The sequence below is a fragment of the Populus alba genome, chromosome 13 (assembly GCF_005239225.2).
Source record: "Populus alba chromosome 13, ASM523922v2, whole genome shotgun sequence".
Taxonomy (NCBI): Eukaryota; Viridiplantae; Streptophyta; class Magnoliopsida; order Malpighiales; family Salicaceae; genus Populus; species Populus alba.
Genome location: NC_133296.1, coordinates 15,436,058 through 15,508,146, shown reverse-complemented (window position 1 = coordinate 15,508,146; position 72,089 = coordinate 15,436,058). Strand labels below are relative to the sequence as shown.

Here is a 72,089-nt window from a genome sequence, read left to right as displayed (position 1 = left end):
GTGGCTTTGTAGTTGGAAAAGGTGGTGGTGATGATAGGGAGAGTTAGTGGTGCCCGTGATGGACAGGTGAGAAGATTTAACTCTCTTTTATTGTTTGTCGTTGGGAAGGGAAGGATGTGTTTCATGGCAATTGGAACTTCTAGGGTTTAAGGTAAACGTCCTCTAAATTTGGACTTGGATTTTTCTCTAGATTTATTTTTCTTTTCTTTTCTTCTTGCTTTTTGTTTATATGCATAGTGATTGATGCGTGGAACTGGATATTTTTAGAACAATTTTATGATTTTTAAATCGTGTTGTTCTGTTCAATATTATGGATTCTCATTTACTCATCTAAAACACAATTATTATTATTATTATTATTGAGTTGTAAATTAGAGATTACATAAAGACTCATGTTATAAGAAAGATAGATAATTGAATAAAAATAAAAGTAAAAAACATATTTGAAAAAAAAATAATGATTTGAAATAATAATAAAAAATATTGTAGCTATTTAGTCAAAACTCACTTTTATTATTCATGTGTTTTTTATGTTTTTAACAAAACATGTTTTTTTTTATCATAATAATTGTCTTTTAATTAAAAACTTATTATAATCTCAAAAGAAGTTTTGATAGAAAAAAAAATCTTGGATTGTTAATATTAGCGTGAATGTATAAAAAACACCAAAAAAAAAATCAATTTCAAAAAAATTATATAATGAATTACAGAAAGCATAACAAAATAGATATTTTATTCATATTAAATATTCATGATAAATTATTTGAAAATATTTTGTATGTTAAGATTCATATATAATTATTTAGAAAGCAATTGTTAATATTACCACAAAAAATCTAATATTAATTAAAAACCATGGTATAATTGGATAATTATTTAAATATATCATTTTAATAAATTTAATTAAGAGAATCTTATTATAAAATACAAAAAATAAATAAGATGCTATTTAAAAGAAAGGTCAACTCTTGGAATGGAAAGATAGGCCCATACCTCACTCATTATCTGCTTCTATTATTATTATTATTTTAATTGGAGCAAATGATACATCATCTGCATGTAACATTTTCTAATCACCAAAGGTTGTTCTAATTATTTAAAAATTAACAGGTCAAGTTCTTAAACCTTATAAAACCAAATTTTAACTTTTTTAAAAACCAAAAAACATGAAAAATATCACACAGCCTCTGAAATCCCAAATCTACAAGCAAAACATATTTTAATATAACTCAAAATCAAATCAAGTAAAAAAAAATTAATTTATTTTTTAATGCATTATTAAAGATATAAACCATCTTTATTGAGTTCTTCTTTTAGTTATGAATTCATAAATACTAAAATTATCATTGACGGTGGAAATTTGGCCACCCAAAAGCTTCCTCTTTTTTTTTTTTTTTTTTTTTGATGAGTTCTTGTCTTTTTTCACAATAATAATGAATTAAAATATAAAAAAAATAAAATTTCGTAAGTAAAATTTCAAAAGTTCAATAGAACTGGACCAAATAATATAAAAGATGAAACTTGAGAGAGCAAATTATACTATTGTGTGTCTTTAAAACAAATGTAGGAAAAGACTTTTTTTTTTTTTTGTTATTTTAATTTGATTCTTGGTCTTTCAATTATTTTTTAACAATAACCTAAAATTCTATTTCATCAATAGTAAATTATATATTAAATTATTCTATGACATATTGGATACATGAGGGCATGCAAATCATAATATATCCCAACATATAAAATACATTAATATAACTTGTAAGGATAAAATTGAAATGAAATAAAATTCATTGTCTAATATGTAAAAACAATTCAGGGACCTAGAAAGAAAAAATAACTTTGAATGCTGAAGTGGACCATTTAATGTGAGGGAATAAACAATAGATGCATAATAAAAACATGGCACCTTTTAATTCTATTATTAATAAAAACATTAAAAGATTTGGGGTTTAAATTGTAACATTGTTTATGAGAACAGTAAACTAGTTTTTGTCCCTTTCAATTTTTATATAGTTTCTCTCGAGCTTATCTTCTTCTCCTACTTTATCTACCTTAACTCTTTTTTTTCATCCAATTTTTTTTATTGTTTCCTTTTTTTCCATTCAAATCTTTTATTTTTTTCCATTGGATCCTTTTACTTCTCATTTAAAAACCTCAAGTTTCCTTTTTCATTCCCCCTTTTTTTTATTGGGTTATTTTTTCTCTCTTTTTAACAATTATAATGCGGTTTTATAAAGTTAATATTCAATAAACCATGAAATAATATTTTGAATCATGAAAACACACGAGGTGAAAAAAATGAAAGAAAAAATTAAAAAGTAATGAAAATGGAGTTTGGATAATTACCCATGATTTTTTTTAATTGATTTTTTTTATTCTCAATTTAATAATTTCACAATTAAATTGGCTTGGAATCGAGTTTAGAGTTTTGTTTTGTTTGGATTTTATGTGGCACTCTTGCAATGTTAATAATAAGTGTTAATATTGAGTTAATGCTTGATTTAATAAAATAAATTTTAATTTTAAATATCCCATCTCTTTTTTTTTCTTCTAATAAATAGCATCTTTATCTCGTTACCAACCTGATCTTTTTTTGTAATCAATAAATTTATTATTATTTATTAGAATATATAATTTTTAATTTATTTTATCAAATATACATATAAAATTGTTAGTTTGCAGTTAAAATTTTTATTGATGGTGAAAAGAAAAGCATTAATAATGTCTGCATTTTTTTTGGTTGAGAAAAAAAGAAGTTTCATCCCATAACATAGCGTAAGGAATCAAACTAATTGTATAATATAATGTATATAATGTATCATGAAAGCAACATCTTGGATTCTTTTATTTCTCATAAACTAAGGCCTGTGAGCTTCTCATGGGCCAAAAAAATCTATAAGAAATCCATTGTGACTGATCCTCCACTTAGGATATGAGATTTTCTCCTGGGCTAAGTTATTATGTAGGTTCTCTAGGCCTTATAAATCCTTCCATTTCAAAGCACATGCTCTTGTAATTGTGAGTTTTAAAGCTTGTGTGGGAACACGGCTTGCTTCATTTCCTTAATTTTTTTATTTAAAATTATTTTATATATATATATATATATATATATATTTGGATTGTTTTAATATATATGCTAATATAAAAAATAATATTAAAAAAAATTATTCACATGTATTTCCAAATAAAAATACTTTTAAGATATCAACCTCTATTTTTGGTGGTGGTACCTATCATTTGAAATATTTCTGTATAAGCTGATGTTGTAAGTACATACCTTCAACAAAGTTTTATTTTTACTTTGTATTTTTGGATGAATAAAAAAAAAAAGAAATTCTCATACTTTAATTGTTAATTACTAGCATTATCGTCTTCAAATTTGTACCTGGAGTTGCTTGATTTGAGTGAAAGGGATTGTACTGATGCTTCTTCATTTATAATTTATAATTTATAACCAAAATTCCATCATCTGAACGTCAACCCATGTGGCCACCGTTCTAATTCAATTAAAGACAAACCAAAATGGGCTGATCATACAAACGTTCTTTCAAACCAAAATTATAAGTAAAATTGAATCTCTTGAATGTTTGTTGGGCATGGTGCAAGTTTGAGAGGAGGCTAGGCTGGCTGGCTGGCTGGCTAGCTTTGCAATGTGAATCGTTCAAGGAGGGGAGATTATTTACGTGTGAATTTAGATGGGTTTTTTTTTTTTTTTTTGTGATGTATATATAATGTTTTTTAAAATATTTCTTGAAAAATATCTTGAACTACAATATCAAACACACATTAAATATATATAAACAAGATTTTACTTTCATGTAACATGGTAATATATATTGAAAGCATAGTCTACTTAACCTCTTTACTTTTGGATGCATAATTGCTCAAAGATTTCTTGAAATTCAGAAACATCTAAACTTCGAAGCATTGATCAATTTGTCTGTATAAAGAGAGAGGCTAACTTATGTGCAGACAGCTCAGCTGCAGAAGCGAGCTCATACCTTGCCTTTGATTTTCAAGGTTGTTTTTTCCGGCCATCTTTCATGTTTTCTGCTTTTGATCAAGCAAGCTTTATATACCTAGCTAGCTCGTCTTCACAAGTTTATTGAAAAAGAGAAACACAGGCAAAGAAGGAAGAAAATCATAAGAAGAAGAGACATGAAAATAACTCCATGAAGGAAACCTCTATGCACAGCAAGAGATCATCTTGTTGCCTGCCATAAATCATGGGAGACATTGACAAAAGACCTAAAAATCATCAAACTTTTATTTGAAGGACGGTCCTACATTTTTGGACTAGTAATGGTAACCTGTACCAGAAATAGATAATGTTTCTTACACTTTGGACAAAGTTAAAAAAAAAAAAAAAAAAAAAAAAAAAAAAAAAAGGAAGAAGAAGAAGAAGAAGAAAAAAGTTACTGGGACATCATAATATCACCTCAGTTATTGTCAAAATAATATTAATTGTTTACTCAGTATATGCCATCAATCTATATTTTGATAACTTAAAGATGATACAATGGAATGAACCCTCAGATACATGTTATCAAAAATATTTTGATATAAAATAGGAAAAAAATATAAAAATATATAAATGAGACCTTTTACAAAATATTGGCTATACCAAGTTAAGCTACTTTTTCACGGCCCACTACATAAATTAATAAATGAGCACAACATCTCTCAGTGCTTTTAAATATTGTTTCATATTTTATTTTTGATTAATCAATTATTTATGTATTTTAGTGTGTGTAACTTTCATTTATTTTTTAACGATATTTGTTAATAAATTTTTTTTTAAAAAAAATATCAATTCAAACATTTTATTATTCATCCAAAGAAAAAAAAATAGAGAACGTAAATTACAAAGAATAATCCGAAGGATATTTTTTTACGGACTGGCCATTGAACACCCCCTCCTTCCAGCAAGAAAATGTGAAAGAATTCCCTCGAAAAACATGGGACCAAAAAAAACCACTCGAAGAGGCAAAATGAATGACGGCTAATATTTAATTAATATTTGACTTTTTATTGATATCAATACAGTAATCATTATTCCTTCGGAAATATCAAAGACCATTAAGTAATAAGCTAAAGGATACATCCAATACGCTGTGAATTATAACAATAATATAGAGTGTATAATAATAAAGCTAAAGGATACAATTTTATTTTTTAGAACTTTTTCATTTTTTTTTAATTTTTTTGTATTTTTTTTCCTTATTTTTTTCCCTGTTTTTTCTCCTTTTTTTTCTCAAAATTATCTTTGTTAATTTTACTTTTTTTAATATTAAGTTAGTTAAAAATTTTACTTTGTAATTTTTTCTTTAAAATACTGCAGGATTGCTACGGTGTTTTTTCACATAGTTTTTTCAATTTTTTTTATTTTTTAAAATTATATTTGTTGATTTTATTTTTTTAATATTAAGCTGATTGAGAATTCAGTTTTATAATTTTTTTTTCTTTAAAACATTGTTGATTGCTGCAATGTTTCTCCACATGTTATTTTTTGTTCTTTTATGATTTTCTTCAAAATTATCTTTTTGGATTTTATTTTTTAATATTAAGCTGGTTAAAAATTACAGTTACAATATACGAGGGAAGAATTGTGGCTTTCCTCGCAAATTACTGTGGATTGTTACAATATTTTTTTCCAGCGGAGTTTTTTTTTTCTAAAATTATCTTTGTCAATTTTATTTTTTAAATATTAAAACTGATTAAGAATTACTATTACAGGTAAATACAAGTAAGGCTAAATTATGTAGGGAAAACACTATAACTTTCCTTACAAAACACTATGGATTGATATAATTTTTCCTCACATTATTTTTTTCCAGTTTCTTTTGTGTTTTTTTTTTGTAATATTTTTTTCTAAAAATTATTTTTGTCAATGTAATTTTTTTAATATTGAGCTGGTTAGAATTTAACTTTGTAATAAAGCTCAATAATGTGGGGAAGCACTATAGCTTTTCTCACAAAACATAATGGATTGCAACAATGTCTCTCCACATAGTTTTTTTTTCATTATGATTTTTTTAAAATTATCTTTATCAATTTTATTTTTTTAATATTGAACTGATTGAGAATTATAATTATAAGTCATTATAAATAAGATTAAATCATGTGGGGAAGCACTGTAGCTTTCATCACAAAACACTGTGAATGACTACAGTGTTTCCAGCATGGTTTTTGTTGTCCCTGTTTTTTTTTTCAAAAATTGTCTCTGTTGATCTTTTTTTAAAATATTTAGTTTATTGAAAATTTAGCTTTGTAATTTTTTTTATTTGAAACACTATGAATTACTACAATGTTTTCCCGCGTGATTTTTTTATGATTTTTTTTAAAATTATCTTTGTCGATTTTTTTTTAATATTGAATTGGTTAAAAATTATAATTACAGTAAAAACTAAATCATGTGGGGAAATTATTTTTTTTTCCTCACAAAACACTGTAGATTGCTACAAATTTCTCTAAATAGTTTTTTTTATAATCTTTTTAAAATTATCTTTATCGGTTATATTAGGAAAAACATTTTAGTTTTCCTCACAAAACATTGTTAATTGCTACAATGTTTTTTTCATGGATTTTTTTTCCTTCCAAAATTATTGTTGTTGATTTTTTTTAATATTAAATTGTAGAGAATTTATCTTTGTAATTGTTTTTTGCCTTTTATTAACAGAAAAGCTAAATCATATAGTGAAAGTCTTGTATCTTTTCTTACAAAACACTGTAAATTGCTATAAATCATTTTATCCAGTCTTTAATTTTTTGATCACCAACACAATTTTTTTTTCTATCATAAAATATTAACTCCATCATATTTTTAATTTTTATTATTTATCCAGCGTTAATTTATAATTATAATACTGTTAAATATATTTATTATATAAAGTCACAGCAACACATGGGTATGACATCTCGTTATTTATTAAAACAGAAGGCACTTTTTGTGGATTATAGCAACATACAGATTTTCCTGAAATCGGTAAAAATTTTCAAAAGCACACTAAACTCAAGAAGACTAGTGCATTCCCTAAGATTCGCCTATTATTTAATGAACTAACAATAAAATATTGAAAAAAGAAATATCGTGAATGTGTGATTTGTAATTTTCGTTTAGAATTTTGATAGTTTTGATAGTTGTAATTTAAAAAATATATTTTAAAAGAAATTTGATTTAAAAAATATATTTAATTAAAATATTATATATGGGATAAAATTTTACATTTAAAATAAATTTTTATAAATAAAAAAACATGTTAGATTTAAAATACAAGTATATATGTATATGATCTAAAATAAAAACAAAAACTATTTAACTGAAAAAAAGTTAACACAATAATAATTACCTTCTAATCACAGCAGGAGATGGGACACGTTGAGCAAAAGCTTAGACAGAGATAAGTGGATTCGGTACATCAACGATAACGGTTAATAATAAGTTTTATAATAATTCTTTTTCAAAGTATATTTTATTTAAAATAATATTTTTTTTTAATTTATAAAAATAATATTTAATATCAGAATATTAAAATAATTAAGAAAATAAAAAAACATTAAGTTTTTTTTTTAATTTAAGAAATTGTTTGAAGCGTAGTTTCAAACGACCCCTCTTTATATTGTAATTTTGGACTATAGGCTTTATTTGAAAACGCGATTGAAATTATGTATTTTTAAAAAAAAATATTAAAAATTAATTTTTTTATATTTTTAGATTGTTTTGATATGTTACCATCAAAAATAATTTTTAAAAAAATAAAAAAATAATATTATTTTGATATATTTTCAAGTAATAAATGTTAAATAATCCAAATTAAACAAAGAGAAATACAAACATAAAAGAGGAGTAGGCCAAGGTTTCATTAATCACTTTATTTTGAAGTTATTATTTTAACTTAAATAGAAAGAGATTATATATATGCTAAACTAAAAATATTATTCTACCCTTAATAAATAAAACAAAATAAATATATTTTTTAACATCTCCCCCTTTAAACTCACAATGCGGCAGTACAAGTATCGAGAGTTTGTAAACTAAAAAACAAAGCTGGGAAATGGAATATGACTCTGTAAAGAAATCCACAATCTGCAAATAAGAAGAAATAAAAGGCAAAGTAATGGTGTTATGGTTGAGAAGATGATGAAAAAGTTAACAATCGATCTCAATATATTTAGTTTATTCATGAAAAACCGAGTTGTGAGCAATCTAAATAGAACTCAAAAGTAAGAACCAAGGAAATTAGAATCAGTAATAGAACCTAATAAAACTACTATTGTAGAATTGTGGTGTGGTGGTTTATAACCATGAACTGATCTATGAGCATTAGATTATGAACGGTTGTCAGGCTTCCAAGCTTCATTTTGCTTTTTTAATTTGGGACACTGAGCCTTCAAATGACCTTTTTGCTTACAAATACTGCACTTGTTGAAGACAACTCTTGTGTAAGGCTTATTCTGATGATTATAGAATAGCATAAAGGGTGCTGTTAGTACAAAATGATTTTCTTTTCAAAATAAAATTGAAGACGTATTTCTTTAGCCAATAACTAATTGACAACATAGTCAACAAAAAGTAGTGGAAAACGATGTAAAATTGAACCTCTAAGTCCTTCAAAATCATTATGAAGTGCTATTAAAAACTATATCAATCGTTGCTGCTCTCTACGATTACTATAGGCATCACATGCCTTTAATTCTGTAAAAGACAATTGATCCTAAAGATCTATTATAGTAGAATAAACTCCTGAATACTCATACTCTTCTAGTGAAGAGCTCGTATGTCATCTTCTAATTGATATTGCTTTGCAAAATTTGATTGCGTGAATAACCTTTGCAAATGATCACAAACCTCCTCTATTGTCTCATATTTTGCCAACTGCATACCTATGGAATGCTCAACAGAATTGTTAATTCAAATAATAATCTTTGTATTGCTTGCTTCTCATGCATTTATCAAAGCAGCATACCCCTCATCAGTATTTCTAGGTATCATATAAGTTACCTTAATATATCTCCATATTTTTCTATCATTAAAAAAAATTTCATTGCATAACTTCAATACAAATAGTTCTTTCTATCTAAGTTCACATTCAGAGACTTTATGAGTTTTAAACTTGTGATAAAAACTTTATATATATATATATATAATAATGAAGGATTATACCGCTTTTAATTTTTAAGTTCTTTGTAAGTAATGTTTTTCATTTTTTCAAGCCAAAAAATACTTCATTTTCTAAAACTTAGATTTTTCTCTTACATGAAAATGAATGTGATGACCAATTTTTAAAATGTAGCCAAACATTAAAAAGAAATTAAAAAAGTGTTTTTTTTTTTAGAAAAACACTTTTTGACAAACAAATATATGATCTAAAAGTGTTTTTTTCCTTCATATATCAATTATGGCGACAATGGAAGAGCTAGATTAAAAAGATTCGAGAGCCGGTGTGAGACTTGCAAGGATAACAATTAAATAAAGTAAGTGATGTTGAGCAACAAGTGTAATTGAAAACTATTTAGAATAACTTAATTGATAAAACCTTATGTGCCATGATGAATTTAAAAGGGCCTAATTGAAAGAATATAAAATAAAAGAATGAAATTTCACTTTTCAAAACATATGGCTCCCTTCAGAGCATAAGCTTGAATTCGGTAAAAAAAAAAAAATAATAATTCAAAACCACACTAAATTCAAGAAAACTAAGCATCTGTAATGTTTTCCGCCAAGAAACTTAGTATGCTTGATACCATTTAGTTTTTGCTGTTGTAATTTAAAAAATAAATTTTTAAAAAATTATAAAATATAATATTTTTTAAACTTGAATTTTTACTATAATTTTTTTTTAAAAAATAAAAACATTTCCTGCCGCATTACGTCATAATGCGAAATGAATCCTTGGAGTGTCTGATGGATCACGTTTAGAACATGGCAATTGTCTATTGGAGCACGTGGGACATCTATGCTCTTGATTTGAAAAGCAAAAAAGCATGTGATTACTAGGAGTGTGAGCCTCCATTAAACTATATGTTCGTTGTAAGAAGACAAGCTTAAATGGATGCCTGGAAAAATGAAAAGTAAAGTGATAATGAATATGGAGAAGTAATTAAAAAACATACATAAATACATACATACATATATATATATATATATATATGAAAGATATAAAAAGAATCAAGTTCAGGGTAGATTTCGAAATAGAAAATTTATAATCAGCAAGGGAATTATTGCTATAAAATTGCGAAGCACTAGAAGAAATTGTGAGTATAATAAATAAACAATAAAATCATGCTTTAGTGTTGATCATATGTGTTTGATAATATAATGTAATTTTTTTTTTAATTAAAAACATGTTAATATAATGTTTTTTATATTTTTTTAATTTAAGCTTATCAACATCATGAAAAAACCCTTAAAAAATATAAGTTAATGCATTGCTGAACAGAAAAGTGTGAGAGTACTCTCACGTTCAGAGTTGATCTTAATTGTATAGAAACCACATAACTAATGAAAGAAATTGGCATAACTTTATATATAAAAAATAAAATCTATGGATTTTAGGTATCAATAAAAATAAAGACAATCGAGTTTGGCAAACTTTGACCATACTAAAAATGTCAGATGCATGAGTGGTGGACAAGCTGAAGGACAACATGGACATGCATCGAGATATTATATATAAAATGCACCACAGACACCATAATTTGAATAATTTGAACGTGTGACGAGTATAAAGATACTATATAAAACGGAAAGGTTCATTAATCAAAAATAAAATAAAAATTAGTACAAAAACAGGTAATCAAGACGTTGATGATTCTTGTACTTCTTTTATTTCCTTAGTATTAGTCATTAAAGATTTATTTTAATTAAAAAATTTAAATTATTAAATGAGATTTTAAAAACAATATATATTAACATTTAATATATCGCTTCATGTATGGAAAGTATTTTAATTTTAAAACTGTACAAATTTATTAATATCTTATATTTAATATTTAATTTTAATTTAATAAAATAATGATGGTACTAAGATTAAAGCTTCTTAGTTAGCGCTAAAAACAAGGTTGGCTTGGATGCTTGATTATGATGATGGATTGATACGAGGGAAAAGATCGGCGATGAAAAGGACAATATATGAAAGGGAAAAACTAAGAACTAAATGCATCAAGCAATCACCGGGGAGAAAAAAAAGTGGGGGCATAATGATGAAAATTGGTTCAATTATGCTTATGATCTTAGTTTTCATGATAATTGAACTAAAAGGATAATACTTATTTTTAATTAATTATTGAAAAAATAATAATAATGCTATTAGTGATGAATAATTTAAGAAGAAAGCTTTTTTTTTTTTTTTAATGTTCATCATGATACTGAGCATTGTTTCATGTTAGAATAACTTATACATGCAAAATCTATAACCAATAATTAAATTTATTAAATTGATTTGTTCAATTTGATTCTTTAAAAATAATAAAAGAGTTACTAATTAATGGAATCGATAACCAATAATTCATTATTTTAATTTTTTTATTTAAGTTTTGATTGTGATTATAATCATGATTAAAACCTTAACCATAATTATTCACATTGACCTCCATATTTTTATATTTCCATTCACTTTACTCTCGAAAAAAAAGAGAGAAAAATATTGCCACTGGTTATAAATTGTCTTATTTGCAGGCAAGGACTCTTGTCACACATAGAAAATTTAGATACTTCTCAATCACACTTAGACTGCAAATGTTATTCATGTCATCAAAAACTATTGAGCACATGACATGACATTATTTACATGATGTGGTGGATCGAGTGATGATGCACCTTTCCGATGATGAAGCCTGGAAACATTTTAATAGGATGCTTCCTTAATTTTCAGTGGAATCAAGGAATGTGTATCGTATGTTATGTACAAAAAGGATTCAATCCTTTCATGTCATTTTCTGCTTCTTATTCTTGTTGGCCAGTGATACTCATGATTTACAACTTGCCACTAGAATGTGTACGAGACCAGAATTCATGTTCTTATCTACTGTCATACATGTTCCTAATAGTCCAGGTCGGAATATAAATGTTTGTTTTTTATCGTTGATTAATGAGTTGAAGCAGTTGTGATCATTCGAAGTTTTGACATATGATCTATCAAGGAAACAAAATTCAAAAGTTTACATTGCCAGGAATACTTTTATTGATATTGATGTTAAGGAGTTAACTAATGCTTTGAGAATCAACAAACATATATAAGTCGATAAAGAAAATGATAGTAATGAAATCAACGTAGAAGATTGTGATAGACATCACAATGATGAAATTTAAGAAAAAGATAATTCTGATTAATTTGCACAACATGAATGTATAATGCGATGAATTATTATAATGTAATATTTCTAGATGAAATTAACTTTAATATAATGACAATGACAATAATTTATTATTAAATGACAAGGAACCATTAATTTTATGTGATTTTACTATTACACACAGAACTGGTGTTATTATGTTATGTGTGCTGTTGTGATTTTAAGTATATGCAAAATGAATAGATTATGAATACATATACAATATGATAATAGAAACTGTTGTACACAAATGGAAATACTAACGAACTACAAAATACCCTTAGATACACTAATGTATTGAGTCTATCGGTATATTTCAAAAAGCATTGGAACTGTTTTTTTTTTTTTCTGACATTGTTCATTGTGTTCAATACAGAAAGTATCACCGACAAATTAAGTTTGTAGGTATATTTCACAGAGAATTGGAACTTTTCATTTCTCAATTGCACTATTCATTGTGCTCACTATAGAATGTATCACTGATGGATTAAGCCAATCATTATATTCCAGAGAGTATTGAAAATTTTCACCTCTCAATTGCATTATTCATTGTGTTGAATATAGGGGTTGTCATCGTTGCTAATATTTGATGGGTTTCTGAAAATGTTTTATTAAGTTTAAAATTTTAATTAGACTTTACAAACATAATCACCGATAGAAAAATTCAAATATTAATATTTCATTTTTCAAAAGGAAAGTCATCAGTAATATTCAAGAGACCATTGCAGTTGTTGACGTCTCCATGGCATTGTTCATTGTGTTCAATTCTTTCAGTATCACCAACGGTTATGTTTGTCAATATATTCTAGATAGTAATGGAATTGTTCAATTCTCAAAGTCACTTTTAATTATTGTTCATTACATACGGATTCATCGATGGAATGAAAAATTGTTGGTGATATTTGGGGGTTCCTAAAATTTTTTGATAAAATTGAAAATTTCAATAAGATGTTACAGACAAAAACATAAATGAAAATATTATAAATATTAGCACTTAATTGTCCATTGGTAAGCTATCGGAAAAACCTTTGGTAAAAAAACCCAAATTAAAATACTAGAATCTCTAAAATCATTTCAGACGAGTTTCTTTCTTCTTCTTTCTTCCTATATGTTTCTCTCTTTTTCTTTCTCTTCTCTCTCCTTCTCAACTTCTTAAGCCATTCTCTCTCTTCTTTTCTTTTTTTCTCTTCTCATTTGTCATTTTTTTTTTGGTAATTAACGTATCTCTTCTCAACCAAAATTCACAACGAAATTAAGGTAAGAATTGTTCTATTATTTTTTTGCATAATATCTTTTTTATTATTTTTTTAATAATTGTATGAATATTGTTGGTGGATTTTTTTTCATATGAGAACAATTTTGTTGAATTTGTTTTTTTTTTCAATTTCAATTAAATGTATATGATTCATTTTAATTATTATTTGGGGTTTTTTAAAAAAAATTAGGGTTCAATTGGTTAAATATATTGTTTAATTTAGTGATTAATTTTGTGTTTGTATAAGTTGTGGTTTAGAGTTTTAAGTTATTGAAAATTAAAAGTTAATTGTTATAATTTTAAGTTGCTAAAATTAAGAGTTAACTGATATAAATCAACTTGTTTGTAGCAATCAAATTTAAATTGTTGTGTATTTATAAGTTTAAAAATTATTGTGTATTTGCAGGTTTAAAAATTTTGGTTTACGATGTCTTAATTTTTTAATTTATGTAGATGCCTAGGGAAAAGTCAATAGCGCATTGTATGGACAATATCCTTGTTTGTTCTTTAAGCACTACTTCAAATGACCATGAGTCGTTAGGTGCCGACTAAGAACAAGCACTTGAGACACATACATCCACTCGTGATGCTGGATTGTTGAGTGCGATGCCGCCACATTGAGAGAGGTCCCTTCACAGAAGAATCCATTTATCCTAAAGTATCAGGCTTAGTGGAAGAACAACCTTTCATTGTAAGTTTTTTTTTTCTTTCACAATGACATGTTAATAATTTCTTAAAATTTGATTTCTATTAACGAATGCAATTTAAGGTTTACAAACATTGAGATTGTCATAACTATAACATCGGCAATGATATTGTCGATGGAAATTTTATTGTTTTAATAGAGTCAAATTTCCAAACATCCTAAATACAAATTTATGATTATGCATGGTTCGGAAGGTTTAAAATCAGTTTTAACTTAAATATTTTTTTATTATGTAAATTCGATTACTTTATTAATATTAATGAAAATTTTCTTTTACAAATTTTAACTGCAAAGAAAAATTTTAATGGGATAGAGCTAACACCTCTATTGTAAGGAAGGTTTGAGAGAATCATGCTACAACTAGGTAAGATTGATATCAAGATATTTTTTTTAATCCTTTCACTTAATTTTATTTTTTATTTACTAATAGATAATTCATTTATACCATATAGGTTGTGAGATTTTTGGTACACGATGAAAAGAAAGCCAAAAAAATATGAAAGAGAGAGAGCTTCCAGGTTGCAAGGACATGGTGGTTTGGAAGGATTTCAAATTGTCGAACGTCTCGGAGGCTACATGGGCAGAATATATTCATTACCTGATGTCCAAATATTTCATGCGACGATCACACTTTAGTATAGAGAACCGGAACATGCATGTTCAAGGTTTCATTACCATGCACACCAACGACTTTGTTGTGTTCGTTTCATATGCGAAGCGAATGGTGAGATTCTTTTTTAATTTCATCTGTTTTTTTATTGTTTTTTATAAATATATTTAACTAATAATAATTTTCTCTTGTAAGCTATGGTTCTTGGATGAGAGCCAAGCCTAATGAAGATTTTTGTGAAAACGCATATACGAAGTGATGATCGTCTAAAAAAGGTGCAACAACTCGTGGATAATCGAGCTTAGCACTTTATGATATGTTGGTTTTCAACTCTCTTTTTTTCTTAAGTTATTATTCTTTTTAAATTTGATGACCTTTTGTTTTCCAGGATATATAAAACATTTAGTAGAAAGAGAGATACGGGGATGATCCTTCGACCCATCCATATCTTGATTTGGATTTGTGGTTAGAGGCATGATTGTTCGGTGAACCAGATAAAAATTAGGTATACAATCTCTCTAACATTATGACCAAGGCCGAGGACTTGCAAACTTGTCTAAAATCATAATATTTCAACTGTTAGATGCTTGTAATTTATTCTGAGCACTTAAACTCTGGAGTTCAAGGTGATTATAGACTAATGAGCTCATGCTCGAACAACCAATCTTGTTGCTGATTATTTACAATTTAGTGCTGAGATGACTGAAATCCACCGATTGATAATAGAGATGAGATTACAGATGGGTGATACACATGTTTCATTTTATTGGCCCTATTATCCTAGTGAAGACCCGCCTCCTCCACCTCCTTCAATGCCTTTATTCTAGATTAATTGTGTTTGAACTTGTAAATATTTAAATTTCTAATAAATATTTGTTTATTGTATTAATTTAATTTATATTAATTATTTTCTACTTATGTTTAATATATTATTTTAAAAAATATATTTTTAGATTATTACTGACGGGTTACTGATGGACTAAGCCCATCGACATATTTTATAGAGTTTAAAAAGAATTACTACAAATGTCATTGTCACTGTTTACTTATCACTGAAGGGAATGCTAACAAACAAAAAAAATCCATTAATGAAATTATATATGGTTTTTCTGTCGGTGATATGCTATATTCATCAATGAAAATACCAAAGGAATGAAGTGAGTAAAAAATAATTTGGCGTGCTTTTGCTGCCAATAAATTCATTAATAAAATTATTACTGATAGACTATAAATCACCGATGAGATTTTTTTTTTTCAGGGTATTGTTGTTCATAAGCTTGTCGGTAAAATTTATACCGACAAAATAAGAGTATAATTACCAATAAAAAAATCTGATTGTAAATCTAAAAATTCTGAAATGTACGCAAATCTGGGGACAGGCTGGAAGGCATATAATTATAGCAATGCGATTTTTAGGGAGAGCAAAAAGAATGCATCGATCATGATTGGTTTGAAACCTTCTTCCTTTGTGATCTCATCAATAATTATTGACTGAATTAGTTATAAAAAAAAATAGAATTGCAATTAATTTAGAATAGTATAATAAAATCAAATAATTAACAAGAAATGGTATGAATGATTGATGTTTATTATAATTACTAAATAATTGAATGATTGATCAGGTACATCCTGGAAAATCCCAAAGGAGAACACCGAATTGCTTAAAAAAAATCTTGTATAATTTGTGTCCTATTGTAATTGGTCTCTCTAGCTTATGGAATTTGTGGACTTGTAAGGATTGTAGGAATAAAAAACAAATATGTTGTCTGCAAATTACCAACATGGTTCCTGTCCATTTTACTGCACAAGAATTGATATCCATGTGACTTTGTCTAATAATTAAAGATTCGTACCGTAATTAGGCCACTGCTAGTTCCAATAAACAATTAAATGTTAATTAATCCACTAAAAGACGTGGGAATGTATTATTACTTTCTCAACGTCATATATTTTTTTTCATTTTTTTATCTTTTTTTTTTCCTTGTATTTTTTTCCTCTTTTTTTTTTTTAACTTTACATGTTTTGTTTTTTTATTTTTTTTCCAAAATTGTCTTCTACTTTTTTTTATGTTTTTTTTTAAAATTATTTTTATTGATTTTTTTTATATTGAACTGATTAAAAATTTAGTTCTGTAATTTTTTAAAAAAAATATTATAGATTACTACAATATTTTTCTACATGGCTTTTTTTCTTTTTTTTTTATGAATTTTTTTATCTTTATTTTTAAATGGTTTTTTTTATTTTACTTTGTAGTTTTTTTCTTTAAAAACACTGTGAATTGTTAAAATGTTTCCCCATATTGTTTTTGTTTTGCTACAATATTTTCTCACATGTTTTTTTTTTTAATTATCTTTGTCGATTTTTTTTTTAAATATTGAAGCTGGTTGAAAATTCAACTTTTACTTTTTCCACATGTTTTTTTTTTCCATTGTTTTCCTTTTTTTTTCAAAATTGTCTTCTTCTTCTTCTTCTTCTTCTTCATTTTTTTGTGTTTTTTTTTTCAAAAATTTTTTTTGTTGGTTTTATTTTTTTAATATAGAGTTGGTTGATAATTTAGCTTCGTAGTTTTTTTTTCTTTAAAACATTGTAGATTTTTATAGTGTTCCCCTACATGGTTTTTTTTTTTAAATTATCTTTGTCGATTTTATTTGTTTTCATATTGAGCTGATTGAGAATTTAGTTTCATAGTTTTTTTTCTTTACAACACTGTGGATTGCTACAGTATTCTCTCACATGATTTTTTTTATTATGATTTTTTTCAAAATTATCTTTTATCGATTTTATTATTTTTAATATTTAACTGGTTGAGAATTACAACTGCAGATTTTCTCATGAAACATTATAGATTGCTTCAGTGTTTTTCTACATGGCTTTTTTTTTCCTTTTTGTTTTTTTTTGTTATGATTTTTTCCAAAATTTTCTTTGTTCATTTTATTTTTAAATATTAATCTAGTTAAGAATTTAGTTTTGTAGTATTTCCCTTGAAAACATTGTAAATTGCGAACAGTTTTTCTCTATATATTTTTTTTTCAATTTTTTTTTATTAAACCAACAACAACACACAAACATGCTACAAGCCCTTGACATCATACAGACATGGCATCTAGTATAATACTAAAACTGTTGGCATTGCATTGGTTCAGGATTTAGGGTTGGCTTTGTTCCATTAATTCTCCTCGGCCATCGAAACTAATTAATCTCTCCATCTTTGCCAACCTTGTCAATTGCTCAGAATATAGATTGAGAGCTTGTTGAAGAGAGAATTCTGTGATACTAGGGGTGTTTAAAAAAATTAATTTATCTATAATATTTATATTATTTAACTCGAGCTAACCCATCAAAGTTAATTAATGTGAATATTATAAATAATAGTGGATTAAAAAGCTAAATAAATAGATATTACAAGTCAAATATAAGTTGAGATTTTTAAAAATCACTCAACCTAACCCAATTGGCATAGCTTATTTAGTCGGTGAAAAACCCTAATGCTCAATATAAATATAATTTTTGTCCTTCTTTCTCTTTATTTTTTTATATATAATTTTTTTTATTTTATATTTCAATATATCATTTATTTTTATGTTTAGTTCTAACTATATGTTTGAGATATTGTAAAACACATTGCAATATCGTTGTGATTAAAGATAAAAAAATTATATATTTTTAAAAGTAATTTTTTTTTTTTTGAATAATTGATGAATAATGGAAGTTTACATGCTCAATCCATGAATATCTATAATATTTACAAAATATATTTAGCTCAACCTAGTATATTTAAGACGTTAAAATCCAAATTTTTGTTTAATGAATCCGGTTAATAATTTATAAAATATTAAAAATTAGGTTGAATATAATCATGGGTATCGACCCTACCCATGAACACCCACAGTTAATTTATTTTATTCTTTTACTTATGGGTTTTGCTTGTCATAAGTTTCAGTGTAATTTTCTTGACTTCCAACCCTTTGAATAAAAACATATCCATTTAATTCGATGGTAAAACAATAAACTCGCCAATTTATGTTTTTGAAATAACGATAAGACTTTTTTATTTATTTAATAACGAGGATATTCTTGGATTAGTTTGTATGTTAATTAAGATTAAGATTTTTTTATGAACGAATTTATTAATATATCCTCTACATTGATTTGTTTATATATAAAAAATGTAATAAATTCTTCTAAATGCTAATTTTAAAATTTAAGCCCATAAAGAATTAAAAATATATATATTGATTTTTTTTTTTTTGTATTATGTTATTTTATTAATTTTTTTTACCTATGCTAAAAGAAAACCTCTACTTTCTATGGCTTAATTTAAAGAAATAGAGAGATACAAGAGAAAATTCTTATAACTTTTAGCATGTGATAAATTTTTTATTATTATTATTTTGATGTTTGTCTGTTTTTTAAATCGTGTGGCCGACAGAATAGCTAATAAGATACCTACATTACTCTTCGAGAACAACAAAATCTTTGATATCTCAATAGTACATTTATAAGAATAAGAATGATAATAAAATCCTTTAGCACTTCCAAAAATAAAATGAATAAACATTAAGGTTTTAGCTGGTTTCTAGATTGATCTTGGGAGATTGCACTGTTACCTTTCTTACCCGTAATTTTCCTTCTTTGAGTAAAGTTCCTCTAAAAAACAAACAAAGAGTCGCAATGATTTGGATGCGGAAATAAAAAATTAATAAATGAATCACAAACTCACATGGTAGGGCAGGCCGACGCTATTATTGCAGGCATGACGGTTGGGAGAGCTTTTGACTTACAAGTACACCCTTTTCTTGTTCGAAAAACCGAAAATGAGACAGTTTAATGAAGATGGCCAATCAGCCATGATGTTCATGTGCAAAAAAAAAACAGCACGATAAATGAAAATGTAGGTAAAAACATGTGGACGAGTGTTGTCCTAGAATTTCAGTTGCCCGTGTGTATAGTCCCCATTTAGTCCTTGAGGCCCTTTCCAACAGACTTTCAAACGAGGGCTCTCCAGCCAGTACCAATCAAGTAAAAATGAATTCAAAGGATTCAAGAACTCCACACTAGTTCATCAACCAAAACAAAATAATCATGCACTTCCTACATTCTTTATTCTTCTTATCTTTTCTATATATTATTTATTCTCTTAGATTTAATAACTTAAAAATAAAATAATCTCATATTTCGATAAATAAAAAAAAAAACTAGTTTTGGGGGACAAATCAAGCCCGTTAAAAAAAAGTCTATATTCAAGCATGGTTCCCTTAATCCCAAATACAGTCATAAAAATCTCAATTTAATTTGAATTTTTTATAATTTTACCACTTGACTTTATCATGTGGGATCAACTATTGTTTGAGTATGAGCTTTATGTTCAGCCAAGCTCTTTAAAGAATAAGATAAAAACATATTATTATAAGGTATTGGTGTCTCTTAATGAAGTAGAATGTTTGAATTCTATCATTATTATTCAATATTATATCAGGGTTGTCCTAGTAATTAAAGATATTTACTTTATTTCTTGATTTTTTTTTAGTTTAAAAGCTTGAGACTAACACCTCGGATGTTTTTTTAAAAAAAATTCATCTTAATGCAATAGACCATTATAAAGTTGTGCATCTTTAAGATCATCTAGAAATGGATTTAGTTTTGATAAACACACAAAAACCTAGCATAAAGATATCTTTTACTATTAGATAAAAAAATTTGTTCACAGAATAATATAATTATATTAGTTTTAAGCTCAAAACTTTGATTTTAAAGATAGTGTTAAATAACAAGCTTAGAATTATAATTTTTTATAATAAAAAAAAACAATTAAATTGAAAGTTACTGCAACATATTGTGAAAGTTACTGCAGGATTAGGGAGTAGATTAGCAGTCTCCACATCTACACCAAAGGAAATTGCAATTCCAAAGACAAAATGATTTCTTTAACAACCTGTCGGCCCTCATCGTTTCTTTAACTGTGCTCACATGCTTTCTCATCGACTGGTGTGAGGGCCACTCGTGATTCATGAGCAAGCTTGAATCACGTTTGAAGGTACTTTTTTACCGAATGAATTATTGTTAATATTTTTTTAAAATATTTTTTAATTAATATAGATGTTTGGATTAGCTTATATATACCTCAACTAATCTCATAAATCTTGAAGTTAATAATTATATAAGCTTTAATAGCTATTATATAAACAACCATAAATTCAAATCTAAAATTATATATATAAAAAAAAAAACAAATTTCTTAATCTCATTCTCTTAGTTGACTACTTCCAGATTTATTATAAAGAAAACATGCAGTGGTTACTCATAACTTGAACGTCACTAATTTCTTACCTTTTCCACTGTTTATCATTCTTTTTAATAATATATCTTCTCTTGATCTTTTATTTTCATAATCTTTGAGAAAGCGATTTACCATAAGATTCGTTATTTCCGTACAACAGCATAAGATTCACTTGGGAATGTAAAGATAGATCTTCTGATCAGTTCCATTTGTATTTATACATGTTCATCATGATATTATTCAGATCTCAATTTAAAAAAAAAAGAAAGAAAAAAAAAACTCGAAATGAGTACTTGCATGGTTTTAAATATTACTGCTCTGCATGCACTCATGTTGATCAGAAGTGAAACTAGGGTTTACAGCCCGGAAAAGGAAAGTTCATTCCATTTTATCAAAGAACGAGAAATCTTAAATATTTGGGGAGTAATTACTTTATACAAAAAAAAAAAATACCAGAAAAGATAATGCATATAATAGCTAGAGAGTTCAAACTATTTTTTTTTTATCGATTTGGGCGTGATTTTCTCTTTCTTCTTTATATTTATCTCTTTATTATCCATATTATAACTATTGTTAATTATACATGGAGTATTTCAAATTCTTAAAATGTTAGGAATTAAAAAATGTAAAAACTTTATTAATTTTTGAAAATGTAAAAGAACCAATAATTAGCTAACAATTTATTTATTTTTGTAAAAAATCAAGTTAAATGATCTTCAAAAACTGTAATAGTGATTGTTCATGTCAATACAATAATTCAGAATAATCAAGGTTTTTTTTATACAACTTTGAATGCATATTTTTTCTTTTTTTAATAAAAGCTTTGAACATATTCAGAAATAAAAAAAAATACTCTATTTTTTTTAGGAAAATTAGAGTTAAAAAGAAAAACTGAAACTTCTTATTCAAATATAATATTGTTTTACTTTTTTAAAATTTATACTAATTTTGAAAATTATAATTATAGAGATTCTTCATATTGTTTTTCTTTTACATACAAGCACTTCTTAGCAATATAAAAGATTATTATTATTATTATTTAATGTTGTAAATTTAATTCTCATTATAATAATAATATCAATATTTTTTTGAGTTAACAATATAAATTTTTCATGATATTTTTTATTTTAAAAAATAAAATAAATATTTTATAATTAAATTATCACAAAAAATAAAATAATAAGATGATTATTTTTTTAATAAAAATATTTATAATCTTGATTTTTTTGGGTGAAGAATTTAGTCTTTATTATGAATAAATAAATACTTTTTTCAATTTTTATCACAAAAGAAAGACTGAATTTTTTTTTTTAAATTATTATTATAATTATAATACACCATTTTTATGAGTGCCAGAAAAATAGTGTTTCTTCACATTTTAGAGTATCACCATCTTTGTATAGTAAATGGTTATTTTTTAAATAATTTTCAGTGTTAAATATTTTTTAAACACAGATATAAATATTTTAATGCTTAATTTTTTGGGTGGTTGAACGTCTTAAAAGGTAACTGTTGAGTTTGACCTTCTGGTGATGGTCTTTATTATTATTATTATTATTCCTTTGTCTCTTGTGGGTAAATAGTGATGTACACTGACAAGTTGATGGGGTCGGAATCGTTCATTTTGAAGCATCGTTATTGTCGTCAAGTTACATGCACAACTGTTCCCCTTCATGCTGACTTGGGGGATCAAACATGCAAGACTGTGCATTTTTTGCCTCCCTCTCGTGCTGATATTTTTTTTTAAAGTGAATTTGTTAAATAATAATATAAATTATAGTTTAATATATTATATAGAAATAATTAAAATTAAAATAATTTCTTAATATTTTTATAATCAAAGATAGAATGACTAAAAAAAACTCACTTTCACTTAAAAAATATTTTAGAAAATAAAATAAATTACATACTGTTACCTTCTTAATCTAGATCATTTTTAATAAATAAATTCCACGCTTAGCATACTTAAAAAATGAGATATTAGAAAATATTAAAGTGGTGTTTGATAATATATTAGTGATTGCCTATTAAAATATTTTTTATTTAGAAATATATGGAAATAATTTTTTTAATTTTAAAAAAAATTATTTTTGATATGGTATCAAAACAATTGGAAAAACATAAAAAAATAATTGTAAGTGAATTTTTTTTATATTCTTAAAAATACAATTTAGAATGTAATTTCAAATAGCACTAAATGCACAAAAGCTCATCAAACCGGGCTATGATCACTCAGGTTGATTGAACGTTGACAAAATCAATCAAAGAAAGAACATGCTACTGCATTTAGATTAATAGCCTGTTTAGAAAATATGGTTTGTGGTTGCTTTTTAAAATATAAATATATTAAAATGATATTTTTTAAAATTATTTTTTATATCAACACATCAAAATAATCTAAAAATATTAATTCCAAACAAATAAAAAAATTCATTGGCATCTCAATTTTCCTTTTTGATCTCCATAGATGAAGGAAGATGTATGGCACAGTACCGCATCACGTGGTACTGCATAACAAGGAAGTTGTTTTTATTTCCATCAAGCTAAATAGGACAGAAAAGCCTCTCTTAGTTTCCATACAGGAACACTAATAATAATAATAATAATAATAATAAAAAGGTATGATTAATGAATCTTCTTGGATAGACCCTCCATGAAATAAATAAATAAAATATTAGGAAAACAACCAAAAAAGACGGTAGTAAAAAAAGAGCGAGGAAGCACTAAAAATCTAGAATGAAACACGTTTTTTTTCTGAACTTAGGTTTGTGTGGTATAAGTAGCCAGCTAGCTTCACAGCTGCATAATCAAAGTGATACGGGGTGCCAAGAAAATTGGAGCTTTTGAGGGGCACACGCAGAGAGGAAGAGAGTAAGAGAGAGGGTGTGAGAATGGTGAGAACTCCATGCTGTGATAAAACTGGACTGAAGAAGGGTGCTTGGACACCAGAAGAAGATAGGAAGCTGATGGCTTATGTTACTAGATATGGCTGTTGGAATTGGAGACAGCTTCCCAAGTTTGCAGGTATGTGATTGTGTTATTGATCATACTTGCTTTCTTTTCCTCTCCATTTTCACAATCAAATTAATAGAACTCTAAATGTTCTGCATTTTCCGATGCATTTAAGGGCCGTACGTGCTCTTGAGAAGTGAGAGCTCAAAGAAACTGAGAAAAAAAAACCCTATTCTTCTGGAATTCAGCATCTCTATACATTTTTAGATGCATTTGGGCTCCTTTCTTCGTTGGATTTCTAAAAGTACTGTAGAGCAGATTCTTAGCAGCTGCACCCAATTAACTTGATTCGACTTGCAGTACTGTCGATCCGACAATTACTCCATTGATCAATTTGCTTTCATATCAGGTCTACAAAGGTGTGGTAAGAGCTGCAGATTGAGATGGCTGAATTACTTAAGGCCAAATATCAAGAGAGGGAATTACAGTAAAGAAGAAGAGGAAACCATCATCAGCTTACACGAAACACTGGGGAACAGGTACCTAATTCATTCATTATTATCTTGTTCCTTTAAAAAAAAAAAAAATCATTCCATTGATTTTGATTAAGAAAAGATGAAAAGAAAAGGAAAGCAAAAGTTACGTACCCTGTCAAACTTTCTAATCAAATAATAGACGATGCATCATCTCATTCATTCAGTTCTCACTGGATTTTTTTTCTAATCAAATAATAGATGTAATTAGCACAAGGAATGCAATAAAAATCTCCTGAATTTTAGACTAATAATGATGTATTATTCTTAGTTTTCTCCCCAGAAAAGTTTAAACTAATGCCATGCTTCATTCTAGTTGTGGGGAAACCGTCATCTCCATTTTCTTAAAATATATTGTGTAGGAGGATCGTCGACGTTTATAGACCGTTCATCTAATGTCCGAGTGAAAGCATAATTTTCACTATATATCTGATTAATGTAGATGTTAAAAAGTACTAGTATCGTTTTTCTCCATTAACGTTGCATGACACTACATTATATAACAACATTACGGTGTATGTTCATATGTAGATGGTCTGCCATCGCTGCCCAGTTACCGGGGAGAACTGACAACGAGATAAAGAACCATTGGCACACAAATTTGAAGAAACGCTTGAGAAATAAATCAGGACAGGAAGCGAAGGAAATGTCCTCAGATGATGATCTGTCTCAAAATGACAGGAACCAAGAGAAAGACACAGAAGAAACAGACATAAGCACACAAGATCCTGCTACGAGTAATCAAATAATTGAAAGCCCCACAAGTACAATGTCTCCTCAAGCTTCATCTAGTGATATTTCAACCATTGAGAACATAGCAGCAACGGACTGGGACCTCATTTCTGATAATGATTTTGCTTTCTTGGAGGCATACGAGGTCCCAAGTGGTAATTTCTGGACCGAACCCTTCTTGTCTGACGATTACTTCATGCCAGATGACTATATGGCACCCTTGGTGGACCCTGACTCCCCATTTTTTGATGGAGAAATTTCAACCCCTTTTGCTTTCATCGACATGGAGGATTGTAACCTGTACTAATTAAAATTTGCAAATATTTTGATTGTCTCTGATCACCATGTCTCTTCCAGTAAAAGTTTTTGAACGGATGTGAAGTTATTCTGTACACTGTGCCTCCCATTCTCCTACCATGATGCTTGTGACGGTGTTTGATAGACAAAAGTACTGCGTGAATGAAGGCGAAATAAAAATGGTCACTTACTTCTTTTGGGCATGATAATTATTTTCTTTTTATGGGTGTGGTTGGAATTCTAGCAAGCTAGTTGAATTATTGAGGGGCAACTCATAGGAGAGCTGTATATCTAGACGGGAAAGAAAACAAATTCCACATTCCCTACTTGATTATGCTTGATTTGTTCTTTAGAGAAGTGTTTATTTTCTCAATTCAATCCTTTTTTAAAGTGAATTTAATTTATTTATTTTTATCTAGATAGGCATTAAATTAGTTTTTGGCAACTCATAGGAGCACTGTATATCTAGATGGGAAATAAAATAAATCCCACATCCCCTACTTGATTATGCTTGATTTGTTCTTTAGGGATGTGTTTATTTTCTCAATTCATTTCTTTTTTAAAGTGAATTTAATTTATTTATTTTTATCTAGATAGGCATTAAATTAGATTTTTTCTAGTCTTTTTCTAGAAAATTTGATCTCCTGATATAATAAATTAAAATAAAATATAAAAATATTTTTTTAAAAAAATAGAGGCACAAATTATCAAATACACTCGTAATGTGTTTGACTTTCTGGTGGTAAAATATGATTTTATTGTAAGGGGACACAGGCTCGCCCGACAGAAAATATATTAGGTATAGTTGGGCTTTCGGTTGAAATATTAGTGCAATAGTAGTTTGAACGACTGATCGCTGGGTGGGGGATGATAGGAATTCTTTTTTAATAATAATTAATTCATTCATTCATTAATGAAACAGACATTCAATAATATTTTCCTCATTCTTTTCTTTATTTATTAATTAATCTATTTTGTCTTTCATCGAGCAAAACAACGAAGGCTTGAATTGTTGTTGTTGTATTTTACATTACTAACAAAACAATTAATGATCTTGAATTATATATTGGTTTTGTAAGTTAGTCCCTTAACTCTTTTTTAAAAAAAATTAATTATTTTTTAAATACACTTTTAATTTTTCTGCGATAGGTAAGTTTGGAAAATTTGATTACAAATGAAATAAATTTTGAAAAAATAATCTTATTGTGATAAAAAAAAAAAACAAATATAAGGACCAAATTATAATAAAATATGAAAATATAGGGATTTAATATTATATTTTCAAAAATAAAGGGATTATCTAATTATTTTATTTAAAATATAGGATCAAATAGCAATGACTCTCTCTGTTTTTTTTTTTTTTTTTCATGTGATCAAAGGATTGTTTTCTGTAAAATATACCTCACAAATTAATTTGAAATTTTAACTCAACATATAAATGTAAAATTTTATTTTGGAAGAATTACTTGGACCCTGTCGCCCATCTTTTAAAAAATTACATTTCACATTATATTATTTATATAATTGATAACACTATTTATCAAGTCAAGTGCAAGCGATCATGGTAAAAAAAAAATGTTATAAAAAATATTATTATAATTAATTTAATATCCAGAGTTATACCTTTATAATTAATTAATCCATCTTCATTTTCCTGCCACCTCGAAACCAGGAACTTGCAATCTTCAAACCCAAATCAAAATCTAGGAAGCTGCAATCTCTAAAGGAGAATTATACTTATAATTGGTTTCAAAATCATTTGCAAGTTGGAAATCAATTAAACGACCACCGTCAGCCATTGCAAGACCATCACCATAATTACAAGCATAAAATCACCTCTTTTCAACCACGTTTGCTACCCTTCCCTCTCAAATCACCGAAACCTATCATTTAACCCCGTTTTGATTTTTAAAAAAAAGACCAACTTTGTTGTTTTTTATAAATAAAAACCAAAACAAACCGGAAATGATCACTTGTACTAATATAGGATGAGACATCTAAACACTTAAATATCCCTCTTTTTCATTATTACTTTTATATAGTTTAATTCTCATAAAAAAAAATAAAAATAAAATATCATCTATAGTTTAAAATTTTACTTAGAGAGTTAATATAAAACTATTTATAAGATTTTGTCTAACAATTTAAATTTTTTATTTGAGATAGTTTTTCAATATAATATTATAACTTCAATAATCAAATTATCATCAATTAAGATTCTACCACCCCATTCTTTTAATTAAATTAAAAACTTCAGTGATGAATATACAAGTATGAAATCTAAAAGAAAGAATATATTAAAAAACTTAATATAAAATCATTCAGGAAATTTCATCTAACCTCGTAAAAATTTTAAGCTAGATTGTATCAATGTGTTATTTAATCCACGATATGTATCCAATACTTTTCAAATTCATCTAAAATTTGCACATGCATCCAAGGCCATTTAATGAAATTCAATTATATATTCTCAATATCGGAAAGAATTTAGTGTGTTTGATCAATATTTTATATTAATTTTCTCCAGCAATATAATTTATATGATAAAACTAATGAATATAGTTAAATTAAACCATAACGTGGCTAGTATTTTTATTATGGTTGTTGTTTAAATTAATTAATTATTTCTCTCTCTTTTTTTTGTTATGGGATTTATTATTATTTATATATTTTAAAAAATAATAAAATGAATATATCTAAAAATATTAAAATATAATTTTTGATAGAGAATCCTTAAGGTATTGTATTCTAACATTTCAATAATTGATGTACGAGGTGGGATCGCATGATACCTCAGTGCATATGTATTTTATTTTTTATTTTTAATAAAATTTAAGTAAATAAATATATAGGATTGAAACATCATACTAGCTACTAGTACATAGAAAGCACTCGTCAATTTGATGGGTAATTTGCTAAATAAATAAATTACAACTTGTGCTGCCTCAGCTTAGGCCCAACCTTGATCCATGAGGAACAGTTTCCAATTGCTCAAAATGGAAGCGAAAATACCTTAAGGTTTGTTTGAGCCCATTTTCTATTGTAAATGGGCAATGTCCAAACAAAATTCAGCCTATCTAGTTAAACTAATTTATAAGTAACTTTTTTAAAAGATTAAAATAATATAATTTTAAATTGTCTCAATTAATCTAAGTTGACCAATTTAGCTTGTGATTTCATATATATATATATATATATATATATATATATATATATATATATATATATATATATTCATTTTTAAATTATATATATAAAAGATAGTCATTAAGTGATAAGATAACTCAAACAAATACATTATTATCCTTATAGCATAATGTACCAAAAGCTAATACAGGAATTCCAACTAATTACATTAAAAAAAAATTGACAAAATCCTTTATAATAATAATGACCAATTGGTTTACAAGTACAAGCTATGCTGAAGCTCGAAGAAAAAAAAAATCTAAACATGTAAAAAAATATATATAAAATAATACTAAATAAGAAAATTATGTGAAAATTATCTTGATATGATTTTATTGATTGAGTATATTGTTTTTTTTTAAAAAAACAAATGTTAGATTAACCTTAATCAATCTTTCAAATATGTGACCCAAGTTATGGATTTTACTTGTTTAAAGTAATTTTTTTATTTTACTATATGATAAAAATAAAAAAAAACCTATTTTTTATTATTCTAATATTGAATAATAAAAATCTCAAATTAAATGATGGAATTTAAAAAAAAAAAACTAAAAGATTAAAAAAAAATAGGGCCAAGCAAACCCAAAGGACCAATAAAAAAACTCAACCCAATACTAACTAATAAAAAACCAAAAAAGGATAAAATATTAAATAAAAAATCTATATTAAATAATAAAATTTAAAACCAAAAACCAAAAAATAAAAAAATAAAAAAAAAAGGATACCAAGGTATGAAATAAAAAAAGGCCAAAACAACCTAAAGGCCCAATGAAAACAATGGCCATGAGCCTGTTACCAAAAAGCCCAGAACAACTCAAAACAAAAAATTCAAAACAGCCCAAAGGTCCAGTAAAAACAACGGCCATGAGTCTGTTACAAAAAAGTCTACGTAAGTAGACCTGAGAGTCTGAGACAGACCCGCCTTTCCTGTTCCTGGGCCTATATATAGGATGGACGAATGCCTTTCCTGGGCCTATTCCTGGGCCATGAGCCTGTTACAAAAACACTTTTGCGAACTAATTAGGAATGGTTACATAAGGAAAAATGTATTCTATATAGATTTGATCAGAATATTATGAGAAATGGAACTTAAGGAAGTTTTTGGGAGCTTATATCAAATTGCAAGAGATGAAGCTTTTTACAATGTCTATTTTTGACTAAATTAGGAAAAAAAACCTCAATTTAAAAAACCTTTTTTAAATTTGGATTTATGCCCTTAAAATCCGAAGGAAATATATATATTTTCTAAGAAGTTAGTATCATGAATTGTCACAACAACAATAATTGGCTTCTTCTGCATCAACACATTGATCCACTACTCGTAATGAAGGGTAACATTTATTTTTAAGAAATAAATTGTTTTCTTTCAACTATTAATAAGGTACTGATCCATTTACATGATTAATTTTCAAAGCAAAACACTTGAGAAAGAAAATAAAAGAAAAGAAACGTAAATTTTTTATATAGATGATTTAGTTTTGGTGTGAAAGAAACAAATCGATACTCTGATTTTCATTTAGTTCCTGTAAGTTAATACCTCTGGTTTTTTAAAATAGTTACAAAATTGACTGTTAATTGTTTTTAAATCGCCAAATCACTTTTTTTAAAAAATACATTTTATTTTTATTTTTATTTTTTCTAAGATTAAAAACTTTTATTAAACATTAATGAAAGATATTTAGAAAAACGATTAAATTTTCTTGAAAAAACAACACAAATACTAAGTTACAAATAAATATGAAAAATATAGGGATTTGATATTAAGTTTCTTAACTCAAAGGGATTAACTTATTATTTCATCAAAAATACAGGGATGAGATAGTAGTTTTATTTATTTATTTTTTTAAGAAGACTGAAAGCATGTTAGATTTTGTTTTCTAAGTGGCTTGACATGTTAAAATGGATCTCGAACGCAAATTTCGTTGAAATTGTCGTGAAGATAAAGGAGTTATTTTAAGAAGAGAGGGTGCCTACTATACCCACTCTCCTGAGAAAAAAAAATATTGATTGTTTTTTTAAATATTTTTTATTTATAAATATATTAAAATAATATTTTTTTTATTTTTTAAAAATTATTTTTGATATTAATACATAAAAAAATACCAAAAAATTAATTTAAAAATTTAAAATTTAAAACAACATGGTTTAAAATACAGATCCAAAAGTAATTATAATCAAGGTTTTTTTCCCCTTCCTTTCCTTTTTTGTTGTTTTTGGCAATCAATTGACTAGACTAGAACTAAAGCAATGCTGGACAGTGTATGGTCATCTGACTTTGACCGAGAGAAAACGCTTTTTGGAAGCCTCCATGTTCACTCTAAACATGGCTCTATTCAATTTTGAAAAGAGAAAACATCATTGCACTTTCTAATGGGCCCTCAATTTCCTTAAAATATATAATAATTGATCCACTTTACATGGTTGCGGACAATTCTCCTCCTCTAGTTTGAATAGCTTTTGTGTTCAAATTCATGATGTTCAATTCTTTTAATTTCCTTTGGTTTGAATACATTTTTTGTGTCCAAATTTATGATGTAATGGAAGATACACACACGAACACACACGCTTGCCTTATATATATATATGTATACAAACACACACAAACACACACGCTTGCCTTACTTGGTAACACTTTATAGCCTTATCCCTCAACATAGGAATTATAGAAACTAGAAAGGCTCTACTTATTAGCTACAGAAAGATGGTCAAATCAGCCTCTATTGATAAAAATGGAATCAGGAAAGGTTCATGGAGTATAGAAGAAGATGAAAAGCTGAGAGTTTATATTCAGAAATATGGCCACTGGAATTGGCGCCAACTTCCCAAGTTTGCTGGTAAATATTGAGATACAACTTTCTTTTTGCTTCTTCGAAGCTACGAATAAAATGGGTTTCGAAAAAGAAAAATTCACCAACGTTTTCTTATTTCTGATAATTTTTTTGCTTCCTGTGTCTTGGTATGATATGATCTTTTGCTTTTCTTTGTCATGAAGAGAAAATAGGAAGAAAATTTTGGTTCAACTTTATGGTTAATTTCCATGTTAATTTGGTAATGTTTTGCAGGTTTATCACGGTGTGGCAAGAGTTGCAGATTACGATGGATGAACTATCTCCGGCCGGACGTAAAGCGAGGAAATTTCTCCGAAGAAGAGGATAATTTGATCATTCAAATGCATGAAGAACTTGGAAATAGGTATGGACTCAACATGAAAGCAACTTCATTAAAATTTTCTTCACAGCATGCATGCTGCTTCTTCCATGTAAATGTTAAGAAAACATTCTATTGACTGGAAAATTCGAAGCAAATATGATGAAAATGATTGACGATGTGTGACCTTTTCTTCTACAGATGGTCTATTATTTCTAGGAAATTACCTGGAAGAACAGACAACGAAATTAAAAATCACTGGCATACCAACTTGAGCAAGAGAGTGAAGCAAAACCAACCAGTTCCTTCTGAGGTGATGAATAAAGAGCAGTCAAGTGAATCTTCACAATCTGAAGTTATTCAGACTAAAAAGTCTGAAACTGACAGTGTTTCTGTCAATACTCCCTCTGAATCTGTTCATCAAGAAAAAAATGTAGAGAACTTTCCTTCATCTCAAGAAATATCTTGCAGTGAGTTCTCCTCCATGAGTAATGATTCTGTGTCAGGCATGAATAGCGTTGCCGAGGATAGTTTCTCTTCAATGGAGATATTTCAAGACTCAGGTTCAGATTTCTGGAACCAGCCATTTTTTGTAGACAACAATTACAACCAAGATGCTTATGAATCATTGTTCTTGACAGAAGAATTAGGATACATGTCTTTCTATGCTTCCAACTACGACGATGATGGTACAAATTGGATCCAGCAAGTGATGCAGGAACTGGAAGGCAGTAATTAATTAGTTCAGATTATAAAACTCTTTCTTTGAAGTCTAGAATCTAGACTACTAGTTTGAACTGGAAGGAGTTGTTTGAACTTCATCAGGTTATCAGATTTGTAATAGAACAGTACTAGTCATATGGGAGTAGAATTTAATCTCTCTCTCTCTCTCTCTCTCTCTCTCTCTCTCTCTATATATATATATATATATATATATATATATGTAGAAAATGGATGAGTAAAATGGTTGTTTTTAATCAGAAATATGTTCAATTGGGTATGCAGATCGATCTTGCATGAAAGAGAACTAGCCGAGCCACTGTTTTATAGGAAAAAAAACCAGCTCAGATAGGGTATCAGTAGGGGTGAGCAAAAAAAACTGAGAAATCAAGAAAACCAAAAAAAAATAACCAAAAAAACCAAACCGAGAAAAAAAACCGATTGAACCGATTAAAATTTTGAAAAAAACCAACCGGTTCAGTTTGGTATTGGTTTTAGGTTTATAAAACTGAACCGAACCGAAAAAAAAACAAAAAAAAACCGAGCCAAACCGAAAAAAAACTGAGCCAAACCGGTTTTTTCCCTAAAAAAAAACCGAACCGAAATTAACCAGTTCAAACCGGTTTCGGTTCGGTTTCGGTTTTTTTTTTTAATTTAGTTTAGTTATATTTTTTTATAAAAACCAAACCGAATCAAATTTGGTCACCGATATCATAGAATCATCCCTCCAAACTTAATCCATAATGTAAACCTAAAATTAATGTCCACGCACTTTCTCTGAATGCCTTGGGAGAAATCCAAGCATTGAACTTGGAATGCCTGTTCTAAAACAAGATAGCAAAATTCCAATATATTTTTATAAATTTAAACCTTTTTTGTTTTTTACTAACAACTCGAGTCTACATCTTATGAATACATGTCAGATTGTAAGTCATTGATGTATAGTTAAATAATCAACTAGATTGATGTGACTATCGGTTAAAACAAGATATTTGAACCTAGTTGATGGTCCTCAAAGATCTAGGAAGATTATTCAAGCATGGTAGGCATGATTTTTTAATAAGATAATAAAATAATTAATTAAATTATAATCTTAGTTTAGAGCAACTCGTTTATACACACGCACGCAAATAATTATGGAATTAAAAACTTAATAAGAAGTCGAGGTCTTATATAATGAGTAGAAAAAAGTTTTTATCTTGCACATCAAATCAACGAGCCATCCTTGGGGGTCATGGAGATGGACCATCGTGTACAAAAAATTAAAAAAATGGCCTCCATACAGAGAATGCCTGAAATGGAGTCAAAGTCAAAGCGGTGATGGCGAAAACATGCAAGACATGGTGACAGTTGATTTTGCCTGATCTAGCAGACCCACTGACATATATTAATTTTGACATGACATAGATTTTGCCTGAGTACGCATTCCTTGTATTATGTCTACAAATCGAATTAATTTTCTAAGATTAGGATTTAAACAACATTAAGAGTTTCCGTTTAATTTAGTTAAGAAGGCATGGATCAAGTTAATTTCTTGAAATATTCTAACAGGACTGGATAATTAATATTGAAAGGGAATTCCAACCTCCCCACGTCTTTTCAGCTATGCATTCTAGATTTTCCAGATAAATAAATCTATAAATAGGAATAGGAATATATAGAGAGAGAGAGAGAGAGTAGAATGTGGAATGTTTGGGAATGTAGTTATAATTATTTTTTATTTGAAAATTTATCAAAATAATATTATTTTTATTTTTAAAAAAATTATTTTTAACATCAACGTATAAAAATAATCTAAAAACACCAGAAAAATATTAATTTAAAACAAAGAAAAAATAAAAATAAATTTTTTTAAAAAAAAAACACTTTTGAAAATGTAAAAACAAATAAGAAGTAACTATTTGGGAGTGTGGTCGGAATAGTTTTTCAAAATACTTTCGCTTAAAAACACTACTAGATTTAACAATTTTATCAACAGAAATTTTCATCGGTATTTAAACTTACAATCCGTTGGTAAATATTTTACCGAAAGGTTCATGGACGGAAATAGCTTATTGAAAAAACTCTCGTTGGTAATTTATAATCTATCGGTAATAATTCTTTTATTGTAAATTAAAAATTTAAAAATTAACGGATAAAAAAATTAAACAATTTCTACTTTTAAAAAAATTTCTAGGTTTAAAAAAACAATATATTATAATTTCTTTTTTAATTTAGGTTTTAATATAGAGTTTTTAATAAGACCATACAAAACTACAATATATATTAATTAACCAATTACTTTTAAAACTATAATAGAAGCGAAAGACAATTTTAACCATGTTGCAATACACTCCAAACAGATAGATTGATTGGCAGGAAAAAAAAAATATTACCACAATGATTTGGTAATTACATAATCAAGGAAATGCTTAGTTACCACAATGATTCTGGCAAGTGGCTCGCTCTGATTGGTTAAGGCTGTGCTTGTAAAGGAACCGTCAATTTCCAGGTTGTTATCACCGCACACTCAAGTCAACTGTACTCAAATGTAAATAATGTCATCCAACAAGCCTTTCTCTGGAAGTTTCCAACCAAAATTATTCATGGTATATTCTTTACCTTTCTGTTTATTTGTTTATTTAAAAAAAAATTTAAAAAATTAAATTTGTTTATTTTTTTACTTTAAATTAATTAATATTTTTTTTAGTATTTTTAAATTATTTTGAATAGGCCGATGTCAAAAATAAATTTTTAAAAATAAAAAAAAATATTATTTTAATACATTTTTAAATAAAAAATATTTAAAAACACAATCACAATTGGGCTTACTGAATACCGACCAGCATCTTTAATCCAAACAAGGTTTCTATTCTCAAGTCTTTTTGACTGCATATTTTTTATAAGCATTAGGAAGTAGATAGTGCCAAGTGCCACCATACTATAATGATGAGAATTATCATACACTCAAATATATTTTTATATACAATACTATATTATTCTCTAGTCCCTCATTTTTAATATAATTATAACTTAGCCCTTCGTTCTTAAAGTCTACAGTTCCATCCCTCGGCTCTTGTTCACGGTCTTATTTCAAAATATGTTGATGTCTCCTTGGATGATTTTAACTTCTTAAGCTTAAGGAAAAACGAAGGCGTTTAATGAGACAACGGTCAGTAATAGTCAAGGGATCATGTTTAGGTTCTTAAAACAAAAGGGACTAGATTATAATATCACTCAAAACCAAAGATTAAAGAGTAATTTAATCTCTACAACTGCTGTTAGAACTAACAGCTTAAATTATTAGGTTGAATTGATTTTATAATATAGTATCAGAGCCTTGATGATCCAAATGGTCACGAGTTCGAAATCTTATTATCCTTATTTATTTGATAAAAATTAAGTATAAGGTAAAATAGTCGGTGCAAGTTTTAAACCTTGAAAAGTTTTTACTTAAAAAAATATGTTAAAAAATAATATAAATTATATCTTGAAACTTCATTTAATAATTTAAGTTATTGAATTAAAATTGTTTTTTAAATATTTAAGAAGGGGATGGCATTCACTTCGAAAGGTTAATTTCGCCATCAACTGCAGACGGCATGGGTTCCTATTATACGTCAAGGAAGGCTCGTTTTTCAAATACTTTCTCTCCAAGAACATGGAAAAGCATTTATTCAATCCTTCAAGACAATTTCATTGCAGCTTCAGCTGTCCCTCTGATGCTATAAAATACTCATGTGCATCCACGCTTCAAAGTGATAGTGGGAATGTGAGATTTTGGGTTTGATCACGGAACTTGACTTCATAGACTAATAAGACTAATATGCACTTGAGAAAATGCCATGAATCTTCCAATGTGCAATGCTTCCATCAAATCCTAGTTATAAAAGACAGCCTGAATTATTAATTAAATAATTATTATTTTTATTTAAATTAAATTAGATTTTATCAGGTTTTGATCGAATTATAAGTGAACCATAGTTATAAAATATGATTTGAGTTATTAGCTGGGTGATAATAAGTATTATTATTTTTATTTAAATCAAACTAGATTTTATATGGTTTTAATCGAGTTACAGGAAAATCATATAACACAGTTCGAATTACTAGTTGCGTGATAATATATAGGTTTCATTATTTTTATTTAAATTAAACTAAATTTTATCAGGTTTTGATTGAGTTGTTTGTTGATTGAATATAACTAGATAACTCTCAATATGATTTTATATAAAATCTTGTTGGGGCCACGTCTGAATATACTGAGGAACTAATAAGTTGATTCTTCAAAAGATCGAGAATGCATCAAGGTAGAAAATTAAAGTGTGGGGCTTGGGAAGCTTCGGAGTAGGGCACCTAAAGTCACGTATCTCTCTATATTGTGCAACACATTCATGTAATTGACTTGCGAAAACATGGATGCCACGCAATGGATGGATGCAATAATTATGGTAGAAGAAGATCCACATGTAATATCCAATAATATTAAACTTAAAATTGATTATCACGCTTGAAAGATATATTTTAGTGTAGATTCCACTATCACCGATAAATTTATAAACATATATATTTTATTGATATTTCACATACTTGTCGACAAAGTTACCGAGAAATATTGTTTGTCAGCATTTAATTGGTTTTTGTTGATGATGTCATTAATAAAAAATTATTGACAAAACTCTGATTCATAGACTGATGAAATATTTTTATTGGTAAAACTATAAAATCTTGTAATGATAATATGAAATTAGATTTTTTTTTGCTGTTACACACACATTCATGTAATTGACATGCGAAAACATGGATGGCCGGGGGGGGTGGGGGGGTTTCATTACCCACAGGTCAAGGTGGGCCTTATTACAGTGACTTTCTTTTTAATTTTCAATTCATTCTTCCCTTCACATACGTGGAAAGAAAAATATATAGAGAAATTATTTTGTAAATTAAAAAATAGAGCCATAGAGCCACCAATTTATCTTAATTTAAATCTTATGTTCGATTAAATAGAGAAATAAAAATACAAATCATGAGCAAAATTTTTATACAAAAAAAATTAAAGTAGAGCCATCAATTAATTTATTTTTTATAAAACAAAATAAGATAATTTAAATTTAAAATCTATTTTTGCTTTGTTTTGATATATTTGTTAATAATTTCATGAGGTTTTTTTTATATAATTTTACTATTTTTGCTCTTTTTTTTCCTCAGATCTGCTAGTTCTACCAATTGTTTTTTGAATTCTTATTATAATGATTTTTTTTCTCTAATTAATTAGATATATTTTATTGGTTTGTTTTAATTATACTTGGATTTTTTTTTTATGTTTTGTTTTTAACAAAGCCATCAAAATTATCAATTTTTTCTTATGAAATATATTTTTGATTTTAAGTTGAACCATGAACAAAATAAAAAAGAATTGATTCTTTTTTTGAAAAAAAAAAATATTGATGGCTCACAACCTGGTAAACCAATTCTAATGTGTAATGTTGAAGTTATGGTTAAGTAGTCCTAGTATGCTTCAGTTTATGAAGAACCTGCGTTGATTAGTGAGCAACTTCTTATCAGAATCGACATTGTTCATTTAATTAAATATCTAAATAATCTTCCTTAAATTTGAGAATACCCGGTTAATCAACAAGATAAAATTCTAAGGGCATACATTAATCTAGGGCCATATCAATCTTTAATGTCTGAATATTCAGAAAAAACAAATATTATATTTTATTATATTAATTTTGCCCCCTCTAACAAATAATTCTAGCTCCGCCTCTGTGAATGCCACGTAATGGATGGATGCAGTAATTATGGTAGAAGAAGATCTACATGTAATATCCAATAATATTAAACTTAAAATTGATTATGACAGGTGAAAGATATATTTTAGTGTAGATTCCACGATCACCTATAAATTTATAAACAAATATATTTTATTGATATTTCACATACTCGTCGACAAAGTTACCGAGAAATATTATCCGTCAGCATTTAACTGGTTTTTGTTGATGATATCATCAGTAAAAAAATTACCGATAAACTCTGAATCATAGACTATAAAATATTTTTATTAGTAAAATTATGAAATCTTGTAATGATAATATGAAATTAGATTTTCTCTCTCTCTCTCTCTCTCTCTCTCTCTCTCTCTCACTCACACACACACATGTATTGTAGTATGTGACAGTCATGCAAGCATACTTCCTCTAATAGTGTTTGCAAATGTAAAATGTAAAATCATAATTGAATAAATCTTTTTTTCTTTATATTTGAACCAATCTTTTGAAAGCCGTGGCCATGTAAACAAGCATGTATCTTTCAAGTCATCACGACGACAAGCTAGTCGTAAAGATTAAGAGACAATTTTTCTAGTCCTCTAATAGTGTTTGCAAATTTTCCAACTTTCGAGTGGAATATTGAGAAATTAGAAATGCAAATCAACAGCATTAAAGAGGGTGTTTCATGCTGCGATTGGAAGTGTTTTTTAAATACAAATATTTTTCATTTTAAATTAATTTTATTTTAGTATTTTTAAATTTATTTTGATGTTCTAATATTAAAAATACATTTAAAAAATATTTTTTTAATTTTTTTTTAAACAATTCTTGATATTTTGACTGACATATCAAACTTTCTTTGATTTTTTTCCTTCTTTTCTCGTACACTATGCCATGGATGTTAGCAGGCATTCGTGGTACATGCATGAAGAGGGTGCCAACTGTCAAGACTCAGCAGCCTTGAAGCTGACTGGATTTTTATGTGAGCATTTTTTCGTCAATTCAATAGTTGGTTTCGACACTTATTAATTGGTTTCCTTTTCTCAGTCAATTCATATAGTGTGAAACGATATTCCATGTCACTCAAGGATTTGATTTTCTATGCTGAAACATCAAAATCATCGCAAAATACCAAATTAATATAAAAAAAGATATTTTTTCAAAACAAACTTAGATTGCAAAGCACATTCAAATATAAATAAAAACGGAAACCACACGTCAATTATAAATACCTTCTCCAGTGAGGCTAAGTGACAAAGAAAACAAACAAGATATTTAAAAATATGATAATAGTTGTTTTTTAAAATATTTTTTATTTTAAAATATATTAAAATAATATATTTTTTATTTTTTAAAAATTATTTTTGATATAGAATATTAAAATGATTTGAAAATATCAAAAACATATTAATTTAAAATAAAAATAACTAAATAAATTTAAAAATATTTTTCAATCACAACATTACCAGAATAGGCTTAAGTGGATCTTTGAAGAAGATCCAATAAGTATGGAGTGCCTAAACAGCCGCAGTTTTCCAAGGGCTGAAAACCAAGCCTCGGCTAAAAACGAACGTCTAATAACCAAGACGAGCCATAGCTTTAAGTCCATCAGGCCCATGATCTTTCTGGTCTAGCGAAGAAAAATATTTTAAATGTAGAGGCCCAATAAATTAAAATTCCGAATTCTGAAACTCCTCGCCTTCCCACATCTAAACTATGGCAAGAATTCCACAAAACAAAACTCTTGTCTATATTATTACCACAAAGTTTTTCTTGCTTGTACCTGGTCTGAACTAGCTGACATATTTTCCTTAATCCAGAAATTATGGATATTTTAGCTTATGATTTAAATCAATGAAGGTAGAAGAAATCTGCCAAATTGACAAATGTACACCAACAAGAGGCTATATGCCTTAATCTAGGAGCATATTTTGTTGAGTTATAAACCATAGAATGCCATGGTGAAAATTCTTCAGCTATGTTCTTGCGACTAGGGTAGAAGGATCGCTAACAATAGTTGCAACAGCACGATGGCTCAAATCAAAATCATTGGTGTCCCATGCGTTGAAGGTGAAATTAATTCAATTCAAAAATTTAAATTATTAGGAGAAATTTTATAATATAATTTATATTATTTGTTGATATATTTATTTAAATAAAAGATTTTTAAAACTTAAAATCTGTATAATTCCATACTATCTTGTATTTAATTTATATCAAATAAATATAGATAGTGAGATTTAAACTCATGACTATTTAATTATCAAAATTTTGATACCATGTTAAAAATTAATTCAATCAGAAAACTTTAATTATTATATAAAATTTCAAAATATAATTTATATTATTTTCTAAGAAGAATTCACACAAATATCAATAATTTAGTTGTTAGACTTGTACAAGAACTAATTTGAAAAGGAGTTCATTTGATAATTGGATCATAAAATCAATTTAAAAACACATTATTTTTATTAAAATAAGATCATTTGGTCGAGCTCAATTTTCCATTTATCAATATAATGAGGTAGACGGTTCTGCTATCATCTCAACTGAACCATTTTAAATTTCTATAATTAATTTGTAGTGTTAAGTCAAAATCAACAAAAATCTCCCTTAATAACTCCCTACTAAATTATCGATCACGAGGAGAAGTCGAGAAGAACCAGCAACACGATTGTAATTAAATACAGCTTCAGGAAGTTTTTTTGATGTCCCAGGGTTTCATGATCACTAGCCTTGCTCTTAAAACAATATTTCTTCTGGTTAGCATAGCCTAGTGGTTGATTGACAGAGGTGAGCGAGGACCTTAGCGACTCGTAAATTCATTTATGAAACCTGGAGGCTTGGAGTTGCGCAGCCATGGGAGCTAAGGAGTCCATTTCTCGGGCTCCATGTGGCTCTGCAGAGGAGTACTTTAATGGCATCACTACCAAGCAGCAGAGTCCAGTCCAGTTCAGCAAGCAGAGGAGAGAACGACATGACATCAAAGAAACTTCCTCGCTCTCTAAAAGCTCAAACGTTTCTCTGCCACTTCTTCTTCTACCTTTCTATTTATTTCATGTAAGCTTTTTGGTGGCTGTGAGGATTGAGGAGGGAAATTGGTATAAATTTTTGAGTCCTCTGAGTGGATTTGCATTTATTCCTTACCAAGCTAGTTTTGTTCCGACGGGCTACGTTGTGACAAAAAAGAAGAAAATGTCCTTCCCTGTATGAATCTAAAAATTTAATTTACACAAAACATATCACAAACTATGGTAGATGAGAGGCTTATTTGAGCACCTCTTACATAGATGATAAATTCTACGGTAATTATACTGTAATTATTAAATACTTACAACATATGAAAAAGATATACACAAAGAAGAGAGAAACAAGAAAGGAAAAAAAAAAAAAAAAAAAGTATAACAAGAGAGGATTCTTATCATTTTTTTTTATATAAAACATGAGATAATTCTCTCTTTTTTTATATTGTTTTTCTTCTATATATAAACATACACGATAAAATTTTCTAATATATAAATTTACTAGGAATACATTTTTATGTTCTAATAGTTCATGGAGGTGTTTAGTAGTGTAACCAAAATGCTATTTTGCCTAAAATTTGAAAAGAAAATTTGCTTAAAATTATTTGTTTTTTTTTTTTTATCGTTTTTGATATGTTGATAAAAATAAAAAATAAAAAATATATTTTTTAAAATATTTTCAAATAAAAAATACTTTATAATATAATCCCACCTGCATTTTCAGACTTAACAAATGCCCTTGCATTTTAATACATTGAGGTTAAGGTGTTACTTAGCAAGTTATATATATATATATATATATATATATATATATATAATATATATATATAATCTTAAAAGATGTATATTCAACTAATCAGGTCTTGAATTTGCTAACTATGTCACCAATTCGAGTTTTATAAATTTTAAAATCACTAGAGACTTATATAATTTATTAACTTTAAGATTATAAAATTTATCGAGGTATACATAGACTGATCTGAATATCCATATTAATAATAAAAAAATTACATTAATCTCAAACGTTTTACTTCTGTAAAAAAATATAGAAAAAAGAAAAAGAAAATATATGCATTAATGCTGTACCTCGGATCTCAAATATTGCTAGAGATTGATTTGGTTAGTTAAAGAGAGTAAATTGAGCATCCTCCACAGTTGATAACAACACCATTCTGCCATGGAAGATAGCAGAGACACGAAGGACAGCACAGCCACCCACTTTTCTGTCTTTCAAGACAAAAACACGATTTCCTATGAAAAAAAATTGCATCATACCAAAAATATCTGTTTGGGAATCATCAATACTGTGATTATAATTTTTAAGTGTTTGATAATAATTTAAAAATTAATATCATAATTTTTACATGTTTATTTTCAAAGGCTACAATTTGTAAGATTTTAAAAAGCCGTAATCATAGCTATAAGTTAAGAGTATTTAAATTAAAGACAAAAATTGGAATATAGATCTTCGGTGCAAGAATTCTCTTGACCTTTTTTTTTTTTTTTAATCTGGGTTACTGGTAAATATAGATAATTTGGATTGCAGAAGGATATGATGCTGAATTATTTTCAGTGGAAAGAGAACCTGTAAAATCATCTCACTAAAAGCTTGAATTATTAAGGGGGTGTTTGCCAACTTTTCAAATTTTTTTGAATTTGTTTTATTTTAAATTAATTATTTTTTTTGTTTTAATATATTGATGTGAAAAATAAATTTTTAAAAATAAAAAAAAATTATTTTGAATGTATTTATAGATAAAAAATATTTTGAAAAACAATTATTACCATTGTTCCAAACACCCTCCGCTAAGTAAGGCAAAACTCTATAACTATAAATTTTTTGATCTCAATATGGTTTACTTTATTACGAATTTTATCCCTTTACTTTAATCATCAAAAATAAAATCTTTGGATTGATGGTAAATAAAATGTGCTTCCTTCTTTGATTTTCGAACCTTAAACTAGCATTTAAAAATATTTATTTTATCTGAATACACTACACTAATATAAATATGTGTTTTTAAGATAATCTTAAGAAAATTAATCTCAATTCATAATTTATTGTTAAATAAAAATTAAATCATCAAATTATTAATAACATTATATTTGTAAATACATATATTTTTATTTTAAAATATATTAAAAAAAATTTAAAATTTTTTTTTGCATTGGGTATTAGAATATTAAAATCATTATAAAATATTAAAAAAATATTGATTTAATATTTTTTTTCAAATCAAATATATTTTTAAAATACTTTCACACACACAATACTAAACCCACACTAGATCTTAATCTTCCATATGGCGCCCACTCTCTTTTGTACCGGTCACTATTATCTGCTACCCAAAAAACACAGAGATCTAAATAAAGAAAAATCTCAATTTTTAGAGGACCACGAATTTGTGATCTTATTATAAAGAATAGTAAACTTTATTCAAAATTAATTTTGTCACTGATAAAAATGGGTTATTAATTTATCATTATGATAAACATGCTCATATAAACGGGTGAAATAATAAAGAATGCTCACATTAAAAACTCAAATACAACTAAATTTAAAAAACGTTTGTTAACGAGGTTGCGTTTGCGTTTTAAACAAAACATAGATGCAATTTGTTTGATAAAGAAAAAAAACAGTTTATTGTTCATGGATCCCACAACATTTTTGCGTCCGAAACGCAAGGGAAAGAGCGCACTGTTCATGCTAATTAATTAGCATGAACAGGGTAGCCCGCTCATTGTTCCAGCCGGACCGGTTTCTGTTCAAAACTTAAAATGCATTGAACCAGGTCCGACCCAGTAAAATAAAAAAATAAAAATTATTTTTTATTTTTTGATTTTGTTTTATTCAAAAAACTAGTGTTTAACATTATTTAATGATACTACATGAATTAGACAGAGATCGCTTGATGACGTAGCATTTGCAGAATTTGATCGCAATCCCAATTTTATTCCTAGTTATATTTTTATCTGATGTTGTTGTGCGCTTAAGAAAGCAAAAAAATTGTAGTCTTGTCAGATGTATTTCATACGTGATGGAATTATAGATAGTTTAATGGAAACAATAAAAAATATTTTATATAAAGTATTATTTACTTCATAATGTAATAACAATAGTTAAATCTACAATATTTAAATTAAACACCATCAATATTAATATATATTTTTTTAAATTATTTTATAACCTTAATTTCCAAAACATTATTAACCAAACACATTAAACTATTTTTTGCTCAACCTCAATTTTGACCACAATTTTAACCAAACATATATTTTTTCAAAACAACCTCAACTAAAAATAATTTTTATAAAATAAAATTTTTTCAAACCACAATCACAACAACAATCACAATATCAAATATTTCCTTAATATAATAAAACAATTTAAAAAAAGAATTGTTTTCACGTGGCTGTTAAAGTTTTCCTTTTTATTTTTTAAACAAGGTTAGATTTAAATATTTATTTCACGTGAGGATAATCTTGTTAATTCAAATATAAAAAAATAATCATAGATTAGAAAATGGCTCAATTTTAAAGATAGTTTGGAAGCACTTAGACCTATATACAAAAACTAATAAAATATAAAAACAACTTGATTTAATTCTCTTTAAAATATTACTTAATTTAAAAATATAAATATCACAAATGAATATTTAAAGAGCCATCAGTTCCATTTTCCAAAAAAAAAATCACCAAAAACCAGTCTATTATTGTGGCTTCTAAAGCAATGATTATTGTTAGAACTTGTATATTTTAACTCAACCAAGCCATAGGGCATAACCCACCAAATAAGACAAAAAAGAAACAGAAGAATCCATCCCTACAATTCAAAGTAAAGATTTCTCCCTTTTTGGCCATTGGGTCCCCAACAAAACAAGGTGAAAACAAATTAAAAATCTCTTTTTCTTGTTCTTTTCTCCTTACAACTAATCAAAGATAATAGATTCCATTGAGTGAGTTCATGCAGCATGCACCATGGATATTGCAATTTCTTTAATACATCAACCTCTCCCCAGCTCCAAGTCTCTAAACCCAACACTCAATCTTCTCTTTTTACAGTCTTTTCTTTCATTTTCATCCTTGTTATTTGTAGCAGCTAGGGTGATGGACCTGAGATTTAGCCACTTCTAAAGGGGAAAAGAAAAAGAAAAGAAAAGAAAAGAAAAAACACTCTCAATTCTCACATCAGCACTGTTGTTGCATCCGAGAAAGCTGAACCGTTTGATTGTTTCAGAAAGCACTGATCTTTCTTCTCTTGATATCCTTCTCAGCCCAGATTTTGTTGCTGCTATTGGTAGATATCGTCTCAATAGTCCCATTGGTCTTTTCAGTTTCTGAGCTTGAAAAATGCTGGTCAAGCACGTTAGCTGGTGTTTCAGAGCTTGACACCACGTCAAACTGTGACCTGTATCCATCCATTGCTATTTCTTGCATTGCATTATAGCATTGCAGCAAGTTTTCCTGTAACAAAATTAACATCACATTGCCTTATTAGGTCTTTGACCCCTAATATACCATAATAAATTAAAAATACTATACTATATATTAATAACTGTAAAGATCTAATTAGGACCAAACTATATCATTGGTCAACCAATGTTCTTTTTCTTACAGGCTGGAAAGCTTAATTACCATCCCATGACAACATTTGTAAATTCAGTCTCTTTTTTTTCTTTAAGCAGTAATAAAATTTGATAAAAACTAAAAGAGTAAAAAAAAAAAAAGGATCAGAGCGCAATTACTAAAAAATTACCTTTTTTACATGTGAACAGTTGGATATGGCTTTTCTAAAGCATAAAAACTGCATAGGAAAAAGCTCATGAGAAGCATAGAGAAGTGCTGATGCAGCAATTAATGATGGCTTGAATTCCAAGAGATTGATATCTGCACAAAAGATATACCAACAGCCAGCTATTAAAATCCAAAAGGAAAGATAGCACCAAGTTTTGCTGATCTCCTTCCTCCTACAGATGGTCTCTGTATGAGAGAATGTACATACCATTTTGAGCTTTGAAGATGATCTCACTGGCTCTAGCTTTAAGAGCCTGCCTCAATGGTGGATCTTTAGGTTTAAACAAAGAAATGAAGAAAGAAATGAAGGAGAATGGAGTGATTGATCTCATTCTCCAGTTTAATGCCCCAAGTATCAGCACCTCCATTTTTTGTATCGTTCGTGAGTCAAATACAAAGCCACCATCACCCTACACAAAATGAATAAAAAAATAAAAACTTTATTTGATAATCAAGATGAAAAATAATACTATTAATCATTCCCATATGGGGCTATGACACAGACATCAATATTATCAATGGATACTTGCCTGAATATCAGAAATATAGAATTCTGCCTCCTTCATTTTGGCTGCAAGAGAAACACAAGCAACTGCAAGAAGCCTAAAGAGCCATGGCTTTGGTTGCTGTGATGATTAAACATTGACAAAACATTCAGTTGGATCTCAAACGAAAAAAGAAACAGTAAAAAAAGAATCCATGAAAATAAATTTTGGGTATTAAAGAAGCAGGGTTTTGATTCTTTACGGGAATTCCTTGGCTTGATAAGAGCCTATCAAGGTAATTAACAGCAAGATAGGACAAGGATGGATCGAAGTTGCAAGAAACCTGAGAAGAGTACCACAAGACATAGTATGTTGAAGAACCGGTCAAGAAATATATATACATATAAAGTTAGAAACGCAAAGAAGGGGGCTGTGCTTTACATTTTGCACACCTACCCTTAAGACTGAAGAGATAGCTTCTCTTCTGAAAGAGCCATCGAAGTCCATCTCCTTGAGGGTGTTCAAGTAGTTATTAGAAGGCATGTGCTCAGACTCAATGAGAAAGAGATCAGAAGAGATTGTGTCGAGGTGAAAGTCATGGGAATTCGCTAGTGGATTTTCAAGATTGAAATCCATTGATCTGTTTGTAGCTCTGATCATTGTGGGTTTAAGGATAGAGCAAGGAAGATGAAGAGAACTGAAGCAGAAAGACGGTGAGAAGTAAAGAGAGGTGACCCTTTTGTTGTTGTTGTTGTTCTTCTTCTTCTTCTACTTTTTGATAGAAGAGAGGTGACCGTTTGTTTCTCAAGATGGCTATTAAAATACTAGGAACTACGCAATTCACTCGTTATTGGGTTTTTTGGTCGCATTTTGGATTTGGGTATTTTGAGCTATTAGAACGGAATTTTTTTTTTTTTAATTTTAGTAAAATGAAAGGTTAATTTTTTTTTGACAAAATAATATAGCTTGTGTTTTTCACTGTTTCAAAATAAAAAAGTTGTATTGATTAAATAAATATCATATTTTGATATTTTGAAAATCGGGATAATCATTTAAATACTAGTAACCTTTCATTATATATCATGATTTAGAATCATAATATGATAAATTGTTACATTTTAAAATTATAATTTTTTTTTTTAAGAAAATCAATGAATTTGGCAATGTTTTTTTTTTAGATTAACATGAGTGTTCGGGTCAGCTTATATTTATCTTAATTAATTCTATAAATTCTAAAATAAATAATCATATAAACTTCTCATTTTAACAACTCTTTAAATTTCAAGATCTTAGGACTAAACCATTTATTAAATGGGTATGCTCTTTTTTTTATACGGTGAAGTGGTTAATAGATGGGTAAGTAGCTAGGTTTGGTAGGAGATGTAAAGCAGAAGACTGGCAACTGGTTTACCTATTTTTTAACTGCCTTGACTTACAACTAACATTTGTTAGAATCAATTACTTTTTCATTAAAAAAAAAATATAAGAAAGCAATATTGAGATTTTCTTTTTCATTCAAAAATAACATTTGTTTACGTTATTTTATTTTATTTTAATTTGTTGATATTAAAACTAAAAAATAATTTCTAAAAAAATATTATTTTGATATATTTTTAATTAAAAAATATTCTGCAATACAATATCAAATACACTATTATACATGTTAGGCATTGCATTTATAACTATATTTTAAAAATATGTTTAAATTAAAATATATTAAATTAATGATTTTTTTCATTTTAGTGCTAAGGGACCGTTTGGATTAGTAGTTGCATTTACATTTGTTATGTGGTACAACCCTTATCAGCATAAAACACAGGTATGAAAACATAATTTTCATGTCTCTGTTGATGTTTTTTTTTTTACTTTTAGTGGTGGATCCCATTATTAACGCAAACATAATAATTTTAAAAAGTGTTTGTTAATATATTAATGGTTGTTTTTTAAGAGTTTTTACTTAAAAAATATTAAAATAATATATTTTTTTATTTTTTAAAATTTAATTTTTGATATTAACATATCAAAATAATCCAAGAATAATAAAAAAATTAATTAATTAAAAAAAATAAAAAAAATTCAACAAAAAACAATTTAAAATTTACTCTCAAACACCCTTTTAAACTCATGAGGATATGTTTGTTTTATGTTTTAAAAGTGTTTTTGAAAAAAAATTAAGGTTTTTTTAATTTTTTATTCGCTTTAAATTAAATTTTTTTTGATATTTTCATAATATTTTGAATATACTATATCATAAATAATTTTTTTAAAAAAATTAATCTTAATATATTTTTTAATAAAAAAATATTTTAAAAAATAAACACTAATATACTTCCAAACACCATTTTACACGCTCCAGCTCCAGCTGCGGTGCAAACTACGTTCTAAAATAGAAACATAATTTCTAATTGTTAACTGCTTGGAAGGTGCATCACCTTCACATGCCAAAAGGAGTTTACCATTCTTCCAAGCCTGTGATAAATGCATCCAGCTCAAACATCAGAAATTGCACGGATGAACATTTCTACATTTCATGCAACCAAGTTTCTGTTTACTCTTGCAGTTTAACCTTGTTTTATTCTTTTTTTAAAAAATAAATTTTGTTTTAAATATTTTTTTTATGTTTTTTGAATTATTTTGATATGCTTAGTGTTAAAAATAAATTTTAAAAAATTAAAAATATATTATTTTAATATATTTTTAAATAAAAAAAATTTAAAATATGGCTTCTTCACACTCCTGAACAGGCAATAAAAGCAAAGACGAGTCTGTCAATTGGAGTAAATTAACTGTAAATCGATCACTAAAGTATTAGGTTTGGACATCCAAACAGCGTATCAAACGTTCATGACGGAAAGGTATATAACAAAAATAAATTTTTTCTTCTCTGCAATTATTTCCTTTCCCATCATACCAAAAATTATTGACTTGAGGTGAATTTGACAGAAATTGTCAATGGACTCGGTTGAGTCAAGATGAACGAGTTTGGCATTGAACATTGGCTACTCTCATGGAATCCTTGAATTGACATGGAACAAAGGGCTCTCTACAAGATAAAGAAAAAGAAAAAGAAAGACAAAAATCATCAATGCCAATTGACCAGCCACTCACCACCATGTCCTCAAAATCCTCCATTCACATATACATATGTTACAACATTACATATTAATAACCCTGCGTGATATAACTCAACTAGTTAGACCCTGAATTTATTCTTAAAAAATTACCAGTTCGAGTCCCACAAACTCTAGAATCACTGGAAGTTTACATGGTCCGTTAACTTCAGAATACATAAGATTAATCGATGTGCGCACAAACAGGCCTTTAAAAATCACCGGTTCAAGTTCTAGAAACCTCAGGACCATTAGAAACTTACGTAGTTGTTAACTTCAGAATCCATGAGATTAATTGAAGTATATAGAAATTAACCCGGACAACCACGTTAATAATAATAAAAAAAATGAAACATTAATGCAAAGACAATGACAAAGTTTGAAATGTTCTGCCTCTTCACACCAAACCATACAACTGCTCTACGTGAAAGTCATAAAAAAATGTGACCATTGCCACAGCTTAATCTTATATACGCACTAAAGAACTCAAAGGGCTCCAGAACATTTGACATTGTCTGGACTCTTTCAAATGCTAGTGGCAGTTTGACAGCTCGTTTTCTTGGCCTAGGTATTGAATGAATTGATGTCTTCTCATCTTACAAGTAGAAAAGACTATCAATAGGACAAAGCTAGTATTTTTTAAGCATTTATAGATGTAGGAAATTTATTATTCAACATAGTTGATTAAAGTGGAGGTCCATGATGGAAAGGGAGTCCTCCTAAGTTGAAAACCTTAGTGGTAAGTTTAATTACATTGAATGTTTTATCACTACTATAGTATATTTCATTGATTTTTCACAGCATTATAGTCAACAATTGGAAGTTTTGTTATTAAAAAACAACACCAAGATTGGCTAATGAGTTGTAAGTCCATTGGCACGGGAATTTTCCCTATTTTAAAAGATTTCGGAGTTTGAAACTTGTCTTCTAATTGGAAAAACAACAAGAGTTAAAATAGAAGGATATCTTTTTCTTTTTACACTATGAAACATAAATACATAGGAAGAAAATTATCCAGTCTAGTAAAAATAAACTAGATTTTAAAATTATTAGGGTTGAATCAACGATCCAATGTTTAACTTATTGTAATAAATATAATATTATTTATGTAAATAGATCATCGATAGATTAGAATAATAAACTATTAGAAATAATATATATATATATATATATATATATATATAGTCTATCATGCTCAAGTTTTTTAGATAAAAAGAAAAAAATAGTGATTTCAAATTAAATTCTACTATTCATTTGATGTGAAGAAGTAAAGAAGAGACGCTATGCACCTCTAGTAGGTCGAGAAAAAAAAAAAAAAAAAAGGAGATAGAAGGTCATGATGAATTTTCAATTAAGATATTATTATACTCACAACATCCATATCAAGAATTTTCATTAAACTCATGTCATATTAAAGTTTAAAGATATCTTCATAAATATAACCATAAATCATATATTAACATCAACCAACATGCTTATGCTAAAAAAAAAATATGCATGTTGTTGGACTTTTTAGATAACATATTTAAAAATATGATTATAATTGTTTTCAAAATATTTTTTATTTAGAAATTTATTAAAATAATATATTTTTTATTTTTTAAAAATTATTTTTGGTATTAGTATATCAAAATGATATAAAAACATTAAAAAAAATATTAATTTAAAATAAATAATAAAAAAAATTTTAAAATTTTTTTAAAACATAAAAACAAAAAAAAATATTTTTACTGGTTATTGATGCAGAAGCTGTCTTAAAGAGGTTGGAAAAAAGATAGATTAACAAAAAATTAATTTTTTCTAGGTTGTACTATGGGCCTACTGCCATAAATAAGGAATGGGATAGTCAAGAACTACTTTCTTTACATCTATTTAGTATTTAGTTTTTTCACCAGTTTTCTCTAGACATTGGACCGATTTTTGAATAAATGGTTAGCCTAATTGTTCAATGGAGTTAATATGTGTACCAAAGGCTTTAGCAATTCTCACTCTGAGATATATTTACACCAGCACGTGTACGTCATGAGCAATTTATATTTTGGACATTTTCTCCGATCTATCTGTCATCAAGTGCTGAAGTGAGTATTTATATTCATAATTCTTAATTTGATATATTTTATTGGCCTTTTTATTATGAAAATGACCTTCAATATACAAAATATGTTAAAATTAATTTTAAAATTTTCTTTCAATTATAAATTCATGCCAGAAGTCTCAAATAACTGTCTAATTGAACCTTGTGTCTACTTATCAAAAGAAAAAAAAAATAAAAAAATAATTTTGCCTTGGTTTAACTAATTTGTTTTTTTTTAAAATTAATTTGATTTTATCCCTATCACTTTCTTTCTTTCTTTCTTTCTTGAAATCTATTTTCCTATACTTTGGGGGTTTTTTTTGGTGTTTCAATTTCTTTCCTCCGGTATAAAATCTTTTATGGTTTAATTTACTCTCAAAACTTATCGAGGACATAGCTTTCACAAGAAGTGGTCAAAAGGAATATTTAGAAAACGTGTGAATATAATTACCTGATTTCAAGAGTCAATGACATGTTGTCCGAAAAATCCAAGGCATAAAAAGCATTGGTCGACTGATTTACCTCTTGTTTCTTTTTCTCTTTTCACTCAAAAAATTTGCTAAATCATTTCTCGACTAAGACAACAACATGGGCAAGAAGACCTCAAGGCAAATGATACCCAAATCTTCTTCCTCCTTTTCACATTGGATGAGTAGCTAGCTCGTGACTTGGACCTTAGATCTTTACATCAAATCATTCTGTATTAAATACTCTAAATTTGGGTCTTTTTTCAAGCACTATTTCACACTCATAATAAAATGGGAACACAAGCTATAATAGTCTCGTCCTATGAAGGCCATATCAATCGCATTTGTGGTCAATGTTAAGTGGGTTAGGCACTCTCAATTCTCAATTTCACCTACTCTTGAAATTATTCACCAATCCATTAATTTAATGCTTTAACCATCTCCTTTAATGCATGAAACCCACAAGGAGCTTGTTCCTTTGATCTTTTTGCAAGCCCGACACCCATGTAGACCATTGTTTTAAAACCTGTACCAGCAATGCAGGTAAGTTGAGACCAGTCAACTTAGACTTAATTAAAAGAAAATATAGAAAAAAAAACATGGCTGACTCAAGTATTAAAACTTGATCATCAAATATTCAATCTAGATCGATTTTGAGGTAGGTTTTAAAATTATATTTTTATTAATCCGAATCGATCTTTTTAATCCATAATTTGGATCAATCCTAGATTAGATTTTAAAATCATGATGTAGATAAAAGAAAGAAATGTTGATATTATAAAAGAACTAAAAATTACAAGGAAGGTAATAGTTATATACCAATTCAGGAGGTCATGGGTGTAAAGTTGTGGAAAATTCTGAAGTTTGTGTGAATGAAATGCATGAAAATCTAGGCCCTACGCTTGCTGATAATTAATTTGCAGGACACAATAATTGGGTAACAATGTAAGCAGCAACTGGCAGATTTTTCACGTTCCTTGGGAAAGTATTTATGTATTAGTTAGGCCATTATGCAATGTAGGAGGACATCTACTGTCTATTTTATTACTTTCACCAAAATTATTTGCGAAGCATTTATTATTTCAATTCAGTAGTTGCCATCATGGTACGATAAATTTATGAAATTAAATCAATTATAATGTCCTCACTTCCCGGCCCTGCCACCCAACTTACAACCAATGAACCTCACTGCTTCAGTGAACGTAAACACCTGGGACATATTAATTACATTGATGTTCTAAGATATGATATCGTTGGATAAATTAATTTCATAAAATAATGGGATATGTATCAGAAAATTTATGTTTGGTAATGTGATAAAAAATATTTTCATAAAAATATTTTTTAATTAAAAATATATATATTTTTTCAGATTTATTTTTAAATTTTTCATACCAATATATTAAAAATAACATAAAAATATATATTTAATATTTTTTAACAAAAAATAAAAAAAATAAATTAAACCACGAAAACAAACTAAATATAATAGAGCTATCGGTTTTGACAAGATCAGTTTAGGTGCAACAATCCAGGTCATATTAATCTTTTAGGTGGCACACGGCTGCCTGAATTTATTGAAGAGAACCTGACTTAGCGGTTAAATGGGCCAGATTGTATGGTCAAATTGCAAGAATTAGATCCTCTCCGTTACCCAGTGTTTGAAGCCATTGAGGGCAAGGCTGTTCTTTCTCATTTTGGAACCGCGTAAACGTGCAAAGAAATAAAAAAGAGAGGAAAAAATATAAAAAAAATTGAAAAAATATTGAGAAAAATAAAAATATATGTGAAAAGAATATATCAGAACAGTCAAAAAATTATAAAAGACTGTTGGTGAAGATCAACATACACAAGATTAGACAATTTAACAGCATATTTTTTTATTATGAAAGTCCTATTGACAATGAAAATTCAATTTAAAGACGTAAATTCAAAATTAGATGTTTTAGGATTCAATTGGAATTCCTCAAGGTTTAATTTAATTTATTTAAGGGCTTAATTGTAAGGAAAAAATAATTTTTTAAAGTCAATTTAGACTTTAATTGGAAAAAAATTAAAATATGGGGGTTGAATTACAATTTTATTGAGCTAATTTGATTAAATCAGGGGCTTAGTTGCATAAATATTAAAGTTTGATGAGCAATTAAGGACTTGATTGAAAAAATTCAAGACCAACTACTAAACCAAAAAAAGATGTAAGAATGCAAGAGTTGAAATTGATCAAATCAGAGGCTAAATTAAAGAAATTAAAAGTTTGTTAATCAATCAAGTATTAAAATACAATTTCATAACTAAGGACTAAAATGAAACAGGATGTCAACTTTGGGGGTGCAATTAAGTTTGACATGGGTGGAAATGTATAAAATTAAAAGTTTGAGAGGCAATTATGGATGCAATTAAAATCAAGTGGAAAAACATGGATTAAATTGAAGTTTGCCAAATTTCAAATTAAAAAACCCTAATTTTAGGGCTTAACCTAGGAGACGCATCATTCGACCACCATTTAGCTTCTTCTTCGACAACTTTAAATGATCGAGTAGGCACCTTTGCACGAATAAATGTGGTGTTTCCCACTACCTTTAAAGCTGTAACTACCATCATTTAACTAAAAAACACCCCCTCTATAAAGATTACTTGCTTTCATCAACCGTTTACATCCTATTTTTTTCAATGAACTTAACAATATCTTATCCCTGATCAGCCATCACTATATTGGCAGATTTTAGGCTAATCAAGTTGACACCTTCAAGTGAATAGATATGGAGCTGCAGACCTCTAAATTAAATAAGGTTGGATCCAAACAAAAGGTATGCACTCTCTTTACCAACTTCAGGTAGTCTTCAATGACGATGGCATTAGAGTTGCTCCGACAAAACCTCGAAAATGAGTAACTCAATCATCCATGATTGTGATACTCATTTCATAAAACCATTAATCTTTTTTTGTATGTTCACACTTCAAACCTTCTCAGTGGGTTTTTATTAAAGATTGACCATGTTTTTGCTAAAGGATTTTTTTTATTTAAGAGTGTGTTTGACAAACACCTTCTTAGGCTATTTTGATATTTTTATTATAAAAAAAAAATAGATTTTTGCAAAACAAAGCATAAAACAGCTGACACTTCTGATGCTGCAAATGATGAGAAGGATGCAACTGTAAAATGCGGAGATTTGGCAAATTTGGCGTTCTTAGAAGATGTGTTTAGTTGTTCACATCACAACCGAGATTTGAAACTCAATAAAACAGCTGCTTCTGATGTTGCTGTTAAAATTCTGCTTCTGAAAATATTGCACAGTCGTTTACGACTACGAGATTCCAACACAACAACGAAAACTTTTACCCAAAAGCAGCGTGTGGGATTTGAAGCCCTATAAGGAAAGGAAAAGGGCCCATTTGGAGTTCAGGGCCCAACAAACTCCAATGTTGAGACATAACATCACAACCCGGTTCATGAATTCATGCCTCTTGACAGTCCTCACTTATCAAAGAGCCAACTCTCAACGTTTCGGAGCTCTTCAACACCTAATAGAGCAGTCGTCACCACAAGCAACCAGCATTCATTACATCCTATGATCTTACAGAGAAGGAAGAGGAAGGTTAAAGTCTTTTTGTCAACTGACAGCTTTAAACAAGCTATGGTACGTAGACACGGTAGAGGATGGTTCAATCTCGTTTGACTCTGGAATCAAACAAGGCAACGCTCGTTACACTCACCTTCGTGACGTGCATGACCAAGAACAAATTGTGAATGATGATGAAGTCCAAGAGATGTTAAATGATGAAGTCCAAGGTTCTAGGCTTTCAAAATACAGACAATCTGGCTGTTCTAACTGCTGACATTACAAAAGCAATTGGATACGGAGCTTGGTGATTGGGCTGCGAATCAGTAGTTGCAGGTCTACCTTTACCTTGGTAAGGATTAAATCTCCTTATTTATGCAAATTTTCTTTTGGAATAGTTGTGGATTAGGCATGTCTGCTAAGAGGGTGGCTGTTATAAAGATGATTTTGCACCACAACATTGATATTTGCATCCTTTTAGAAACTAAGCGGAGAATATATACACCTAGTTTAGTTTATGCAATGTGGAATGATCATCCTAATGTAAAGTAATACTCGGTGGACTCTGTTAACAATGCTGGTGGGATTCTGGTAATATGGAATGAGGAAAACTTTAAGGTTGACAATATAGAGTACAGTGGGCAATGGAATGCAATTTTTGGTAGCCATGTCAAAACAAATTTTGCCTGTGCAATTATTGGTGTATATGTAGGGTGTTTAGTTGCTGAGAGGCGCGTTTTATGGTGAGGGATTAGTATTTTACAAGTAGCCATTGCAATTCCTCTGTTTATCGTAGGGGATTTCGATGAAATTCTGCACGGTGGTGATAGAAGTAGTGCTTTCTTGAACGCGGTTGGCTTAAAGGATTTTCTTTCTTTTATTTCCCACTGCAATCTTGTAGGGTACCCTTTAAATGGTCATCGCTACACTAGATTTCGGGGGCAATCTATGAGTCATATTGATAAGGCCTTTGCAGCTCTAGAGTGACATTTAAAATTCCCAGATTTAGCTTTATTACTTTACCCCAGGGGCTTGTCGGATCACTATCAGATGCTTCTAGGATTGCATAACAAGAGTTGGGGGTGGAAGTCATTCTGGTTTCTAAACTGTTGGGTTGATCAACCATAATTTATAAAGATTCTTCAAGAATTATGGGATGACTGTTGCAACAAACATCCAGGCAGATTTAGAGTGGCCAGGAAGATTAGTTGTTTGGTCTCCAGATTTTGACTGTGGAACAAGACTGAATTTAGAAACCAGGATACAAAAATGATATAGCTTCAATATGCAATTGCTCAACTAGAAAGGGCAGGGGAGAACAGACAACTCACGCAACAAGAGCTGAATTGCATAGTCTCAATTCTGAATATTGGGAAGTTAGTAAATTTGCAGAGGCCATTTGGAGGAAAAAATCAAGATAAAACTGGTGCAAATTAGGTGATAAGAACACCAAGTTCTTTCATTTGGCATCTAGTATGAGAAGTAGGAACCACAAATAACACAAATAAGGCATCATGGGGTCACCTGCAACACTCCAACAGACATCAAGGCAACTGCAGTTTCATACTTCTCAGACCTCTTCAAAAAGGGAGACTCGGTCAGGGCAATTATGGGGTATGAGGGATTCAATACTCTAACTTCAAAACAGGTCTGTGAACTGGAAAAGGATGTCATTAAGGAAGAAAAAAGGTTTAGAGAAATTGTTTGATTAGTTAGTATAAAATGAATTATACTTGGGATTTTAATTAATGATTTTCCCTTAATCTAATAGCATTCTACTTATGATTCCATCTTCAAACTTCGAAATCTCGAATGCAATAAATTAATTATACTCTCTAATTAAGTTTATATGACTATATATGTGTAGGAAAAGATTAATGTTAGTTAATTATGGAGTTATATTGAAGCTGGGAGACAAAAAAAGCTAGTGATACCAGAAGAAGCCAAACAGCTTGGAGTATTTCATAACTCCGAAATGTCTTTGAAGAACGTTCCTTTAATGTTTTTTGGATTGCTTCAAGGTTGCCCCTTCTCGTACACCTCTCTTTTCCATTTATTTATCTACACACATTTACCATCTTTCCTTTTCTTTTTTCTTGCTAGGTGTCTTCTTCTTTGACGAAAACAATCGATTCTCTCTCTCTCTCTCTCTCTTCTCTGTTTTGATGCAAGAGAAGGTCTAAGGAACTCAAAACATATCCATTTTTCACTCATTGGAAGACTCATTCGTTCCCACCCTCTCTTTACATATCGAATTGTTGAATATGTGCAGAAACAGTGTTGTAGTATTGCGAATTGAGAGGCAGGGTGAGGTGTGAGAAAAGGAGAGAGGTTTTCAAGGCAGAGAGAGAGAGAAAGACACATGCAATTGCATGATTAGTGCAAGCTCCACGCCTTGCCTTCATGCAGATAGCGCCACCATTATATTTATTAAGTTTATCAAAAAGGACACGAGTTTAGAGTCCAGACTTGTAGTTGCACAGAAGTCCAGAATTCGAAGCCCATTACTAGCGGAAGCCATTGTTAACCTCTTGGCATGATTAGCATTTAGCATAGCCTCGCCAACCACTAATCTCCAAATCTTCACTCGTCTCTCCCACCGCTCAACATAGGTTATCATTAATTTGAGCATGGTTCTTAGTCACCAAGACCCATATGCTGACCTAATTACAGTTATTTGGGTGATAGAACAAGTTTGAAAATGGATAAATATTGCCGCTTGAGCAACCACCAAGCGGCATTCCTTGCGTATAGACTCCTAGCCATTTTTCTTCTAGCAGATCTCTGTTTTAAATCTCGGAAAAAGGAGGTGGGGAATTAGAATGGGAGGAAAGCTGCATGCCCCTATTATATCATCCAGATCCCATGGATCTCCTATAAAATAAAACGATTAAATTAAATATAAGCATTAATTTATAATAAATTTGGTTGGGATGAAATTACGAAATAATGAAGGTCGAAAGACACAGACATCTGTTTCTACCAGGAAAACTCATCGAATGGAAGCCCTAAATCCCCTCTAATCCAATGCATTTCATTTTATATATAGTGAGTATAAAATGAATCTCTAAACATGTGGTTTAGAGATTATTGGGTATTTTCAAAAGTGTTTTCAAAGAGAAGCAATATCTCTAAACATGTGGTCGTGTGGCACAATACTAGCTTAGGTGTCTTATCTAGTATAGTGGTGGTCGTTATAGTTTTAACCGCATTCTTACATCACCGAACCAATCACAACATCATCCAGAACACTCACTTTCCTGTGCCAAAAATCCTCAATCCATGGCTTCCACTACTCTCTCCCCTGCCACTCCCTCACAGGTAAAAAGAAAAGGGAAAAAATCCCATCAAATAATGTTTATCCTTGAACTTAGTTTCTTTCTCTTAGACTTTTTCGATTGAATTATGTGTTTGTTTGTTATGTGTATTAGCTATGCTCTAGCAAGAGTGGCATGTTCTCTCCTACACATGCAGCGTTTGTGAAACCAGCAAGGACAAAAATGGTGACAAAAGAGAGGATGAGAATTGCATGTCAGGCTACAAGTGTTCCTGCTGATGATAAAGTGCCTGACATGGGTAAGAGGGAGCTTATGAATCTGCTTCTTTTGGGTGCTCTTTCACTCCCCACTGCTGGCATGTTGATTCCTTACACCTATTTCTTTGTCCCTGCCGGGTAAGAAATGCCATCTCCTCCTCTTCTTCTTGAATGATAGGTTCAATTTATCATGGAAAGTACGTATAAGCTTAATTGTTAAGTTCTTCAATGGAAAACTTGATCCTTTTAAAGCCCCTCTTCCTAAAATTCTAGTTCCACTGATCATCTTAAGAAGTTAAGAGTAACAAATTCCCCATGTTGTGTTTAAGTTTATAAATTACTTCTTTGTTATTAATCTTGTCTGCTACAAGTTCTAAATTGGCCATTCACTACTGCTGTAGTTCATTTGTTTAGGTATTAAATTGCAGGCCATTAGGAACGATAACATACATCGTTCCATTGGGACTTTGCTAAACACAAATTACTTTTTCTTGCTGTAATTGGAAAATCTTAACAGACTTGGAGGTGGTGGTGGCGGTACCGTTGCCAAGGATGCCCTCGGAAATGATATCGTTGTAGAGCAATGGCTTAAGACTCATGGCCCTGGAGACCGAACCCTTTCTCAAGGATTGAAGGTACTGGCAGATCTTTTTTCTCTCCTGAAGCACACGTTTTTTTATTTCTTATTAAAAAAGTTCATTTACTACGGAAAAGGAACAGCAAGGTTTATTGTTTTCTTTTCAAATTATCAGTATTGTATTTATTTAGTGTCTTAGTATAAACATATTTAATTCGAGAGACAAGGTAAAAATATAAAATAAATGTCTCTGAAACAATTTAAAATGAATTTTTATACTGTTATTGTAAACATTTTTGTTATATTATGTGCCAATTGCTTGTGGTGATCTTTATGACGGTGTACATTTTCCTCAATCATGTTTTCCTTCCAATCTTAAATCATATTTTCCACTTACTAATTCGAAAGAAAATATAGTATTCATGCCTTTTATTTTCTTGAAAGATTTTATTAGAATTTGCAATTTATGGTAAAGAGATGTTTGTGCGAATTCAACCATCGTTCTCACACTTCTACAAGGGCCTGTAAAATTTTGTTAAACTAGATCTTTTTCTTGCCTTTTGAACACAATTTTCATTAATGGCTAATCTGTTTGGTGCTCAAACGTCCTTTGAGATAAGCTTTAGATATTCTGAAGCAACTTGTAATAATGAAAATTATCTGGATTCTTTTGTGGACTTCAGGGAGATCCAACCTACCTTGTTGTTGAGAAAGATAGAACTCTTGCAACATATGGAATTAATGCTGTGTGCACACATCTTGGGTGTGTTGTGCCATGGAACCAGAACGAGAAGAAGTTCATCTGCCCCTGCCACGGATCCCAGTACAATGACCAAGGAAGAGTTGTCCGAGGACCAGCTCCCCTGGTAAGTCAAACAGAATTTCCCCAGCGGATTAGTTAATTTATCTTAGATCATGAAAGAACAACAACAGTTGTTCTAAATCAACAATTAGTAACAGCTTACTTGATTTTTGATTTCACACTTGTCAATAACCAACTTCAATTTTACTTCTCGGCACAGTCATTGGCATTGGCTCACTGCGACATAGACGACGGCAAGGTGGTCTTTGTTCCATGGGTCGAAACAGATTTCAGAACCGGAGATGATCCATGGTGGTCTTAAGTCACTTGTTAAATCAATCACCATATATTTCATATGTTCAAGTTGTGAACTGGTTTGTTTCGCAACAGAGCCAAAACATCCTATGTCATAGAAGCATGCTATGTGAATATTATGAGCTCGTAAGATGTAAGGATAACAATATAGTTTAAAAATGGATGATCTTGGGATGTTTGGTAATCTATTCCTTATACCTTATTCTATTGCATGGTCTTGGATGTCCTTAGCCTCGAGGTAATGGCAGTCACACATTATCAATAGGCTGTAGCCGCCATACATGCCAATGATCAACTTCCCTCCAGCAACCACGCGGCTTTCATCAGTAAGGGTGGTCTCCTCTGCAAATCGCAGCACGTATACTCACCGACGAATGTGACCGGGTCATATAAACCCGGTCGGTTGAGTTCACCCAGTCTAGTAGTTTTCGTTTCAGGAATCCGGTGTTACCCAACCTGCATTGGGTATTCAGGTTTAATCGAAAGAATACCAATGTAAACTGTTCAGGCACCACAATTTCAAACCGTCGGACCGAATGTGGCTCTGCAGATTGGCAATGTCATGAACCTGGGACCATAATCGGAGGAATTTGAACCTGGGACCTGAACCCATACTTGTCAAACCCGGTCTAAAAAGATGAAAACTGGGTTTTTCTAAAAAAAAAATATCGCAAGAAGTTTCTTGTTCGCATCCTTCCTTAGATTAAGAGCTAGAAGTTAACATGGTGAACAAATCCACTTACAATTAATCCAAGCTAGGTCTCCAAGCTAGTGAGCTGTTTGTATAAAATATTCTTGAAAGTTAAGATATCTCTGTCCGAATATCTATGTTGTGATCATCATAACATTGATGGGATATTTGACTTGAGCTATTTTATGAACTTTTTCACACTCCAAGCAATGGAAATCGACACGTATGTTGCTTTCCTTCTTTTTATTTATTAGAGGGAAACACTTTTTTAATGATAGATAAAGAAAATATAAAAGGTCCCACCTTCTTAATCATGGAAATTTTATATAAAATTCATATTTAAATCTACTCCTTGATGGATGATTTCCACGGGTTTTGTTTTGGTATTTTTTCTGATACTTCACCAATTTAGTTCAATTTGTTGCAGTGCTAAGTTGTATATGTTTGCAGTAGCTATTTGAAAGAAAACAATTATGGCAACACTTGACGGAAGGGTAGCTCCTGCTAAGCTTGAGGTTTGTAAATTCTATGTTCTTGAAGAAGTTTCATTGATGTAAGGAGGAAACTTTGCAACTAGGTATTGTCTGTGTTCTTAAAGAAATTTCTGGTGTGCTAATTGTGCAGTTTATGCAGGGAAAGCATGCTGCTGTGCTAGTATGATGGCTGCTTGGAATTGGTTGCCTAGTTTCTTGCTCCCAATTGAAGATTATTATGCTTACATTTTCCAGGTATTTCCCATCTCTACTAAATGATTATTAGAGATGGAAGCTTAATTTTATTTAAACAGCGTTACTTGTTATTAGAAAAGAGAATTTGTCACATGCAAACTCACTTATAGAGTTCATGCTAAGAAGCCTATCATGAAAAATTATAAGAAAATTAATAATTTTAGAATTTGTATAAGATAATTTATAATGGGCATATAAACTCAAGAAGATATATGAAATTTATCTAATTAAAAACAAATATAATTTATTAAACTAATTAAAAATTATATGTGAAAAATGAAACTCCATTTCTCTTTCTTGAAAATTGTTTCCTGATGATAGTTTCTGGAAGCTCTGCTGTTCGTTTTCCACCAAAACCCAGTAGCAATGCAATTTTCTTCTCTTTTATATGCATGTCCTTCACTGAATAAAATAGAAAACGTTATTTTTTTAATCTCAATTCGAAAGTTTAAACGTGAAAAATGTTTTATATTAACTTCTATTGGCTTTTACATAAATTTACCACTATTTTATTAATTTTTATAATTTAATTATATAGAAGGAGTATCGTGAGGCTCAAATTTATAACCATTTATTTATTTAAATTTTTAATATTATATCAAACAATTATTTTAATTTATTATTTATATTTGTATTTCAAAAGTATTTTTTTTAATTATTTTTTATTTTTTTATTTACTTTAAATTAATTTTTTTGATATATTGATATTAAAAATAATTTTTTTAAAAAAAATTATTTTAATATTTTTCTAAATAAAAATAACCATAACTATATATTTTTTCTCAAGTGTGATACTTTACGAATAACTTTATATTACTCTCTACACGTTTCTCCTACTTAAATATTGAGATCCCTGTTGAATTTCTTGCTTGTGTGATGTTTGAGAGTGCTTCAATTCATTTAAAGTATCTGCTGGCTGATCCAAGTTACCATGGAATCGGTCTAAACCTCTCATCACCTGGGTCACTTGTGGGTCACGGGATAATTACCGGATCCAATTATAAAACAGTAAGCACAGTATGAAACTATGAAAGCACCTTCCATGGAAGGCAAGACTAGCACAAAAGGACAAGTATTGAACCGCACTAAAACATGCATATGCATGTGAATTCATATATTATGTTTCGAATCCATCAACTAACATAAATTAATCAAACTTTTCATCCAAAACTTTATGGTTTAAGTTTAATAATCAGAGATCCTAACCCCAAGACTATTAATGTGAAAGGATCTACTCTTGCTCATAATTGACATTAATAGACGACCAACATACTCAGCCTTGGGGAACTGATTCCTCGATCACATTGATGTGCATTGCTGCCATTGATACAGATTCCTTTGATTAGTATTAAATTAATCAAACTTGATTGTTTAATATTTCTTGGTAAATAATCCCTAGAAATACCCACTTTTTTCCTTCTATAAACATATAAAAAAAAATTATAATACAATCCATGTGAACCAGCTTTCATTTGAACAAATTTGGCAAAAAAGCAAGCGAAAACCATGAAAAATCTACTGGTTTTCTAACATGGGACCGCATTGAGTGTTTAAAAAATATAATAGCAGATGTTTTTTAAAATAATTTTTATTTAAAAATATATTAAATAATATTTTTTATTTTTTAAAATTTATAAATAATAAAAAACATTTAAAAAATTAATTTTTTTAAAAAGTTGAAACTTAATAAGAATCAATCCCAAAGAGTTCCTCCTTATAAAAGATGTCGATGAACAGACTCCGGCAAAAACGAGCTGAAATTTACAGAGGGCTAAACGACAAGAAAAAAAAAAATCCCCAATTAGCCCGTTTTAATGCTAGTTTGTCTACTAGCTTCACGTGATTGCCCTAAAACAAAATGTACCACCAAAAGAATTACAGGGTCTAGGGCAAAAAGTACAGTAGTATAGGGCATTCACCAACCACTAGCTAGAATCATTAGGGGTAAAACAAGAAAACAAAAACCAGGCCATGATGATGTTGATCTTGGAGAAAACGATGACTGTGTCTTCTCAAATTGAAGTGAATCAACAGCCAAAGGCATGTTCTCTTGATCAGGGCTACACTTGGATTCAAGCACTGGTGGGTGCGTGCTATACATTATGGCTCTTAAAACAGCAGAAACAGTCGGTATGTACTCAGTTTTGTTTCTTGCAAGGAGCCAAGTTAGACCCATTAGCTGGCAATCCCTGTTGAACATCTTGCTTGCCCTCTCGTCTCTTGTGCTCCTGTCTTGTGTTCCATTCTTGGCCTTCAGCTGTAAAAACAATCACATTCAAGATTGTTTTGGTCATAAGAAAACAATGCACAAGAGATGAAAACAAAAGGGTTTTTGAACAAGGTGGAATACCAAGGAGGAAAGGTTGTGTGCAAGGAAATGGACAACCAAATTGTTTGCAGTGTCAAAGGTTAGGTAGAGGGCACATGGGAAGGGGTAGGGTGACTTTCTGAGGGTCTACCCTAGAAAGCTGTGGTGAGTTTTCACAAAACAGCAAAAAGAAGACCCTGAAAGTAAACCTACACTGCCCCACTTCACTTTCATGCTTCTGCTTCTGCTTATTCAAGTGCTATTTTCACTATGCAATGCATTAGTCAATACATACCTAAAAGCCCAATTATTATAAGCGTGATAGCAGCAGGAGCAGGAGCAGGAGCATATACTCTTGTTTTTTTGCTTTGAGTGAGAGTCATAGAACCATTAACAGAAAATGAAAACTAGCCCTTGCAAATCCCCTAAAAAGTCTTACTAGTCCTTCACACCTTTTTCCACTAATTTGCTTGTGAACAAAACAAATTACTTTAGACAACATCAAGCAAGAATGATAATATGAACATTATGACGAAAATGCCCTTCAAATTGTTGTGAAATCCCCTAAAAATGCCATGAATAGAGGCAGGCTACTCATTTGCAAAGTCAAGAAAAGCTCGAGATCACCAACCCCAGGAAAAAAGGGCAGTCTTGAAATGAACCCAAAACTCCAATTTTTCAGATGAATTAATCAATCGAAAAACCCACAAAACCCCCCCCCAAAAAAAAAAAAAAAAAACCCACAAGAAAACCATCCTTAATAAATGAAGTAATCCTTCTCTCCATTGAAGATGAAATATTCCCAAGGAGCAATAAATGTAAAATTCCTTCTAAAAACTAACCTTTTGGAGGGCACCGAGGCACTTAGTACACCCTGCATAAGAGGAATTCTTGCAATTCTTCTCCAAATTCGTTACAGCAGCAGTAGGAGTTGCATTATGAAACCCAGAACTCACATTAAAAGCAGCAGGACAACTAAGGGAACTAATATGATGAAGTCTAATCCCACAAAAACACAGTATAGCATCACAGCTAGCATTAGGCTGTGGCAACTTCACATTTTTACTCAAAAGTGCACTTTGTAATGAATTCACACATTTTTGTGAATCATCAGGCATCATTGGAAAATCAGGTGATGGTGTCGGGGCTGAAGCGTGGATTTGAAGGGCTGACCTTGCATGAGCTGCAAAGAGCCAAGCTGCAAGAACTGGACAGCACCGGCTACGGTCAAGGTCTCTGCCACATGCATCATTCACACCACCAAAAAGTTCAGCTGAGAGGTCCAAGTGGCAAATTTGAGACTCAGTTTGGACTGGAAATGCAGGGACTGTGTTGGGGTTTGAATAGTCTCCTGGTTTTAGAGGCTGGTTTTGGCCAGAAACTGGCTCAGCTAGGAAGCTTGAAAGAGAGAGAGTGAATAAGGAAGTAGAGAGGAAGATTGCGAGAAAAGTTCGCATCTTTAGTGAACTCAAGAAAAGGGTTTTGCTTTTTCTTGGCTAGCTCTTGTTGTTAATGATGGTGTTGAGTAGGTAATGAGTGTGGATGGATAGATTTATGGGTGCGAAAGAAAGCTGTGAGAGATTTTGATTGGGAAATGGAGAGAAGTTAAAGGAATGATGGGGTTTTGAGTCTTTTGCTTTTCAGAAGCTTTATCAAACACTATTAAAAAGAGAGTTCCTTTATGGTTCTTGAAAACTATCAAGGAAAAGGGAGAGTGCGTCTGCTAAAGATTCATGAGATATTCAAAGAAGGAGTGGTTTTAGTGGGCTTTGGTGGTCTTGTTGTCTGGCTTAGAAAGATGGTTTCCATTTTCTTTGTTGAGAAGATGCAGATCTTGAAATCTAGAAGGAGAGAAACATAAAAAAAAGGAAGTGGAAGATTTGTGGAAGATGACTTGGAAGAAGTGTCTCTTTCTGGTTTCTTTCGATACCTTCCACTTTTTAATATTTGTGTAAGAAATGACACATTATGGATTCATCATCCACATGAAAAAGGCCAAAGATACATCATGGATTCATCAGCCACGTGAAAAAGGGCAAAGATCTTCTCTTGTTCCGAGCCAAGGATAGTGCTAGATAATACCATGTTTAAGTTGGGTTTGCAATTATAATAATTATAATAATTTAAAATATTTTTTATTTAAAAAATATATTAAAATAATTTTTTTTATTTTTTAAAAAATATTTAATATCAACACATTAAAACGATTTAAAAATATAAAAAAATTCATTTTAAATAATAAAACATTTAAAATTTAAGGAAACATGATTTGCTCTACATTCTTAAACACATTCTTATAAAAACATAATCAAAACTCAGTTTTGAAATCAATTTGGGATAAGAATCTAGTTATGAATAAAAGAATCACTTCAGGTTGGTTTTGTTTTTAAAATAATATCATCTTATCAAGAAAAAAATTCAAGAGTTGAAACCCGGGTTTTAACTTGAGTTACAAATTGTCCCAAATGTTTTGCAAGAATTTTTTTTGCATCCCGAATAGTTTAAATCTTGGATGGACCCGGTGGGGAACGAGGCACCAAATTCAGGATACAAAGCAATCATCCATTATTGTATAGTAATTTTTTATTCATGTGCTTTTAAGTCCTTTTATTTTGTTTATAGAGAAGGGAAAAGAGAGAGGGGTCCAATGGAAAACAGAAGAGATTCGTTTGGCAACTTGCGATGATCATGTCCTTTTCTTTTATATTCTCTAGCCCATGCTTGCTGGATGTCATATTTGGTCCCTGCACTTGTAATGTTTTGCTCAGTTGGTCCTCTAGAAATATTCATAATTTTAATCTCTTTTTCTAACTTTCAAAAATCGTTCAAGACATCTCTCGTTTGCTTGTTAAAAAAATTAATATTTTGACTCAATTAAAGATTAATAGAATTAAAATTAAAAGCGAACCAATGTTGTGTTTCTAAGTTCAGTGTTGTTTTGATCAAAATTAAAAATAATAATTTTCCATTCATTAATAATGGAATTTCTGAGATTTTAGTATTACCTTTTCACTTCTAACTACTCATTATTCTATTTTTCAACCACTTTTCAGTTGTAGAAATCATCACACAACACCTTAAACATCATTTATAATCATAAAAAACTGTTTCAAACTCCAAATCCAAAAATTTATAAGATTTAAATTAACTTTGAAATTCCATTATTAAATAACAGTTTAGAGTAAAAATGATGTTTGGGATATTATGGAGATTTTTTAATTTGTAGGTGAAAATGATGATTTTGAATTACAAAAATTCACAAAATGATGATAGGTCAAAAGGCATCTACTTTGAACTGTGGAATAAAACTACTAAAAAAAATAGATGATAATAAAATTTTAAAATTATAAATAACTAGTTTATATGCTCGTGCTATGTTGTAACTCATATAAAACAAATTGAATGTAAATAAAAATCAAGCCATGAAGAAACCTGATCCATGAACTTTTTTAGGAAAATATTCCTTAGTTAATTTCATTTCTTTCTATTTTTATTTCTCTACTTTTTATTTTGATGCTTTTCTAGTTTTTTTTTCTATTTGAATATAATATTTTTCTCCTAGTTTATTTTTTCTATTCAGTATTATTAGATATTTTTCTATTTTATTATATTTTATTATGATGCTTTCCTAGTTTTTTTCCTAGATTTTTTTTTTATATTTAGTATTATTAGGATTTTCTTGTTTGTTTTCTTATATATATATATATATATAAAAGGTTGTAATAGTATTTTAACAAATGGAGACATGAAGGATTAAAATTAAGTATTTTAAGAGTTCTACTGTATTTCTAGTGTTATTGGTCTTTAAGGGATTTGACTTGTAAAAAACCTCTTATCCTTTGTCCCCGTGCATTAGAATTATTTGGTATTGTTATTAAATTTGGCCCAGCGAGTCAACTTTAAAATCTCTTAACTTGATTCCTTGTCAGGCCTGAGTTTAGAATTAAACCGTGTAGGAGTTATCTTGGCATAACTTGGTTGATCCAAATGCAATCGATCAACCGATATAAAAGTTTTGAGGGCAAAAATGATAAAAAAAAAAAGGAACATAAATCAAATCTTACGACTCAATTACTTGCCTAGCTTGGGTTTCAAGTTAAATTGTGTAAGAGTTTTTCCAACATGACTTAGTCAGCTTAGTCGGTCTAAAGACAACCCGACTAATTGGTAATAAAATTATAAGGATAAATTTGATAGAAAAAAATCTTCTAACTCAAATCATTGTCGAGCTCAAATTTAAAATTAAATTGTATAAGAGTTATCTTAACATGACCTAATCGATTTAGTTAATTTAAATAAACTTAGATGATCGTTAAAAAATATATAATGATGAAATTGTAAGAAAAATGAAATTAAAAGAAAAAAAATAAAACAAAATGCAAGTACTTCACTTTTTATACAAATAGTGAAGTGCTGTAATATTTTCATTTCTTTTAGAGTGGATAAGGTAAAAAAATCTTTTAATTTGGAGATTATTTTGGTACATACCTATATTCTTATAAATAAAAACTCAAATGAAATACTCAAATAATTACTCTCCCAAAAGATTTATCCTCACATTTTTTATATATATACAAAAACTAAAGAAGAAATGATGCAATACCTAGGATCCATGCAAAACAAATGATGAGGCAGCAATATTTTAGACATGGAAAAGGAAAAGACATGACCCTTGAGAACTGATCATCAAAATCAGCACAAAATCTGATGGTTTGCTTTAGTGAAGGGCAAAGCAAAGATTAACAAATCTTTTGGATTATACCATAAAAACAGAAACATTTGGGACCATTTTATTTTTTCTATAATATGTACACAACATGGTGTGGAAGTCAAATAATGTGAAGGTCCTTTCCATTCCTTGCACGGGTCCATGTATGTTTCTCTATGATGGGTAAAAAAAAAAAAAAAAAACAGAACAAGACTGAAAAGAGGGGAAATGTGCTAGTAAATAGAAAAAGGAAACAATAATTGTGGAGTATTTCTCAATCCAATTATGACCTTGCTTACTTAGGATCCCTTTCAATTACCAAGTTTACCCTTTTAAAAAATTGTTTTTAAAAAATTTTGTGATTGAATCTTTTTTCTTTTTCTAATTTGAAATAGTTATTACAAATGATAGATAAATCATAAAATTAAGTTGCAAAATTTTTTTTTAGTTTTGACTAATTAACGAGTCTTAAATTAAATGAATAAATAATCTTTTCAACGAAGAAGTGTTTGAAAAATGTATAAACAAAATATTTAAATTCCAAATATTACTCTCTTTTATCTTGAATTTTATATTGATTATCATTTTTTATTTCTGAAATTATATCAATTACTTTTGTTTTGTGTTATCATATACAGATGCAAGTCGGTTGGTCAAATAATGTTAAAAAAATACTTCATAATTTAGCTTGTTGTCTATGCGGTAATGTCACAATTTAAACCATTTTTAATTTTGAAAAAAAATATTATATTTTTTATATTTTTTTAAACCAAACATAGTTTAAACCAGCACAATAAAAAAAAAAAGTTTAAAATTTTGCTTTTTCAAGAAGGTGGCCCTAGAAAAGAAATGTTGTAGCATTGGAAGAGGAGAGCATCCCACGGACTTGACATTTCTCTAATGAATTCTTTTGAGCAACAATGGCTGCTTGGCTCGATCGAGTTGCTTTGCTTGATTAGCTGCATCTCTGGGACATGAGTCATGCTTGACAGCCCAAGACAGCTACATCATGCTTTTCTTTAACAAAAATTGCTTTTGGGATAACATAAAGTAATGAAATTGCCTGGACAGTTTTGTTTTCTTTATTCGGTGGAAATTGTTTTAAACTTCAATCCACATGGTATGCCCACTCCTATAGAAAGGTCTATATATATATATATATATATATATAAAAATGTGAAAAAAAGAGAGTAAAAAGATAAATTATTTTGTCTCTTGCAGGGTTTACATGTTTTTCGAGGAATAAATCGAGTTAGTTGAGTTGCGCATCTTTATTATTGAGTTAAGAAATGATTTTCCAACTTGGGTTCATAATTGTACATTTTTTTTTTTAATTTTGAGGAGGCAAATACACAGTAAAATGGGAGGCATAAATGAATTGATCTCTCTTCTAAAGAAAATATTAATTATAATTCAATTTTCTTTCACCCATGATCTATAAGAAAAATAAAAGAAATCTATGTTGGACAACTACCATCCAACCCAGCCAATATTCTCCATTTTCAAGCTAATATTTCTATATTCCTTGCATATTCGACAATATTTCCCACATAAAAAACTCCCTTTTTGTGTGACAAAAAGTTCTATTAAATTGAAAACTATAGAATAAAAAATAATAGCCACAAATGGAAACAAGAAGAATATAATGTAAAAATCAAAGGACGAAACGTAAAGCGCCAATCAAGCAAGAATTATTCCAGCATAAAGTTCCTTTACCAAAAGCTTCCCATCTCTACTCCCTATGATTTTTTTTTTAATCTTGTTTTTCTCTTTAATTTTATTTGCGTCTTAGGGTTTGGGTCCCTCAGTTTCAGTTTTTGTGACAGAAAAAGGAAGGACCTGTCCCTTGCTTGAGCCTTATAGTACAACGTCAAGAGATTCAAAATAGTGAGGATATCTTCGTTTTGTAAGAAAAAGCTTGGTAATGTAGGGCTATCACCATGGTTCTGCAAACATTTTTGTGCATGTAGGGCTATCTGATATAGCATTCTGGGGTCCGTACAGTATAATCTTTATAAATTAGCATATTTCTATAATCTTAATTTAACACATTAAAATAATTTAAAAAAATATTAATTTGATGAGTTTTCAAATAAAATATAATTTTAAAACATATTTAAAAGTAAAATTTATAGACTCAAAATAACACCCTTTATTATACAATTGAATCTCTCTAAAAAAATATATTTAATTGTGCTAAAAAAGGGTAAAAAATATTCAAGCCCTTGTAGCTTTCGCAATGTTTCTCTTTGGCCTCTCTATTCGCAGTAATTATGGCTTTATGTTCTTCATTTCAAGCAACACGAACCAGTTTTCTTGCCAGAAGTCAATAAAAAAAAGAAACATTGGTTAGCATGGCTTATCTGCAACACTTTCAGCAATTCAATCATCAAAAAAGGAAAATCATAATTTCGATT

General features: G+C 29.0%; 5 protein-coding genes across 5 annotated transcripts; 3 read left to right on the top strand and 2 right to left on the bottom strand.

Moving 5' to 3' along the window:
* The first annotated feature begins 23,972 nt into the window (after positions 1-23,972).
* LOC118028184 (transcription factor MYB58-like) lies at positions 23,973-25,731 on the top strand. The gene is made up of 3 exons (XM_035031722.2): positions 23,973-24,202; positions 24,540-24,669; positions 25,195-25,731. The coding sequence occupies exons 1-3, from the start codon at positions 24,070-24,072 to the stop codon at positions 25,700-25,702; spliced, it is 771 nt and encodes a 256-aa protein (XP_034887613.1). The 5' UTR covers positions 23,973-24,069; the 3' UTR covers positions 25,703-25,731.
* Positions 25,732-31,442: 5,711 nt separating this feature from the next.
* LOC118028163 (transcription factor MYB15-like) lies at positions 31,443-32,903 on the top strand. The gene is made up of 3 exons (XM_035031702.2): positions 31,443-31,712; positions 31,941-32,070; positions 32,227-32,903. Exons 1-3 carry the CDS (start codon positions 31,580-31,582, stop codon positions 32,762-32,764), a joined length of 801 nt encoding a protein of 266 aa, XP_034887593.1. The 5' UTR covers positions 31,443-31,579; the 3' UTR covers positions 32,765-32,903.
* A 12,419-nt stretch (positions 32,904-45,322) lies between these two features.
* On the bottom strand, positions 45,323-47,616 carry LOC118028153 (putative cyclin-D6-1). The gene is made up of 6 exons (XM_035031695.2): positions 47,254-47,616; positions 47,060-47,140; positions 46,843-46,938; positions 46,521-46,722; positions 46,275-46,405; positions 45,323-45,982 (listed from the first exon to the last, which is right to left on the bottom strand). The coding sequence occupies exons 1-6, from the start codon at positions 47,455-47,457 to the stop codon at positions 45,752-45,754; spliced, it is 945 nt and encodes a 314-aa protein (XP_034887586.1). The 5' UTR covers positions 47,458-47,616; the 3' UTR covers positions 45,323-45,751.
* Positions 47,617-59,169: 11,553 nt separating this feature from the next.
* Positions 59,170-61,421, top strand: LOC118028175 (cytochrome b6-f complex iron-sulfur subunit, chloroplastic). Its single transcript, XM_035031714.2, has 5 exons — positions 59,170-59,329; positions 59,440-59,681; positions 60,061-60,178; positions 60,804-60,986; positions 61,143-61,421. The coding sequence occupies exons 1-5, from the start codon at positions 59,291-59,293 to the stop codon at positions 61,242-61,244; spliced, it is 684 nt and encodes a 227-aa protein (XP_034887605.1). The 5' UTR covers positions 59,170-59,290; the 3' UTR covers positions 61,245-61,421.
* A 2,918-nt stretch (positions 61,422-64,339) lies between these two features.
* Positions 64,340-66,901, bottom strand: LOC118028164 (uncharacterized GPI-anchored protein At4g28100). The gene is made up of 2 exons (XM_035031704.2): positions 65,807-66,901; positions 64,340-64,913 (listed from the first exon to the last, which is right to left on the bottom strand). The coding sequence occupies exons 1-2, from the start codon at positions 66,419-66,421 to the stop codon at positions 64,572-64,574; spliced, it is 957 nt and encodes a 318-aa protein (XP_034887595.1). The 5' UTR covers positions 66,422-66,901; the 3' UTR covers positions 64,340-64,571.
* Between the last annotated feature and the right edge of the window lie 5,188 nt (positions 66,902-72,089).

What these genes read in the sequence shown, in the direction of transcription:
- LOC118028163 (XM_035031702.2), top strand. Translation starts at nt 31,580, where the DNA reads ATGGTCAAATCAGCCTCTATTGATAAAAATGGAATCAGGAAAGGTTCA. An exon ending in CCAACTTCCCAAGTTTGCTG is followed by an intron (nt 31,713 to 31,940) that starts GTAAATATTGAG and finishes AATGTTTTGCAG; the next exon opens with GTTTATCACGGTGTGGCAAG. An exon ending in CATGAAGAACTTGGAAATAG is followed by an intron (nt 32,071 to 32,226) that starts GTATGGACTCAA and finishes TTTCTTCTACAG; the next exon opens with ATGGTCTATTATTTCTAGGA.
- LOC118028175 (XM_035031714.2), top strand. Translation starts at nt 59,291, where the DNA reads ATGGCTTCCACTACTCTCTCCCCTGCCACTCCCTCACAG. An exon ending in TATTTCTTTGTCCCTGCCGG is followed by an intron (nt 59,682 to 60,060) that starts GTAAGAAATGCC and finishes AAATCTTAACAG; the next exon opens with ACTTGGAGGTGGTGGTGGCG. An exon ending in TCCGAGGACCAGCTCCCCTG is followed by an intron (nt 60,987 to 61,142) that starts GTAAGTCAAACA and finishes TTCTCGGCACAG; the next exon opens with TCATTGGCATTGGCTCACTG.
- LOC118028153 (XM_035031695.2), bottom strand. Translation starts at nt 47,457, where the DNA reads ATGATCAGAGCTACAAACAGATCAATGGATTTCAATCTTGAAAATCCA. An exon ending in TCTATATTTCTGATATTCAG is followed by an intron (nt 46,723 to 46,842) that starts GCAAGTATCCAT and finishes CATTTTGTGTAG; the next exon opens with GGTGATGGTGGCTTTGTATT. An exon ending in CATCTTCAAAGCTCAAAATG is followed by an intron (nt 46,406 to 46,520) that starts GTATGTACATTC and finishes TCTTTTGTGCAG; the next exon opens with ATATCAATCTCTTGGAATTC.
- LOC118028164 (XM_035031704.2), bottom strand. Translation starts at nt 66,421, where the DNA reads ATGCGAACTTTTCTCGCAATCTTCCTCTCTACTTCCTTATTCACTCTC. An exon ending in GCCTCGGTGCCCTCCAAAAG is followed by an intron (nt 64,914 to 65,806) that starts GTTAGTTTTTAG and finishes TTGTTTTTACAG; the next exon opens with CTGAAGGCCAAGAATGGAAC.
- LOC118028184 (XM_035031722.2), top strand. Translation starts at nt 24,070, where the DNA reads ATGGTGAGAACTCCATGCTGTGATAAAACTGGACTGAAGAAGGGTGCT. An exon ending in ACAGCTTCCCAAGTTTGCAG is followed by an intron (nt 24,203 to 24,539) that starts GTATGTGATTGT and finishes CTTTCATATCAG; the next exon opens with GTCTACAAAGGTGTGGTAAG. An exon ending in CACGAAACACTGGGGAACAG is followed by an intron (nt 24,670 to 25,194) that starts GTACCTAATTCA and finishes GTTCATATGTAG; the next exon opens with ATGGTCTGCCATCGCTGCCC.